Genomic DNA, 72,089 nt, shown 5'->3' on the forward strand with positions numbered 1-72,089 from the left:
GTCTCCCTGCTTATTTAACTTATATGCAGAATTCATCATGCGAAAGGCTGGACTGGATGAATCCCAAACCGGAATTAAGATTGCCAGAAGAAATATCAACAACCTCATATATGCTGATGACACAACCTTGATGGCAGAAAGTGAGGAGGAACTAAAGAACCTTTTAATGAGGGTGAAAGAGGAGAGCGCAAAATATTGTCTGAAGCTCAACATCAAAAAAAACTAAGATCATGGCCCCTGGTCCCATCACCTCCTGGCAAATAGAAAGGGAAGAAATGGAGGCAGTGAGAGATTTCACTTTCTTGGGCTCCATGATCACTGCAGATGGGGACAGCAGTCACGAAATTAAAAGACGCCTGCTTCTTGGGAGGAAAGCAATGACAAACCTAGACAGCATCTTAAAAAGCAAAGACATCACCTTGTCGACAAAGGTCCGTATAGTTAAGCTATGGTTTTCCCAGTAGCAATGTATGGAAGTGAGAGCTGGACCATCAAGAAGACTGATCGCCGAAGAATTGATGCTTTTGAATTATGGTGCTGGAGGAGACTCTTGAGAGTCCCATGGACTGCAAAAAGATCAAACTTATCCATCCTTAAAGAAATCAGCCCCGAGTGCTCACTGGAAGGACAGATCCTGAAGTTGAGGCTCCAGTACTTTGGCCACCGCATGAGAAGGGAAGACTCCCTAGAAAAAACCCAGATGTTGGGAAAGATGGAGGGCACAAGGAGAAGGGGACGATAGAGGATGAGTGTGAGGGACCCTTTTAATTCCTCTCGAGCCCTCACACTTTTAAATGCTTCCCCAGACCGTGTCTCTCCCTAGGTTTCACCGATGATTAAAATGAATCCTAAAGTGTTAATATGGGAGATGTCTTCGGGGTAACTCAGTGCTCCACGTTCGAAAGCCTCTTGCCACCTTGGGATCTCCCACCCCGGGTTCCCAAACTACTGCAGCTTGCCTTCCCTGTTGGCAACTGCGTGGCACCTTTGGATTCACTGCCCAGCCCTCTGTATGACAGGAGGATAAGCAACCCGTTCCCTCTTCCACAGGAAAACCTTTGTTCTTTCCCCTTAGTCACACCTCTTGAGGCACTATTGCACTGCCAGAGTCCACGAACGTTGAAACACAAAAAAGTTTATTGAGGTAACTTAAACAACATGGATGTTCAGGTTTAATGCGGTTACAATTCTTCTTTTCATGTACATTAGCTTTGTTACAACATAGTAAGGATAAAAACCTTCCCTTCCCTTCCCAAAGCCTAACCTCTCACGAGCTCTCTCCAACCCGCTCACCCTCTAACCCTCTAACCCTGACCAACTGCCATTCTCCCCTTTTAAAAGGTCGAAAAGCCCCGCCTCTTTCGAGTGAGCTGCCAGTCACATAGAGTGGGTGTTAACTCTTAATGCGCTGGGCACCTGACCATACCCAGACTCAGGGTTGATCCGTTACATTTCTCCCCACCTCTGAGAATTTGCATAGGCATTCACTAACTAAAGACTAGTAATGCCGGTGCAAAGAGTCACAGAACATGGCTTTTTAAAAACACAATAGAAACATAACCATATATATACCAGCAATAATCAGAATACCTGTTTGATCATGGATATTTACACAAACATATAACTTCCTCCTTTAAAAGAAACGCGATAATGCATCTGCGATCACATTATCTTTCCCTCGCACATGTCTGATGTCAAAAGTGTAGTCCTGGAGTTGAAGACTCCACCTGATTAATTTGCTGTTTGTCCTTTTCATTTGATTGAGCCATTTTAAAGGGGAATGATCGGTAAACAAAGTGAATTGCCTCCCCCACAGATATGGCTTCAATTTATTAATGGCCCAATCTATGGCCAAACACTCCCTCTCAATTGCGGAAAGGTGTATTTCGCACTCCAAAAGCTTCCTGCTGATGTATAGAATGGGGTGAAGGAATCCCCCTTCCCCTGCTTGTGCAAGCACTGCCCCTATTCCCACGCCCGAAGCATCGGTCATCAGAGCAAATGGGCGAAAGAAATCAGGTGCCTGCAGGATTGGTGCTGCCATCAATGCTGCCTTTAGCACATCAAAAGCCTGTTGACACTCTGCGGTCCAGACTACCTTGTCTGGTTGGCTTTTCTTTGTGCAGTCACTTAGCACTGCAGCATGCGTGCTAAACTGCGGAATGAAGCGTCTATAATATCCTATAGCGCCTAAAAATGCACAAATTTGCTTTTTGGAGGTGGGTCTGGGCCATTCCTGGATTGCCTCCACCTTGTGGGTATCAGGCTGGACCACTCCACCCCCTAGTATGTGTCCCAGATATCTCACCTGTCGTTTACCCAGCTGGCACTTAGCTGCCTTAACAGTAAGACCAGCCTTGCTTATTCGATGAAACACTAAGCTGAGGTGCTTTAAGTGTTCCTTCCAGGTGGAACTAAACACAGCAATGTCATCGATGTACGCTACTGCATATCCCTTCATACCCTCCAACATTCTGTCAATGAGCCGCTGGAACGTAGCTGCTGAGTTTTTTAGGCCAAACGGGAGGACTTGGAATTCAAATAGACCATCCCTGGTAGCGAAAGCGGTTTTGGGCTTGTCGTTTTCATGCATTTCAACCTGCCAATACCCTTTCGTCAGGTCTAAAGTGGAAATAAAATTGGCCTTACCAATAGTCTCCACTAGTTCATCCACCCTTGGCATTGGATAAACGTCAGCCACAGTTACCAAATTTAATTTTCGAAAGTCCAGACATGGCCTGAAAGTGTGGTCAGCCTTTTTGACCAAAATTAAAGGTGACGACCATGGGCTATGTGATGGTGCGATCAAACCCAACCTGAGCATCTCCCTGACCTCCTCGGATATCAGGTCAGCCTGCTCTCCGGTCACCCGATACGGCAGTGAGGCGATGGGCCTGGCCTCCCCAGTATCAATGCGATGAACTGCCAAATTCATCTTCCCCGGAATGTTGGAGAAGATTTTGGCATACTGGGCCAGCACGAGTTTCAATTGTTCCCTCTGTTCAGGGGTTAAAGCATAATCATAGGAAACCTCTGTTACTGTGGTTCCATATTGTAACTTTCCCCACCCAGACAATTGAATCCCACTCTTTACTTCCCCAGTCACATTTAAAATTAACTTCTCCCTGTCAAAATAGGGTTTCAACAAATTAACATGCAAAACGTTACAGCGATTCTCCTCATGGTTTAGCTCCACCAAATAATTAACAGCGGACAGTTTCTCGATGATCTTGAATGGGCCGTCCCAAAACGCTTCAAGCCTCTTGTGCCACCTTGTCCAAAGAATTAAAACGCTGTCCCCTGGTTGGAACGTGCGATCCCTGGCATGAGCATCATACCAATGCTTCTGGCACCGCTGGGCCTGCCGCAAGTTGTTTCCAGCCAGATCCTGTAGCTCCTTCAGGTCACTTTGCAGCTCCTGGACATACGAAACCACGTCGGTGCTGTGGATGTCTTCCTCGCCGGTCCACGCTGCTTTCATTAGGTCGAGTGGTCCTCGCGGTTGTCTGCCGAACAACAGCTCGAAAGGACTGAAGCCGGTGCTTTCTTGAGGGACCTCCCGATAACCAAATAAAAAGTGCTGCAAACGCTCATCCCAATCTGCTGGGTGATTGCAAGAAAATGTCCTTATCATTCGACTTAAAGTAGAATTAAACCGTTCATATAAGCCGTTGCCTTGAGGATGGTAAGCAGTAGTTTTCAGGTGTTTTATTCCACAAAGGGACAGAAGATCAGCCATGAATTTGGCTGTGAAGGACGTTCCTAAATCGGTTAAGATCTGCTTAGGAAAGCCTAGCCTTGTGAACACAGATAAAAGTGCCTTGGCCACAGTCTTTGACTCAATGTCCCTTAGAGGTACTGCTTCCGGAAATTTTGTGGCAAAATCCACCAGACATAAAATGAACTTATTCCCCCTCTTTGTAGCTCTAGACAGTGGTTCAATTATGTTCACTCCCAAACGCGAAAAGGGTTCCTATATTACAGGTATGGGTTGTAACAAACCCTTTGTTTTGTCACCGCTCTTCCCAGCTAGTTGACAGTTTAAACACGACCTGCAATATTCTTTGATGTTCTTTCCCATCCGAGGCCAATAAAATCTCGCCTGGATTCGATCTCGGGTCTTATTTATGCCCAAATGAGCTGCGGTTGGGGCATCATGCGCCATCTGAAGTACTTGCATCCTGTACTTCATGGGCAATACTAATTGCTTTTGCTCCTCCCACCTAGCAGCTGATTTCCTTCTTTTGGCTACCCTATAGAGCCTGTCCTCAATAATTTTAAAAACGCAGGGGTTCTCAATGGAAACTTCTGTGTCTGAAGTTTGGGCTTTCCCCCATAGTTCTTTAAGGGTAACACCCTCTTTTTGCTCCTCTAAGAACTTGGCACTGTGTTCTTGAGCAATGGGTATCTCAAACAACATGTCACTTTCCTCAGCAACCAGAGGTGTTTCAGAACAGGCAGGTGGGTGATTAATCATTTCCTGAGCTTGTGCCCTGGTAATGACCTTAACTTGTGGTGTGGGGTTTGCAAGGTCGTTCCCAATCAAAATCGGATTTTCCAAACGATCCCATACACCCACTTTCCACTTGCCCTGATAATTCTTGTACTGAACGAAAACCTCTGCTGTGGGGACTTCGAACTCAGGACCCCATATTCCTCTCAGACTGAAATATTGTCCTGGTAAGTACTGTTGAGGTTCAACAAATTGGGATTTAATGAGAGAGACCTGAGCTCCAGTATCTCTCAACCCAAACATATCTTTGCCATTTAATTGTATAGGCTCCAAATAATCTGGAGTAGTTGTTGGTTCGGCGCTCCAGACCTGCATTACTCTGGAGGCGGCCTCTGGAAAGCTATTCACCTCCTCTGATGCGGACGGAGGGCCATTTCCAGGCTCTGCCTGCATCAACAACTTTACTGGCTTTGCTGCAGATGGCGTAATTTGCGCCTTGGCCAGTAGGGGGCATTTGGACCGAATGTGTCCTTCTTTGTTGCAGTGGTAGCAAGTGACTTTTCTGTTCCCTGCCTTGTCATAACCAACTTCCCTGATAGGAAAATTTTCTGGTTTATCTCTCTTTTCACCAGATTTCCACAGTTTGAACTTCTGAGGAGATTTTGTATAAGGTATTTCATGAAAATCAACCTCTAGTTCATCTAGAACCTCGGCAGCTTGAGAGACTGTTTGTAACTTCTTGTCCCTCAAAAACCAACGCAAATTGGCGGAAAATGGCTTAAAGAATTGCTCTAAGCAAATTAACTGCCTGAGTTCCTCAAACTTCGTTACTCCACTCCCCTGGATCCATCTGTCCAGTACTCTATCTAGCCAGCTGGCTAATTGAGAGAATGTTTCCTTAGGGTTGCATCTTACCTCACGGAACGCTCTTCGGCTCTGTTCGGCCGTTAACCCACATCTCACTTTCACCCTTTGCTTAAATTTATCATAGTCAGATAGTTCATCTTCCCTCATGTCGGAGTAGATTTCACTTAGTATCCCACATATTTGTGGTCTCAGATACATCATCCAGTTGTCTTCACTTATTTTTAACTCAGCACGCACCCTTTCAAAACTAAAAAGGAATGCTTCTACATCGTCTCCCTTCACAAACTTAGGAAAACGTTTCTGGCTAACTGAGGCAATGTCACTATTGGCTTGGCTCTGAGGTAATTCTGACCTCACTCGAAGTTCCTCAATCCTCAGTCTCCCTAACTGAATTTGATTTTCAGCTTCGACCTTATTTTTCTCTTTTTCTTTCTCAGCTTCTATTTTATATTTCTCTGACTGCATTCTCTCTTCAGCAGCAACCCTCTCTTTTTCTACCTCTACTTTAGCTAATAGCATTCTTTCCTCTGAAGCGAATCGCTCCTTCTCTTTCTCAGCTTCAATTCTGGCCATCTCTAATTTAATTTTCATCATCTCTAGCTCTACATTAGGGTTCTCTCTTGGTTCTGCCTCATCGGCTCTCTCATCACCTTTAGCTTCCCTAGCTTTTCTTAGATGAGCCATTTTTCTGACAGAAAAATACAGTCGTCTGATTCCCAACTAAACAGGCGTGTGGGTGTTGAATTCGAATCACGACGCTGACACCAATTAATGTGAGGGACCCTTTTAATTCCTCTCGGGCCCTCACACTTTTAAACGCTTCCCCTAGACCGCGTCTCTCCCTAGGTTTCACCGACGACTAAAATGAATCCTAAAGTGTTAATATGGGAGATGTCTTCGGGGTACCTCAGTGCTCCACGTTCGAAAGCCTCTTGCCACCTTGGGATCTCCCGCCCCGGGTTCCCAAACTACTGCAGCTTGCCTTCCCTGTTGGCAACTGCGTGGCACCTTTGGATTCACTGCCCAGCCCTCTGTATGACAGGAGGATAAGCAAACCGTTCCCTCTTCCACAGGAAAACCTTTGTTCTTTCCCCTTAGTCACACCTCTCTTGAGGCACTATTGCACTGCCAGAGTCCACGAACGTTGAAACACAAAAAAGTTTATTGAGGTAACTTAAATAACATGGATGTTCAGGTTTAATGCGGTTACAATTCTTCTTTTCATGTACGTTAGCTTTGTTACAACATAGTAAGGATAAAAACCTTCCCTTCCCTTCCCAAAGCCTAACCTCTCACGAGCTCTCTCCAACCCGCTCACCCTCTAACCCTGACCAACTGCCCAACTGCCATTCTTCCCTTTTAAAAGGTCGGAAAGCCCCGCCTCTTTCGAGTGAGCTGCCAGTCACATAGAGTGGGTGTTAACTCTTAATGCGCTGGGCACCTGACCATACCCAGACTCAGGGTTGATCCGTTACAATGAGATGGTTTGACAGTGTTCTCAAAGAGACTAGCATGGGTTTGGCCAAACTGTGGGAGGCTGTGAAAGATAGGCGTGCCTGGCGTGCTCTGGTCCATGGAGTCATGAAGAGTCGGACACGACTAAATAACTAAACAACAGCAACCTTCTTCCAGAAGGCAGAAGCTGAAAGAGATCGTTTCCGGGGTGCGCAGTATCCTGCACTATCTCTGCAGCTTTCTTATGGCACCTGGAGGCATAGATTTGATCCAAGGTGGGAAGAGTGCGCCCAATTATTCTCTCCGCAGTCTTTACAACCCTGGACAGCATTGTTCTTTCCCTGACCGTGCAACTCCCAAACCACACACACAAACAATAGGTTAATACACTCTCAACAGTACAATGGTAAAATGCCATCAACAGTCCTTTGAGAGATTATTTTTCTGGAGGATTCTCAGAAAATAAAACCTCTGCTGTGTTCTCTTCATCAGGTCTTTGCTGTTTTCTCCCCAGGTTTCTCCCCCATCTCTCAACTCCATTCCCAGAAATTGAAACACCGAGACCTGTTCCACACACTTCCCCTCAATAATAAGTGGCTGAATATTCAATTTACATTTCCTAAAGTCCACCATAATCTCTTTTGTTTTCTTTTAGTTAAGGAGTAAGTTTTTTTCCCTGCACCACTCCGCCAACTGCTCAACTTTCTTCCTATAGGCCGCCTCCCCCTCTCCAGCCATAATTAAACCAACCACTGTTGTATCATCTGCAAACTTAATGATCTTATTACTGGGGTACTTGGGAGCACAATCAGCTGTATAGAGTGTATATAAAAGCGGGCTCAACACGCACCCCTGCTGCATCCCCATACTCATAATGATATCCGCAGAGACGTGGGAACCCATCCTGACCCATTGGGAAAGATTTGATAGAAACTCTAATATCCAGCTGCATAAGCACGGTGGAAGTCCCAGGTCTAATAGTTTGGGCACCAATCTATGCGGAAGAATAGTACCGGTATTAAATGCAGAACTAAAGTCTACAAATAACAATCTCCCATAGTTCCCTTGTTTCTCCAAAGGAGTCAGGACAGCATGTAGAGCCATTGCCACAGCATCCTCCGTGGATCTCTTTGCCTTGTACGCAAACTGGTAAGGGTCGAGTCCCACTGGCAAATAAGATATGATGCGGTTCCGCACCAGTTTTTCAAAACATTTCATTATGATCGGTGTCAACGCCACAGGGCAAAAATCATTCAGACTGTCTATATTTGATTTTTTTGGCAGGGGACTTCCTGGGTTACTGCAAAAATAATGAATAAGTGTGTGGAGCATAGGCAAGCATTTCATTCTAAGAGGTACAGAATAAAGTAAGAATTCAGACTGAGTAGTTTCTCTTCTCCTTTTCAGATACTGGGATCATAATCGTCCATGGAATAAAGGTCCTGCAAAACCAGATACGACCAACTGTGTCATCATCAAGAGGGGCTGTACGAATACTTATAGTTGTTGGCATGATGTTTATTGCCACGACCTAAAACGGTGCATCTGCAAAATGAAACCTATTCAAAAGTGGATGAAATAACTGATAATCGGCACTCTATGCCACTTTGTCAATCCTGCTATTCCGAGGCTGGAAAAGAGCCATTGTTTTACACCTTCAAACGCTTAGTTGGCCACTGAAATAAAGTGTGGAAGAATTCAGTCATAGCCTTTGTACGTTTCAAAAGATTAACTGTGTGTATCTATCTACCAATGTTAGAACACATAGATCTGGTTTCTAGTTTGTCCTTTTGGTTATTGATATGAGTCTGGAAAGGACTCCTATGATATTAGATCAAGGTTTATCTAACAGGATCACAGCCCTCTCTTTCCTGAAGCTTTTAGAGTAGAAATGCTTTTCTATCAAACAGGGGGCAGAAGTTGAACTATTTGTCATGTATTTATTTATTTTAAATTTGATGCACATTTTGTTCATTCATACATTTATGCATTTTATGAAGTCATTAGACTGAATAACTAACAACAGCTAAACCATCCAAATAGTCATCTAAATTTCAGCCACCACAGCAGTCAGAACAAAAGACCATTGGGTCACCAGATATATGCATGAAATTGGCTGGAATACACTGGAGGAGGTGAATACGATACAATACTTGACTATACTACACTCAAACACTGACATGTTTCTTTGATTGTCCTTGACTCTTCCTGCCACACTTTGCACACTCTCCTGCCACACCATTGTAGCATGCAACCTCCTCTGCCTCTGTCTTCACACAAAAGGAAAACAGTGTCTAGTCTGGAGAGAACTGAATAAACAATGGAAGGAGAGAGCTGAGGCCCAAGTGTTACGGGATGGAACGGGGCGGGGCACCTAAGTGAAGTCTCCTCCTGAGTAAACTTGTAGGGTACGGAGCGATGAAGTCAAGGGAGCCCTTCTGGAGAGCGGCTCCTGCCATGATCTCTCAGGCAAGAGACCACGTATGCACAGGAAGGGACCCCACTAGTCAAATGCTTTCCTCCGGAGCCCATCCAGGTGACAGACTATTCAAACAAGGTTTCATTGTTTGCCCTGATGGACACTCAACATGTTCCTCCCGATACTTACCTTACATTTGCATTTCATTTCCTCTATGTTAATTCTGTGTAACCCTCCCCTTTTCTGACGTTTTACCCATGTAACAGAGATGTAGCGATGATGCTTAACCAACTGTGTTCTGGGAAAATGAGGAAAGTTTTAAAAGTTCTTGTCACCCCATCTTTGGGGTTCAATCCTGTCTTGAACCTGTTGCGCAATAAACTTTGGCCTATGCTATTTTGCTCCGGTTGGTGGCTGGGCTCCTTCCTTTATTTATTCTGCAGGGACCCGCGGGCTCTGCCCGACGAGCTGGATGCTTTCAGCAGTGGAGCAAGTGGAGTCATTGTAAGCAGCTGCAAAAGGGGAAGCGGTGGCGGGGGGGGAAGAGGGTGGGGGTTCTTCTCCCAGTTTCTCACCCCAGGAGCATGTGGTGAGTGGGGCTTTGCTAGGAAAAGGGGTGCTAGGGCAGTTATACGGTTCACCTGACTCTTTCTCCTCCCTCTCCTCTTGTTCCTCTCCACTGCTCTCCACCATCTCTGCCTTGTTCCTTTCTCCCCCTCCCTCTGCTCCCAAACTTCCCCTGACTGTCCCATGGCACCCACCCCCCTCTCTAAAACCTCCCCCCCACGGACTCACCTTCACTGTCCTGTGATGGTGAGAAACCCAGGGAGGCGCTGGCCAAGTGAGGTTTTGGGCGCGGCTGCCTGCTGGAGGGGGTGACACTCCCCAGCCCCTCCCATGCCGCTCAGCACCCCGTCCATTGCTCCCGCGGGGAGCCGGTGAGCAAGCGGCGAGTCGTGGGGCTGCCCGACCCGCCGCTCGCTCGCCGGCTCGGATCCACTACTTATGCCCGTTTTTTGATTGTTGGAAAGGCTTCAAACCAACAAGGCACATAAATGGTGTCCAGCAAGCTTCCTTCTGCGCCCGTACCTGTTGTACGTTCTCCTTGCTTGCTTCACCTGTGCTATTCAGCAGAGTTATCTTCTTATCTCACGCAGCGGTGTGTGTGCGCATGCCAGCAAATTACAGACAACAGAGTCCGGCTTCTTTCTAATCTAGAAGCTTTATTTTACAAGGCATAAATTTACATTCCTGGAGAGACACTCGACATTTTGCCGTCTTCTCCCTTCTCCGTTCTCCGGACACAGAAAAAAAACAAGTATCACATTACACATTACAGTACACAGCTTCTTCCGGTGACGCTCTTCCTCCTGTGGGTGGGACAACCTGGTTGAGCTTGTTAACTCTAAAAGCTCCAAACCTCTACAAATTCCAGGCAAGCGCAGTGCATCCGATGCTGCCCCCATGGGGTGTCTCCGTGCCGCCACCCTGAGCGGCGTGGAGGCTTCCTCCGCTGCTGCTCTCGTGAAAGGCATCAGTGAGTGCTGGCAAGCTGTCAGCGTCCGGAAGAGCCTCTCACGAGTAAATCCACTTGCTAAGCTGCTCGCTTTAACGTAGTATTTATTTAATACATATTTACAAAGCAGAGCTCATTACTCAAGCATCCAACCCTTTGCTATCTGTTGCCAGCACTGCCCGCCGGCGGGAACACCTGCAGCAGAGAAGCTTGGGCAAACCCCGCTGCTGAAGGAGGAAGAAGAAGAAGAAGAAGAAGAGTTTGGATTTGATATCCCGCTTTTCACTACCCGAAGGAGTCTCAAAGCGGCTAACATTCTCCTTTCCCTTCCTCCCCCACAACAAACACTCTGTGAGGTGAGTGGGGCTGAGAGACTTCAGAGAAGTGTGACTAGCCCAAGGTCACCCAGCAGCTGCATGTGGAGGAGTGGAGACGCGAACCCGGTTCCCCAGATAACGAGTCTACCGCTCTTAACCACTACACCACACTGGCTCTCACACCACACTGGAACGACAAAAGGGTCTTCTTCCGCCCCTGAGCTACTGCTGGACCCCAGGCAGTGCTGACCCTCTGCAACATCCCGAGTTCCCTCCTTCACCTGACTCTTTCCACTTAACCCTTTCTCCTCCCTCTCCTCTTGTTCCTCTCCACTGCTCTCCACCATCTCTGCCTCGCTCCTTTCTCTCCCCACCTTCTGCTCCCAACCATCCCCTGATTGTCCCGTGACAATAAACAAGCCTTAATTGTCGGATCTTGCTTGAAGATTTATTGTTGCAGAGCAGCTAGCTGTTAAGAAGTAGCTGTGTGATTTTGGCTAGAAATAAGAGCCGCAATGGATGCCAGGCAAGGGATTGGAATGCTCAGCTGTCCTCCTCTGTCAGAAGATAATTACTCTGGATGAAGTGAAAAGATGGAAGCTATCTTAGTAAAGCAGAGAATATTTGATGTGATTGAGAATCCGGTTCTACAAGCCCGAAACAGGCTATGGAACGATAGAAACAGACAAGCGATGGCTGCTATCACTCTGTCTGTGTCTGATGAGCAGTTGATCCACGTCCAGGATCTGTCCTTGGCGCGAGATATGTGGGAGGCTTTGTGAGCTGTCCATTGAAGGGAAGCGGCTGGATCTGCTTTACTGTTTTTTCAGCAGCTCAGCAATCTACGGCTGAAACATGGAGAGAGCATCTTACGCAGATGAAATTTCTGCACAATCAGTTGGTCCAGAGGAATTTTCCACTGCCTGAGCCTGTGTTTTGTTTCATGCTGATCAACAGTCTAGATGAGAGGTTTATGACTGTTGCTTCGCAGCTTGGAGCTCTGCCTGCTGCCAATCTCACTGTGCCAAGGATTTGTGCCACATTGCTTAATGAGGACGATTGTCAAGCTGCAATTGTCTCAAGTAAGGGGGAGAGTGGAGCTTTGCAAGCACCTCCTCCGGTTGCTCAAGGGGAGCAGGTGGTTGCCCTTAAAGTTATACGGTGTTACACGTGCAGAACTGTTGGCCACACCCAATGTTTTTGCAGAAAGGGTCAAGGGAAACCCAAGGGAGTTATAAAGAGCTCTGAGACGGGAGGGGCAGGTGGCAGAAAGCATGCTAAGCCCCGTTCCACACAGGCACTTGCTTTGATTACACCGGAAACCTCATTGTCAACACGGAATGTCTTTGTTGTTGACACAGGAGCGACAGTCCACATGACTGGGAGAAAGGGTTTGTTTACCACCTTTGAAGAGCGGCGTTACACCGTCAAGAAAGTGGATGGTCATGTTTTGGAAGCCACTGGGTTTGGAACAGTGTATCTTGAGAGCATCCAAACCACGATTAACCACGATGTGTATTTTGTTCCAGGTCTGGCTTACAACTTGTTGAGCGTGTATCATCTGACTGAGCAGGACTTTGCTGTTTCCTGCAAAAGGGAGAGATGTGTGATCTCCAGAGATGGAAGAGATCTTCTTTACACATATAAAGAAGCTGGACTATATTTGCTTTCTTTTGATAGTACCGATTGTAAGGAATGTGATGTTAATGTATCTTCTGTTTCAGGTGCAAAACCGGAAGATGAGAAGCCTGGCAAGGTAACCAGGGCTTTCTAGCGAGAGTATGCTGACGTGATTGGAACAACGTCCTTGTTCCAGGCCGGGGTAACAGACACATTGAGGGTGTCCAATCCACTCTGCTAGTTGAGGATCAAAGGTCTCAATGTGAAGTCTCTCCTCAGCTCTACCTTTCACTATAAGAACATTAAGCTTAGTGGGGCACTTAATCTCAGGGTCATGGGTTTGAGCCCCACATTGGGAAAAGATTCATGCATTGCAGGGGGTTGGACTAGATGACCCTCGTAGTCCCTTCCGCCTTAGTCTATGATTCTATGAGAACATAGCAAGAGCTTGCTGGGTCAGACCAAGGTCCTTCTAGTCCCGGGTGATAGCTCTCTGTAAGAATTCTCTTCTCTTGCAGCGGCTGAGATGAAATGCTTCCACTTTTCTGTCTCTTCATGCTCCTGAGGCCTCCAGACAGGGAACATGGGCAGAAAAGTGTCTTCAAGAAGCAATACTTCCATGCCAGATTCCTTCATCCACTTAACCTCCCACGGGTCGGGTCCCCTGACATTTCACAGTGGAGCAACCCACCACCATGGGTTTAGGAAGCTCACCGCCATATGTTGATCTGAATGGGTTGCCAGAGTTTATGGGAAATTTCTTGACTTGGGTGGCACTGGGATGTTGTCTGTTGATGACTAAATCAGAATTTTCTCTCCTCCTGTCCATCAAGGAGCACTAACACCTTTGCAGGAACGTGTGAAAAATTTCTTCGAATCTTCATATTCCTTGTATGTTGGTGCAGTGCTTGTGATGGCCTCCATTGTAGGGGCATCAATGCTGACCTATCTGTGTAAGTTCCAGTCTTTCAAGAATATATAAAAGGGTAAAAATGTGCATTCAGCTGTTCCTTTCTTGACAAATCTGGATTGTGAGAGTGGGGAATACCCGACCCTGGTCAGCCACACCAAGGCCACCTGCCTTATAGCTGATCTCATATGACTTCAGCTGGGGGGCAGGAAAAATCGGGGCTGGAAGAGGCTTTGCAGGTAAAATATGATGCACCTTGGGCAGATGGTTGAAATCCCACACATAATTGGTTTCCTTTTCCAGTCTGCGAGATGGCGGCAGCTCTCCTGCTAGTGGGAAAGACTCAGTCAAGGGGGAGGCAGGGGCGTTCTGAGGGGGGGCAGGAGGTGCCCGCTCCAGGTGCCATTCCAAAGGGGACACACAAAATGCCGAACCCAAGGTTGGGATGCGCACCAAGCAAACGGGAATGATTGCCGTTCCGTGTACCGGAGCAGGTTGCTTTGCCTCTGGGGGGAGGAGAGCTTCCCAAGGCTGAAATGCTTTTGTAAACTCCCAAGGGTATCGAGAGGCTGGGGTACCTGCAGACATCCTGGAGGACCCCACTGCCAAGTGTCAGGTGGAGGGAGGAGGGGATGCTGGGTCTCCATCTCCTTTTCAAGATGAGGTAGCCTTCGTGTCCATCTCCTGTAAGGGCCAGACGCCTTTGCAATTTGGAATACACACACACACACACACACACAGGCATTGGGCTAAGGACTCTAAACTAGATCTTGAGACTTGAAAATGGGTCTTCCAGGTAGAGAAATTCTTCCTTTATGAATATTGGGAAGTACATTACATACTGGAACTTGTACCATGGAAGTCTCATTCCAAATGCAACCTAATCCCGTCCTAGTGGGTCTGGGGGAAGCTAAGCTATTCTCCCACATGCGATGAACAACTTTCCCCATCATCACCTTTAGATGTTAAGGAAGTGCAAAAGAGAGCCATATTTGAAGAAGGAACGAAAAGGATTCTGCAAACGGTAGAAGACAACTTTCCAGATCTTTTTGAGGCAGATGGTAAGTCATATGTTACTTTTTGTCTGTTCAGGAGCTCCTTACACCAAATGTGATTTCCTCTCATTGCTCAGTTGAGAGGAGTTGAAGAGGAATGGGTGGGTTGCCTCAAGCTCGTTCTGTTCTTCTCCATAAGCATGGTGTGAGTGTGTGTGTGGTGTGTTGGTGTAAAAATATATTGATATAAGAAAGAAAATTCCTGGATGCCAAGATCCACGTTTGGGGCAAGTACCCATTGGTGAGAGAACCCAGAAGAGATTTACAGTCACAAAATATGCAGAAAATGTAAGCATGAAAGTAAGTATAGGCTGCCAGACCTTTAAAATAGGCTCTTCCAAGTGAGTTCCAAAGTTTCCCTCTTCCCCCAGCATAGGAGGAGACCACACACTTGGTAAGTTGAAGAAAGATTTTGCTTACAAACCCTTCAAAGGTCAGATCCATGTGCTTCGGAAAAGGTGCACGGTAGGAAAACTTAGCTTAGCAACAATGTGGAGGGATTTCTTAAGAGTATTGGTACAGGAACTCAAGAGTGGCTCATGAGAAGCATGTGGCTGAGTTTAAGCAACCAGATCAAACCTCTTCTCAAGTAGCCTGAGCATCTCAAGTAGCCTGGGGAAAAACTATAGGCTTGATTATCTATTTCTTCCCAATGTACCGTATTTTTCGCTCCATAAGACACACTTTTTTCCTACTGAAAAGGAAGGGGAAATGTTGGTGCATCTTATGGAGTGAAGGCTTCGCTCTCCGCTGCCTCCCCCGCCCCCCACTGCATTCGACGGGAGGTGGGGGGCGGCAGCGGAGATGTTGCTGGATTTGCCATGCACCTACGTTCGCAGAAACATGCGGCCCGGAGGCTGCGGGGTGGACCCAGATCCTCCTCCACGCTGCCTGCTGATCCCAAAAGCAGGCTTTTGGGATCGGCGAGCAGCGCATGGGGTAGTGGAGGAAGTGGCAGCATCCCAGATGCTTCCTCCACCACCCAAAGCCCCGTGCCAATGCAGAAAGAAGGCTTTTTGGATCGACGCAGGGCACTAGGTGGCGGGGAAAGCAGCCGGGATCCCAGCTTCTTCCTCCACCACCCAGTGCCCCGCGTTGATGCAGAAAGCAGGCTTTTTGGATCAGCGCTGGGAGCTGGGTGGTGGAGGAAGCAGCTGCTTTTTCCACCACCCCACGCCCTGTGCTCATCCCGGGGATGAGCCGTTTTGAAGAGGTGCATGGCGCCCCTTCAGAGAGGCTCATCCCCGCTTTTTTAAAGGGATCCAGGGAGAAGGGTGAGCGTTCACCCCTTCTCCCCAGCTGTCTTTAAATCTTTAAACCTCCCCGACACCAGCGAAAGTGGGTGGGGGGAGGACAGGAAGCCCTACAGCAGGGGTGTCAAACTCAAATTCATCGGGGGCCGCATCAGCAGTTTGGTCACCCTCAAAGGGCCGGTTTTATCTGTAGGACTATGTGTCCACTCCGTGCACTACTTCAATCATTTTAACTCGGGGTGAAAGGAGAGCACGGTGGCACTGGTGTAAATCATGGCCCTTCTGATAGGACTAGCATACACAAACCCATTAATTAGTAAACAAGCACCATGCCTACTGAATAGTCACCATGTGAGAAGACCCAGGCACAAAGCAATCTGTTACATGCAGGAGGGAAGCTGAAGGGCATTTTCATAAGTGATGCTATACAAGCCTTTTAAACCACTTCTGAAACAGAATGTGAGACACAAGCTTTAAATCGGATGTGCTTGTGGCTTTCCAAGGTGACACAGGTTTCACACTGCAAAAAATGGTCTCGGTTGAGTGTGAACCAGCAGAATTGGGGGTGCAAGGGAACCCACGTGTGTGTGTGTCTTATTGGTTTGCTTTATTATGTATGTTGTGCTTTTTCATGTCGTGAACTATCCTGAGATCCAAGGGCAGCAAACAAATTTAACAAATAACAATAACAACCATAACAACCCCAAACTTTTTCCTCAGGGCAAACCCCTTCGACGCCCAGTAAACTTGCTCCCCATGCAACATGCATAGCTGTCAACTTTCCCCCTTTTTAAAGGGAAATTCCCTTATTCCGAATAGGATTCCTCGCAAGAAAAGGGAAAAGTTGACAGCTATGAACATGTGCACCGTGCAGTGGTGTTGGGCGAGGGCAGGGCCGCCAGCGGTCTACCTCCCAAGGTTGTTGTGTTGAAGTTGAAGCAGCAGCAGCAAAAGCGCGCCATGGTGGGTGGACGAAAGAAAGAAGAGAGAGAAAAAAAGAAAGAAGGAAGGAGAGGAGAGGAGAGGAAAGGAAGGAAGGAAGGCAGCTTTTTGGATCCATCCGGTCTTCAGCTCCATCTCCCCGGCCCTCACTCACCTCGTCGCCCCACTTGAGCACGTCCTTGTGCCTCTCGCCCACCGCCCGGTAGATGTGCAGGAACTGGAGGATGCCATGTTTGCACACGTGCTCCGCGTGGCGCTGTGTCTTCTCCCAGCTCAGTGGGGAGCCCTGCGACAGGAGCCCCATGGCCCCCCGAGGGAGCGGCGCAAGGGCGCGCGGGGAAAGGGAGGAGAGCCGGCCAGCAACGCCAAGGAGAAAAGCTACCTCCAGGCGGTGGCGGTGGCAGCAGGAAGGAGAAGGATCCTCCGCCGGTGGTGAAACAGGAGGAGGAGATCGGCGCCAGCTGCTACTTCTCTCTTCCTCCCCGCCGCGGCGCCTCTTTCTCCACGAGGCTCCCGGAGGGGAAGCGCCTGTGCCGGCTGCGGACGGAACAAGAGAGGCCAGCTGCGCGGCTGTGTGTGTGTGTGTGTGTAGATGCAGGGAGGGGGTGGTGCTGGTGACCGTCCCGGCAGCAGTGGGGCACGTGATCAGGAGGAAGGGGAAGGAGGTTGCTCTGTGTGCGCGCGCCTGTGCATGTGTGTTTGCTTGCGTGCAGTGAGCGCGCGTGCTCTCCCTCCCCGGTGCGGGCGGGAGGCGTGCGCGGGCCACATGACGAGGTCTGGCGGGCCGGATTAGGCCCCCGGGCCTTGTGTTTGACACCCGTGTCCTACAGCATCGCTACTGGGCTTCCCCTTTCTCCACCCCACTTTCGCTGGTGTCGGCAGGGTGGGAGGGGCAGGGGAGGCCTGTAGCATGTTCCTCTCCCAGTCCCTCCGCTGCTGCCTCCTTCACTCCCCCTCCCAGCCTTTTAGAGGAGGAAAACCAGAAAAAAAATTTTTCCTGGTTTTCCCCCTTTAAAAAATAGGTGCGTCTTACGGTCCGGAGCCTCTTGTGGACCGAAAAATATGGTAGTTGAGTCTGGCAGGACAGCATCCTCTATGCCTTGAACACCTTAATGCATTATTTAGAGTTAAGCATGTTGGTTATATGAGGCTGATTCACCTCCATTTTGGAGTTGTAGTGTTGGAAGGGATCACAAGGGTCTTCTAGCTCAACCCCATGCAGTGCAAGAATCTTTCACCCAATGTGGGGTTCAAATCCACAACCCTGAGCTTAAGAGTCTCATGCTCTACTGACTGAGCTATCCAGAAGCTCCAGGAAAGGACTGCAGCTGAAGGAACGTGCCAATGTCATGGCTGCTGTTTTTTTAAAAAGGCCCCAGGTTCAATTTTCAGCATCTCCAGGCAGAGGTGGGAATGAGCTCTTTCAGAAGCCCTGCAGAGCCATTGCAATTCAGCACAGACAATTCTCATCTAGATTAATGAATGGTCTGATTCTGTATAAGGCAGCTTCCTAGGTTCCTGTATATAAAAGGTAAATATTGGATTTTGAGAAACATTGCTTTTCAGTATCTGTGCATGTTTGTTTGAGACTCCTCCCGACTTCAGTTGTTGCAACTCTCTTAGATATCACAAAATTCCAGAAAGCTGAGAATATATCTGCGGCAATTTCCGAAGAGAAAAAGAAAATCAATGAAATACAGAGGGCTATTAGTAAGTTACTCAGAAACCACTTCTATTGGTCGAGGTCGAGGTGCCAGAACTTTTGAGGCAATAGGCAATTTCAGAAGCATTGGGATGGACTTCTCTTTTCCAATACAGGCTAGAATGGCACATTCTGGTGTCAATCCCATTCTAAAATATTCAGATTAGTGCACCTGATTATCATTATCATTCTTATTATTATTATTAATGTCTGGTTAATCCCAGATAATACAAGCGGGCGTATTCGCGTGATGAAATCAGGAGGCTGATTTGGAGGACACAGTTGTCTCTTGAGGCACTTGTCCTGCAGGCCAAATACTGTGCCTGACTCATGAATCAATGACCTGTCCCCACATGTCCTCCTTCCGTGCTAAGTGAATTCATCCTGAGGAAGGGCAGAGGAGCCTGTGAAATAAGATTGTGTCAGTAGTACAGCTTTTGTTTCCTATATTTACTTTCCCACTGTTCAATTGGTGGGTTGTTCTAATTTTTTGGGGGTATATCACTCTGTACTCAAAAACAGTTCTGAAACTGTCTAGAAAAAATTGGCTACAAGAAGGTCAAATTTCACAGGAGACCCAGCGGAGCTCCCTTGCTCCTCTCAATCTGGTACTTTTGGCTGTTGACCCAAATCTGTTAGAAAGCTGGCTAGTGAATTTTAATGGGTGCAAAAAGAGAAAGAGGGAAGGAAATGAAATGTTCCACTAATCCAGAATGTGGCCGCTAGACTGGTGACTGGGAGTGGCCGCCAGGACGACATAACACCATGGCCCTCTCCTCTACCTTCCCCCCAAAGGGAACATTGGCAACGGCCCATAGCTGTTCCAATCCAAAGGATCCAGAGTTGCTTTCTTTAGGAGTGGTCACACCACTGCTTCTTTCAACACAGAAGGGACCACCCGCTCACGCAGCAAAGCATTAACCACAATCTGAACCCAACCAGTCAGCCAGGAGGAATTGGGGTTGAGGGGCCGTGTGGTTGGATGCATTGCTGCCAGTACTTTGTCCACATCAGCTAATTGCATAAGGTGAAACTGATCCCACAAAACATCCTCTATAGAGGCACTGGGTTCTTCAACTGGAGATGCAACATTTGGGGAAACAAATGCACTCTGAATTTGAGCAACTTTATCCTTTAAGTGCGTAGCCAGTGGGTCCCAGTGGGTCTTTGAGGACAATGCTAGATTTTCTTCAGTGGGGGTGGTTCCCCCACCCAAGCTGCTCCCAAGGTTCCCCCTAATACCAGTGTTTTAAACTCTGCAGAGTCCTACAAGCCGGCTTCTCCTAAAACCTAACTTGTCCTTTCTCTCTTTTTATTCCTAACACATTCTGGGCATTGCTCAAAGGTGACGTTCGCCACAAGTTAACACGTGACGAATGGGTTGTTTGGAATGGAGCCCTATATCTATTTGACAACATTGCCACCTCAAGGGGTTGGAAACAGGGCATACACTACTGCGAAAGTATGAAATACAATACAAAATTAATATGTATTGACAATGATCAGGAGGAGGTGAGCAGATCATGGGATAAATTCTTAAAAGACAATGGAGGAGTGTGACTATGGGGGTAGATTTCAGCATCTGCTGTTTTTGTAGAGAGTGATAAGTGACAGACATGTTTTGTTGCAGCTCTGGCATTATATACTATACATATAATATATAAGAGGTGTTGCAGAAATTTATGAAAAGCTTGGGGGGGGGGGTTCCCCTCCAGCAGATATCATACAGACCCCGACTACCAAAATTAACACAATCACTTCTGCCAATGTCCCCACAGAACACTTCATCACAGTTTTTCCTATCTCTATTCAAAACGCCTCTGCTGCACATTACCAAATGTAACAGTTCACTGATAAATGTATGTATGTACTGGCTCACTGGGAAAACTTTAGAAAGTCACATAAAATCACCCCAATAAGGATTTGCACCATTCCAACTTTCTTCTGTTCAGGAAAGGAATGGCTTACAAAAGGGGGAGGGAGTCTGGGATGTGGGAAGCCATAATCCCTGAAACCTGGGATCACTACCCACCAGTCTCTTGCACCAGAGGTAATCAATGGCATCCTGGCAAATGGGGGTCAGACAGGCAGTCATCCCATGGACAATGGCAAACCATTCAGGAATGGATTAGAGTTCTTGGTCGGAACAAAGAGGTGTGATTAATTTGGCCTGGGAAACCGGGAACTTGTAAATATTTCTTTTGTCTTATGTTGTAAGAAAAAATCTGCCCTTATTCCCTTATGGGGTACACAAGAGCCCTTGCAGAATCCTTTGCAGGTTCTCCATTGGTACGAGTAAAAAACAGAGGCCAACCAGAGAAAATTGAGAAGCAAAGCAGCTAGTAAGCTTGATCTTTATTGAAGCTGTTGGTGTTTTCAGGGAAAAGACCCAGAACAAAGCAGACATGCTCTTATAAAGACATCATAGCTGTCAAATTCTGGATTTGAAAATAAGGGATCAGCAGTCTCACCTATCCTGGGGACAGTCACATGTCAGTGGTGGGCGGAGCCAGAAGCAAAAGTGGGCGGAGCAGCAATGTAAACTCCAAGCGGGCTTGGGCTCGGAGCAGAGCAAAGAGGAGGGCAGCCAGCAAAGAGGAGGGCAGCCATCGTCTTCTTGTCTGATCCCTTCAAAACAGGACAGGAAGCAGCAGCTGCTCAAAGGCAGCCAGGCTCCACCTGCCAGCTAACCCTATTGGCCGGCTGAGGGGCTCGGCAGCAACGGATAGGGGCTGATGCAGGGGGAGGAATACACCCCCCTGTAAGCACGGGAAACGGCTCCCACTTGCTTTGAGGGCTGAGGCTTTTCTCTCCAAGTAGGCGAGGTCTTCCCACCCAGTCCCTGGCCAGCAGGGGAGGAGCTGCTTCCATTAAAAACGGGATATTTAAGGGAAATAAAAAATAAGGGAGAGCAGCAGGAAACTGCTTGAAATAAGCCCCACTCACCTCACAGAGTGTTTGTTGTGGGGGAGGAAGGGAAAGGAGAATGTTAGCCGCTTTGAGACTCCTTCGGGTAGTGAAAAGCGGGATATCAAATCCAAACTCTTCTTCTTCTTCTTCTTCTGTAATTTCATTAAGCCTTAGGTAGGTCCCCCTTTGAGAGAGAAATGTGGTTGCTGTTGTTCTGAGGAATTGTTATGCCTATATGCCTATATGGTGTTCCTTCTAGGAAAAGTATTATTAAGGGTAGAAGCTTCCATAGCCAGCAATTGTCTATCTGAGTCCAGTTTTAACTTTGATTCGGTTGGACAGAAGGGTTATTGTAAGGCTCCCAATATCAGTCTGTAAGATCAGCCAGGATTAACTAGCCCTTTTCTTGGAAAATGCCCCTTCAGTTTCTGTCTCTTTCTGGTCCCTAGGTCCCCAAATCGGAGTTTGCCCAGGTTCTCCTTTTGAGTTTGTCAGCCTTAGAAATTGGCCATAGCTTCTTAAGTGTGCACAGTTTAAAAAAAATATAAATTTGTGAGGGCTTGATCAACCCAAAAACATGGCAAATATTGGAATGGGTGGAAGTGGTGTGTAAAGATTTGTTGTTTTAAAGAGACTGTAGAAGGCCATTTTCCCCCTCCAAAGAGTAAAAGAGGGTGCAATACACATTTTTTCCTGCTGCAGAAGTCTTAGGTTTTTACAAGATAAACTGCAGTGTCTGATTTTCATCAGCCTTAAGCCTTAAAAAAAGGAGGTAGTACAAAACTTGTGAACCCTGTAATTTAGGGGGTTGGACTGGATGACCTCAGGGTCCCTTTCAACTCCCACTTTATAGCTATGTGGAAGGCCATGTGTCTGCAAGCATTGGAGGGTAATTTTAAATCCTGGTGTGGTGGTGGGTTGAAATTCAGCCCAGCTTTCAGAGTTAAGAGGAGAGTGTTGTGTTTTTGTTTTTTTAAAGGAGTGCTTATCTAAGTTTTACCATTTCACCTATTATTTAAGTTTTAAAGTTTAAGCACACACATACAAAATTGACCTTCCCTGTAAGAGCCATTTTCCCATACATGAGGGGGGCAGAGAATTTAGTCTGCCTTGGCTAAAATCACTGAGAATATTTGAATTTTATGAATTCTGACTCTCTGGCCATTTTTACTCATATATAAGGGAGCAGGTATTCTGCTAAATGACCAGAGGGGGTGCACACAAAATAATGATAGCCCACATTTTAATAGAGATCTGTACCCCGAAACCTGTAGATAAAGGAGACATAGCTCCCAATTTATTTTGCCTGGGGTATAAGATGTTTATTTGATACCGAAAACATGATTAATTAGTGCTGAGACTTCATTATTAGGAATTTAATTTGACCAAACTTAGCTAGGTTTGTCTGAATGCTGAAGTTCTAATTATTTAAATTTTAAGATTTATAAGCCCATTTCCTAAGCAGTGAGAAACAGGAAATGTGTCAGAAAATGTCTTAGGACGAAACCCTAGAAAAATGGATTTAAACTGACCAAACCGAAATTTAATTTGACCAATTTCATTGCTGTGTTTGGTTAGGGGTGTGAATTGCTGGGTTTCTGTTTAAAATCCGACCCTGTTCTTTAAAAATCTACTCTTCACGCTTACCTTCCTTTATTCAAGGTAATTTAGCCAATGGATACAACCCTTTCAAATGGTACAATAGGTTTCTAAATCATGAACTCTGTACATGCACAGAGGCTACTGACAAAGCTTAGCGCTGCAGGGAGATTGCTGCAGAGGCCACCTGAAGAACAAGAACAGAATTAAGTATTTGGGCTTTAAAAGCCTAACATGCCAAATTCTTTCCACAGGTAAAAATGAGTGCTCTTTCAGGAGCTTATTCTTTCTTTTCTTTTCTTTTTTTTAAGAAAAAGGGGGGGATTAAGTACTGAACCATTGCAAGTTAAGAGGTTGCCATTCCAGATCTAACATGCAAAATTCTTTCCACAGGCAAATATCCCAGCGCTCTAGTTCATCTCTAGTAGTTTTTTTTTCTCTTCTTCTGTTTTGTTTTGTATGTATATATGCCTATGCATTTTATCCACAGCATTTCCTGACAGAGATTTTCACAGGAAATAATTTTCCTTTTACATCAGGATACTGAGATCCAGGGTACAGAGAAAGAATTTGCAGTTCTTTCAGAACCTTAATGCAAATCCTATAGCTGTCTTCTCTTTATTCTACCACTGATTTGCACCTTTGGTCAAATGCTTCCTCTGAAATCCACCCAGGTGATAAGACTATGCAAACGAAGGTTCTATTGTTCTTTCCCGTGCTCAGGATGTGATACTTATCTCTTTGCATTTCACCCCAAGCATTCTCTTTATGTTAATCTGGTATAACCCTTTCCTTTCCTGATTTAACAATGATGAAATTGATCTAAGCACAACCAAGTATTCTTTTGTTGGTGTTAACCCATTTTTCCAGTATTTTTGCTATTAACATTCTAGCTGATGTTGTCACATAAACAAACATTTTTTTTAGTTTCATTTGGGAACCATTGTTAGAAATTGTGTGTTTTAGCATGGTTCCTCATAGGTCATTTTATTTTATATTTTGGGGACGTGTCATTTGTTGCATCTCCTAAACTTATGGCTGATATTTATTTATTTATTTAGACTAACTTGGATGGGGTCAGGTACCATCTATAAGTTTTTTCCTACATAAAGTTCTCTTTTATCAGATAGCACATTGTTTAAATGTGGATCTAATTTTTAATTCTGTTTCCTTTTAATATTTTTACGTTTTAAAAAAAAATCCTAACAAACTTAGCAGGTAATAACAGTAATTATCTAGAAATGTGATGACAATATTGAAATGAATAAAATGCTTAACGTATTAAGATTTTATTGTTGCAGAGACCCAAGGAGGCTTTCCTTTGGTTCTTTTGCCCCTTCCCTCCTAACTGTCTTTTAGCCCCAACTGTCTTTTAGCCCCATTACAGGCTATTCCTTCAAAGGAATCATAGAATCATAGAATCATAGAGTTGGAAGAGACCACAAGGGCCATCCAGTCCAACCCCCTGCCAAGCAGGAAACACCATCATAGCATACCTGACAGATGGCTGTCAGGCCTCTGCTTAAAGACCTCCAAAGAAGGAGACTCCACCACACTCCTTGGCAGCAAATTCCACTGTCGAACAGCTCTTACTGTCAGGAAGTTCTTCCTAATGTTTAGGTGGAATCTTCTTTCTTGTAGTTTGAATCCATTGCCCCGTGTCCGCTTCTCTGGAGCAGCAGAAAACAACCTTTTGCCCTCCTCTATATGACATCCTTTTATATATTTTATATATATATGAACATGGCTATCATATCCCCCCTTAACCTTCTCTTCTCCAGGCTAAACATACCCAGCTCCCTAAGCCGTTCCTCATAAGGCATCGTTTCCAGGCCTTTGACCATTTTGGTTGCCCTCCTCTGGACACGTTCCAGCTTGTCAGTATCCTTCTTGAACTGTGGTGCCCAGAACTGTACACAGTATTCCAGGTGAGGTCTGACCAGAGCAGAATATAGTGGTACTATTACTTCCCTTGATCTAGATGTTATACTCCTATTGATGCAGCCCAGAATTGCATTGGCTTTTTTAGCTGCTGCATCACACTGTTGACTCATGTCAAGTTTATGGTCTACCAAGACTCCTAGATCCTTTTCACATGTACTGCTCTCAAGCCAGATGTCACCCATCCTGTATTTGTGTCTTTCATTTTTTTTGCCCAAGTGTAGTAGTTTACATTTCTCCCTGTTAAAATTCATCTTGTTTGCTTTGGCCCAGTTCTCTAGTCTGTTAAGGTCATTTTGAAGTGTGATCCTGTCCTCTGGGGTATTAGCCACCCCTCCTAATTTGGTGTCATCTGCAAACTTGATCAGGATACCCTCAAGCCCATCATCCAAGTCATTGATGAAGATGTTGAATAAGACTGGGCCCAAGACAGAACCCTGTGGCACCCCACTAGTCACTTCTCTCCAGGATGAAGAGGAGCCATTAATGAGTACCCTTTGGGTTCAGTCAGTCAGCCAGTTACAAATCCACTGAATGGTAGCATTGTCTAGTCCGCATTTTACCAGCTTCTTTACGAGAATATCATGGGGCACCTTGTCAAAGGCCTTGCTGAAATCAAGATAGGCTACATCCACAGCATTCCCTTCATCTACCAGGCTTGTAATTCTGTCAAAAAATGAGATCAGATTGGTCTGACATGACTTATTTTTCAGAAACCCATGCTGACTTTTAGTGATCACAGCGTTCCTTTCTAGGTGTTCACAGACCGTTTGCTTAATGATCTGCTCTAGAATATTTCCTGGTATTGATGTCAGGCTGACTGGGCGGTAATTGTTTGGGTCTTCCCTTTCCCCCTTTTTGAAAATAGGGACAACATTTGCCCTCCTCCAGTCTGCCGGTACTTCGCCAGATCTCCAGGAATTCTCAAAGATTACTGCCAGTGGTTCTGAAATCACCTCTGAAAGTTCTTTTAATACTCTTGGATGTAGTTCATCTGGCCCTGGAGACTTGAATACATCTAAACTAGCCAAGTATTCTTGTATTACCTCCTTACTTATTCTGGCTGTGTTTCCCCTGCTGAATCATCTGCCCCATATTCTTCAGGTTGGGCATTGTTTTCTTTTTTTTGAGAAGACTGAGGCAAAGAAGGCATTGAGGAGTTCTGCCCTTTCTCTGTCTCCTGTTCGCATTTCACCATCTTCTCCTCTAAGTGACCCCACTGTTTCATTGTTCTTCCTTTTGCTACGGACATACCCATAAAAGCCCTTTTTATTGCTTTTAACCTCTCTAGCAAGCCTGAGTTCATTCTGTGCTTTAGCTTTTCTGACTTTGTCTCTACACTTGCTGGCTATTTGTTTGAATTCCTCTCTGGTGACTTCCCCCTTTTTCCATTTTTTGTACATATCCCTTTTAAATCTTAAATCAGTTAAAAGTTCTTTAGATAGCCACCCTGGCTTCTTTAGGCACCTTCCATGTTTTCGTCTCATTGGTACTGCTTGAAGTTGTGCTTTTAATATCTCCCTTTTAACAAACTCCCATCCATCATGAACTCCCTTCTCTTTTAGTATTACTGACCATGGGAAGTGTTTATGAAAACTGGACAATGAACCTACAGTCCAATGAACCTACAGTCCAACTCTTCAGCAGTTGAACATCATCAAAAGTGGCCACATCTATCTCGCTCCAAAAGGATATGGACTGACTGGGGGTGGGGGGCTGCTGACAAGGGGAGGGGGAGCTGAACTGTAAGGACATTTTCTCTCCTTTTGACTTCAAGACTCTGTGCCCCAGAATTGTCTCAAGATCACTATTGCTTCAAGATATGGAATTGATATATAATTGTTACGTTATATGTTGTGTGACATTATGAAAAAAAACCTTGAACTATGTTTGACAGTATATATTATTTCCACAAAGGGGGGAACCCAATTTTTGTGTTTAATTGTTTTCATGTTTACTGTATTGTGTCTTGGTGTATATTGCTTACACCCCAATGGAGGATTCTCATAAATTTTATGTTTTCTGATAGATCAGGCTATTTCGTAGTCCAATATTTAGGTTAGACCGATTTATGACCACATTCCTTGTCTCACCTGGAATTCCAACCTTCACTACACATTTTAGATTGTTTTAGGTCATTTTATCAAGAAGAAACTTCAAGATCAAAACAGAACCCCAGATACATGAAGGTGTTTATGCTTTGATTTAGCAGGAATGGTTCCTTATATGTTAAATTATTAATTTGGACCACTGCCTTTTTAGAATGGTTTTTCACAGTTTGGTTTGGAAAGTGAGAACCATGGGCCTATATAAATTTTAATTGGACTTCATTTGAATTGGAATCCAAGGTGTCATTGGCTTTCGTCCCTTTAAATAGCAAGAGTGCAGGCCCACCCCTTTGAGAGCAGGACCAAAGCCACAGAGGCCCCAAGGATGGGCAGGATGGGGCATTTCTCTCCAGGGAGTGTCACACCTAACCACATGGGCGTAAAGGCTTTAGGTCAAGTCAATGCAAGCCCTTACACCAGGGGTGCATGTTGATGGGTGTTGCTGCTGTGGAATGCTGAAGGTCAAAGGAGACCAGTTAGCTATGACACCTGGGAACACACACAAAAAAAAGAGAGAAAAAACAAAACTGCATTTTCAGTCACAGGCGGACCTTTCTGGTAAATAAGCATAAACCACTATGGAAATGATTCTCCCAAAGTGCTAGAGTAGTAATTTAGTAACAAAATGCAGCATATGTTTTTTTTTTTTTTAACGTAATATCCTATGTCTATCTAGGTACACTGATACACTTCCTAAGGGCCTTAAGAGGCGTGACATGCAAGTCCCTTTCAGGTTACATACACCCACACCTGGGAGGTTGGATGCCATGATAATATTTAGTGTATATAACATGCAGGACAAAAGGGGGGTGGGAAATATGTCTATCTCTGAACTGTAGTTAAGTGCAGAGAAAGGATTTGCGGTTCTTTCAGAACCTGATGCAAATCTTATCTCCGAAGGGGGGAATGTTACGGAAATTATGGGGGGTCACCTAAGCAAAGTCTCCTCCTGAGTAAACTCATTTGGGGTATGGAGTGATGCCCTTAAGGGGACCCATCTCTCTGCCATGATCCAGTACACAGGGAGACCACGTACACAGGGAGATGCCTCAGCAGGTAATCTCTGGGTGCTTCAGGAAGCCACGGGCTAATATCCCTCAGCTGGAATCCCATTGTTCTCTCCCAGATAAGTGCTCAAGGTATCCTTGCCAATACTTAACACCAATTCACATTGGCCCAGGGCTATCTCCCTGATATTGCTCTGTTTCCCACATATGCAAATCTTGTCTTTCCTATATGTCAATCATGTATAACCCTTCCCTTTAGTGATGTAGTGATGATGTAGTAATGATGTTTCCAAACTGTATTCTGGGATATGATAGGACTTTTTAAAAGTTCTTGTAACACTGTTCTGGGTGTGCAGTTTGACTGTAACCTATTGCACAATAAACCCTGTCTTGTCCTTGCTCCAGTGGCTGGACTTCTTTTATTTAACTCCGCAGAACCAGTGGGCCTATCCCTAAGGGCCAGGTGGCTGGGCAGTTCCACACCTGGGATTTTTTCCGTTACAATGTGAAAAGGATCTAGGAGTCTTGGTAGACCATATACTTGACATGAGTCAAAAGTGTGATGCAGCAGCTAAAAAGCCAATGCAATTCCGGGCTGCATCAATAGGAGTATAGCGTCTAGATCAAGGGAAGTAATAGTACCACTGTATTCCGCTCTGGTCAGACCTCACCTGGAGTAATGTGTCCAGTTCTGGGCACCACAGTTCAAGAAGGATACTGACAAGCTGGAACGTGTACAGAGGAGAGCAACCAAATGGTCCAAGGCCTGGAAACAATGCCTTATGAGGAACGGCTTAGGGAGCTGGCCTAGAGAAGAGAAGGTTAAGGGGTGATGTGATAGCCATGTTCAAATATATCAAAGGATGTCATATAGAGGAGGGAGAAGGTTGTTTTCTGCTGATCTCCTTGTTAAAATTCATCTTGTTCGCTTTGGCCCAGTTCTCTAGTCTGTTAAGGTCATTTTGAAGTGTGATCCTGTCCTCTGGGGTATTAGCCACCCGTCCCAATTGGTGTCATCTGCAAACTTGATCAGGATGCCCTCAAGCCCATCATCCAAGTCATTGATGAAGATGTTGAATAAGACTGGCACCCCACTAGTCACTTCTTTCCATGATGAAGAGGAGCCATTAATGAGTACCCTTTGGGTTCAGTCAGTCAGCCAGTTACAAATCCACTGAATGGTAGCATTGTCTAGCCCACATTTTACCAGCTTCTTTACAAGAATATCATGGGGCACCTTGTCAAAGGCCTTGCTGAAATCAAGATAGGCTCTATCCACAGCATTCCCTTCATCTACCAGGCTTGTAATTCTGTCAAAAAATGAGATCAGGTTAGTCTGACATGACTTATTTTTCAGAAGTAATTTTATTTATTTATTTTGTTCCCGTGGCTGTGGAGACGTGTGAGGTGAGTGAGGAAATTTTTTATTGAGCCCTGGATCTCTGTAGGCCAATTAAAAAAAAATCCATTCTCCCTGGCTGTTGAGCCGGGCGAGGTGAGGCAGAAAATGGCAGGTGCGGTTGGCAGGCAATATCAACGTTTGTGGTTGATCTGCCTTTTCACTGGATGGTGGCAGTGACGTCCAAAGAAGAGCTGCAGTACCAGTATAGCCAACACTGGAGGGCGATGTTTCCTGTTGGTTCTTTTCCCAGCATGCCCGGCAGGGTCTGCTGGCTGAGTTTTGAGGTCCGAAAAAGGGTTTTTTACATTGCACAGGTGTGACATTTGTATACCCCATGTAGCTAAGAACACTCCCATATAGGAATGTGGCATTGTGTCCAAATTTGATACGAATCGGTCAAGTAGTTACGGAGCAAGGCTCTGCACAACAAACACCCAGCTTGAACATTTTATATATATAGATAAAGCTATATTTAGCATTCTTTTAAGCTCTGAATAAACGTCCTCCCAGAACACCTCTATTTTCCTGCACCGCCACCATCATGAAACATTGTGCTATTTCCTCCAGCAGGTGCTGGAGACATTTTTTGTACATTTTAGAGAGCTTCCAGGGTGTCAGATACCATCCATGAAACATTTTCTGGAAGTTCTCTCTTAGGGTTCTTCCTCTTTAACCGCTCTGGCCTCAATTGAGGAAATCCACCAGGGTACTTTTGGTTCTAACAAGTCTTTGTATTTCTCCCAGACCCACAATAAAGAATTCCTGACAATGTGATTTACAAAATTCTTATGTACTTTGGCTTCCACATACCAAGTTTGCATGCCACCTGAACCTGTTGTCATACCCCTCCAAATCCAACAGGTCTGGGTCTTGCAGTGTACACCACTCTTTCATCCAGGTGCAAGACCCGGACCTGTTGGATTTGGAGTACATTTCAATAGACTAACTGTGTTATCTACCTACCAATGTTACGGACCCAGGTGGCGCTGTGGGTTAAACCACAGAGTCTAGGGCTGGCCGATCAGAAGGTCGGCGATTCAAATCCCTGCGACGGGGTGAGCTCCCGTTGCTCGGTCCCAGCTCCTGCCAACCTAGCAGTTCGAAAAGCACGTCCAAGTGCAAGTAGATAAATAGGGACCGCTCCGGCAGGAAAGTAAACGGCGTTTCCGTGTGCTGCTCTGGTTCGCCAGAAGTAGTTTTGTCATGCTGGCCACATGACCCGGGAGCTGTCTGCAGACAAACGCCGGCTCCCTTGGCCTATAGAGCGAAATGAGCGCCGCAACCCCAGAGTCGGACACGACTGGACCTGATGGTGAGGTGTCCCTTTACCCTTCACCTTTACCTACCAATGTTAGAACAGATATTTGGTTTTAGTTTGTCCTTTTGATTATTGATATGTTACAAGGTCTGGAAAGGATTCCTGTGATATTAGATCAATGTTTATCTAATAGGATCACAGCCATCTCTTTCCTGAAGCTTTTTGGGTAGAAATGCTTTTCTATCATCCAGGGGGCAGAAGTTGAACTATTTGTCATGTATTTATTTATTTAAAAATGAATGCACATATTTTCATTTATAAATTTATGGATTTTATGAAGTCATTAGAATGAATTGTGGGAATGTTGAGAGTGGCAGGAGAGAATATCTTGTTTATTAACGTCCTTCCTAACTTGCGCTAGCAAGTTTGCTTATGCAGCAGAGTTACATTCCCCCTTTTATATGCACAGCAGAAAGCTGGTTGCAGGCTTGTTAGAACCTCTTACTATTATGCAGTTCAATCTGCCTCAGACTGAATTGTACGTTCCTGGTAAATTCCCTTGAATCCCTCTTAAAAGAATAAAGACACAACAATCCTGTTCATAGTCAGCAAAAAAGTAAATTTACTCACTTTCAGGCAGTACACAGTATCAATCCTGAAGGCAGGTTTAAAGTCTTAAGGTTACAAATAGCAACATGTGGATTTACCCCATATGGGAGACAATACCTGTTCTGCTGTTGGCTGAAAGCCATGAAGCAGGCCTAGCTGGAAGCAGGCAAAACGAAAGGAGAAAGATAAAAAGGGGAGGGAGTACTGCGTGACTCATCCTTTTGTTACCTGGACAGGTAAGGTCACGCCCACCTCTGGTCACATGCAAAAGGAAGGATGCTCCAGACCAGGAGGAACAGGAAGTTTCAACTGGCTGGACCAAGCATTCCCTTGCATGTCCACTCTAGCATTACAAGGAATATTGTACTTGACTGCTACCCGTGGGATCACATCCCACACAGGCAATACAACATTTTACAAATATACACTTTATTAAACCACTTAGAGTCCCAGCTTGACACATACTGTAGGCTCTGGAATCTCTCTTTTGGTAGGGGCTTTGTCAACAGTCATCCCACAGGGTTGTGTGTTGAGTCCCCTGCTCTATACCCTCTAAACGTATGATTGTACAGCTACCCATGTTAGCAACAAAATCATCAAGTTTGCTGATGACACCACTGTGGTGGGGCTCGTTTCCGGGGGGATGAGTCTGCCTATCGGGACAAGGTGGAGCAGCTCTGTGTTGGTGCAGAGAAAATAATCTGGTCCTTAATACCGCTTAAGACCATTTAATATTTCCTGTTTTGGATTTCTCGCTACTTCCTATTTACACACATTTCCTATATCTACGATGGCTTCCATTCTTCCTTACCTGTCTTGCTTCATTCATATTTTACAGCGCTTTGTTTTATTTAAGATGTAAAAAGTTACACTTAACACACAGAGGTTTATGTAACATGTGTATACGTGATTCCTTTGCTTGTTTCCCCTTTGTTGATCCAATAAAATTTGAGTATTTAAGAAGTTCAAATGCTAAATGTGATTTATTTCAACTCTACTGCTATGTAATCCCTAAATTTCTTCCATTCCCTGTCAAAAATTGCCTCATCTTGTGTCTATTTTTTCCTGTTAATTTAGCAATTTCCGCATACTCCATTATTTTTTGTCTCCAATCTTTATTGAAGGTATTTGCTGCTGTTTCCATATCTGTGTTAGTAGCAATCTTGCCCCTGTAGTTGCACACAGGAATTTTTTTTTTGGATCACTTTCCTTAATGTCATCCATTCCCAACAAGTAGGCCTCTGGTCTTTTCTTAAAGGTATGTTTAAAAAAAAATGTTAGTTCGTTGTAAATTCTTTCCCATATTTTTTAACACTCTCACATTGCCACCACATGTGAAAGAACTCTCCTTCCTCCTTGTCGAACTTCCAACAGTTCCTATTACCTGATTTATACATTTTTAAATAATTTAGATGGTGTAAGGTACCATCTGTACATCATCTTGTACAATTTTCCTTCAACAACAATATTAAACGTGTATGGGAGAAAATGAATGTAAAATACCTGTTGTGCTATACGTGTTATGCTGACAAAAAACGAAAAATCAATACCGCTAAGACCAAGGGAACTGGTGGTGGACTACAGGGGGACGGAAGGCAGACATTCAGCCCTTGTATATTGGCAGGAACCGGGTGGAGAGGGTGGCTGTATTCAAGTTTCCTGGCTGTTACCACCGAGCAGGGTTTGACCTGGAGCGTTAATACCATTGCTCTGGTAAAGAAGGCCCAGCAGAGAATTTATTTCCTCAGACTTTTAAAGAAGAACAATCTGAGTGAGAGACTGCTGGTGTCCTTCTATCGAGGCTCCATAGAGGCATTCTTACATACTGTATCTGTGCTTGATTTGCCAGTTGCACAATCACTGATAGGAAAATGCTCCAGAAGGTCATAACCACAGCCCGAAAGATTATCGGTCATCCTCTCCCACCTTTGGACGAACTATATAGCTCCCATTGTCTCAAAAAAGCAAACAACATTTTTAAAAAAAGAGATTGATAATTTGGCATCCCTAAAGTCTGCTGGGATCTCTTCTCTCTTCCAGATTTTTTCGATGAGCTTGTGAAATTGTTGTGTAAGTTCAATTCCACCCACTTTGAAGACTTCGGCAGGTATCCCATCAGGTCCGCTGACATTGTTGTTTTTCATTTGGTTAATAGCTGTACACAAGTCTCCAAGATTTGGAGATACTGCAAGCTTATCTCTAACTCGTTTTTGCAGAATTTGCGAGAGGACCTCAACAGCTACGGGGGAGTTGCGGTTAAGGAAATGCTGGTAATGTTCTTTCCAGTACGATCCAATAGCTTCTTTCTCTTTTAGAAGTGTGGTGCCGTCTGCTGAGCGTAGGCGGCAAATGCCATGATTTATTGGCCCATAGATGTCTTTGTGGCTTCAAAGAAACTCTTTGCATCATGAGTGTCGGCTAGGTGCTGGATCTCTTGAGCTTTTTTTTTATCCACCAGGTGTTTTTTTTTTTTTTTTTAGTTCTCTGGTTTCTCCTTTGAACCTCAGCCTTAGCGTTGGCATAGGTTTTTTTCTTAGTGGCACAGTTTCTATCTCTTTGTCAGATCTGAAAGGTCTTCCTTTTCTTGTCAATCATGTGCTCAATCTCACTGTCATTCTCATCAAACCAGTCTTGGTGTTTCTTGGTCTGGTATCCAATAGTCTGTTCACAGGCTGCAATAATGGATGTTTATGGCTTGGTCCAGTGTTTCTCGATGTTATCAGGGAATTCTGAGAGTAGCTGGTCCTTCAGAGTCATTGGAAGCAATTCTGCTTAATGGGATCTTGAAGGGCTTGAGTGCTCATTTTGCGCCTTGGTTTCCTTCTTTGAAGCCTGTGTTGAGGTATAATCCTGATAGCCACCGTGAAGCGTATTAGTCAGTGATCTGTCCAGCAGTCGGCACCACTCGTCATAGCTATGGTAAGGAGCACATCATGGCGATCTTTAGCACGGACAATAACTTAGTCTAAGAGGTGCCAGTGGTTTGACCAAGGATGCCTCCATGATGTTTTGAATTTATTTTCTGTCAAAAGTGTGTGTTGGTAATAACAAGGTTATGTGCTGCACATATCATCAAAAGTAAGATTCAGTTCTGCTTGCTGTTGCCAATTCATTCTTTCCCAATAGTCCCAGGCCAAAGATCAAAATCTCGCCCAACTCTTGCATTAAAATCACCAGGAGGATAATTTTATATTCCTTAGGCATCTCTGGACGTTATCCAGCTGAGAGTAAAAAATTTCTTTAGTGTCTTCATCGACACCCAGTGTTGGTGCATAAGCGCTTATTATACTAGCCTGTTGGGTTTTGGTGAGTTTTATTCGAAGGGTTGAGAGTCGCTCATTAATGCCGGTAGGGACTTTCTGACAGGAGCTTCACTAGATCGTTTTTGATAGTGAAGCCTACCCCATGTATTCAATGTTCCTGTTCAGACAGACTTTTCCAGAAGAATGTGTAGCCTCCTTTTTCTTCCTTCAGTTGTCCTTCGCCTGCTCGAGTCTCTTGAAGCGCTGCAATATCGATATTAAAACGTCACAGCTCTCTTGCAAGGATGGCAGTTTCTGCGTTCAGGACGCTCGACATCTGTCCTATCTGACAAAGTTACCGTATATTTCCATGTTCCAAAGTTCAATTGTCTTTTACAACCACTGGGTGGTGACCCCACTGGGCACAGTAATCCAGTCAGGGAAAAAGAGGAAAACCAAATAAAAATTTTAAAAAAATCCTTCCAGTAGCACCTTAGAGACCAACCTAAGTTTGTTCCTGGTATGAGCTTCCGTGTGCATGCACACACTTCTTCAGATAAGGGGACTATATTCAGGGCACCTTTTTCTAGCCCCTCCCCCTTTTGGGGGTGAGCAGAGTGGATCCTAAAAAGAGCTGCTCAGACATGGATACAGCTGCCAAGCTGCTCAACTGCTCATTCCTTGAGTCAGAATGACAGAATCTGTATCCACCACCCATGTGCTGGTTCATGACTAGGGGCTTCCAGATTTCATGATCCTGCCCCCGTTACCATTTGCGATTGCCATGGGACTTTGGGGGTTTGGGTTTGGGATGGAATTTTTGGAAGATGCCTGTGAGTTGGATTTGTTTTATGTGTGTAGATCAGTGCACGCTGACCAATGCACAGTCTTCGCCATAAGGCCCTGTTCCAATGGCATGAGTGGTCACAATGACCGGTAGATTCTTATCTGCTACAGGCTTCATCCGCCTTCACAGCCATTGTAACATACCGCTTGTTATCATCCGCTGTTCTGCTGTAGATGACTTCTTGGATCCTCTTGTCTAGTTCCTCCCTCTTGATCTTACTGCCTTGGGTAACCCTGCTGGGAGTACGAGATTCCCAACGGCTTCGCTCACAAGGTTCATAGGAAAAGTGCAAGCCCTCTCACCATGACAAGTGATGATCCAGTGAATGAGGAGGACTTTAGGACCCTGTCCGAGTCTTCATACCTCCTTCCCGAGCAGGGCAAGCACTTACTGGGATTTGAGAAGGTGCCCTACTGGGCTCCATGTCAGCTGCTATCCCACCCCTTGTATAGCCCTAAATCCAACTCTCCTGAAAGGTGACAGTGCATTGCAAGCATCAAGTAGCCTTATGCAGTAAAAGGTGGGGTTTTTTTCCTAGGTGTGACTGTGCAATAATCCTGTAACCATTAGATGGCAAGTAGTTCCAAATTTATATATAGGAGAAAATACACTTTACTGTTCTCATCCTAAGATTTTTTCTACTGTAAGCTGACGGGGCTGCCATTCCAAAGCACACTTACTGTAGTGAAATGAGCTTAGAATTCTAGAATTGTAGAATGGGAAGGGACCACAAGGATCATCACTTAAGAATGGAAAGTGAAATGCTGGTGGACAACAAAAGAGGTTTGAAGAATCTCTCAAGGCAAATCTAAAAAAAAAAAAAAAAGCAGATAAGGACAGATAATTGGGAAACACTGGCCTGCCAGCGTTTCCAACCAGAGAACAGCCTTTACCAATGGTGACATGGACTTTGAAGACACACAACTCAGGACGAAAGAGAGCAACGTGCTAAGAGGAAGGCACGCTTGGCAAATCCTCACTGTGATCAACTCCTCCTGGAAATCTATGTCCCCACTCTGGAAGGATGTGTGGATCCAGAATTGGATTCCACAAGTCTCCTAGAGACACACCGTTAAGACAGTATTCATGTTAAGACCATCTTACTTGGCTACGAGTGATCGCCAAAGAGAGGGCGTTATGATGGCCCCGTCTGACTATTTCCCCGTCTCTCCATTTATTGATTTACCATATTTTTCCATGTATAAGACAATGCTCTTTGCAAAAATTGGGTGTCATCTTATACCGGATAGTGAATGCAGAGGGGGATGTGTGATTAATGGCAGCAGCAGGCAGGAGATTGGCAGTGGCGACTGGGCGGGTGATTGGTGGCTGCAGCAATGGGCAGGTGATTGGTGGGTGGGTGGGCCGTTGGTGGTGGCGAGCAGGCCAACACATCTACATTGATAGGTGAAGAAAGTGTAAAAATCTTGAATGGTATACAAGAGGAGATGTTTACGTCCAGATTCCAGGGAAACAATGGAATTTGGGGTCAGTGTGATCCAATAGTTAATTTTCTCTCTATTACAGGTTTGATTTCAAAGGTGAGCTTATGAGGAAGTCCCCGGAATGATAGAGAATAAGAAATCATGATCAGAAGATTCTCCCACTGGGGGATTAATAACTCCATCTTCACTGTTACAATAAAGAGAATGCCATAAAATGTCATGTTCCTTTTGATACATAGCTTATTTGTTACAACTCAGCATGGTTACAGCTAAAGCTACTCTGGTGTCATAGGAGTGTCATAGTCTCCCTATATAAAAATGTCAAAGTTACACCCATAGTTCATTTAATGACAATGTTAAGCTTGCCTCTTATTCCCTACATTTTCTTTGTTAATTAAATCCCAGGCATCTGTGATCATTCTGAGGACAATGAGTGAGGTGAATACCTCAGAATATTTTATTACCAGGAAAGGGTTTGTGGTTAGAGAAAGCAATGTTTTTGGGATGTATACAGCGTTGATCCCTTTACCTCTTTTGTAAAACAAGGCAATCTGTATCGGAACACATTAATCAACATGTGTCTCTTATAAGTAACTTGTGTGATTTCTGCATCAGTCCCAGTTCATACTTCTGTTGGAAGGCACAAAGATGGTACCAGAGCCTGTAAACAGATTTGTTCCCACTCAGATGGTAGCCTGTTGACTTTGTGTCTTGATGGGAGGTGCTGAGGAAACACAACCACTCCCATCATCAAAGCCCTGCCCTGCCCTGACATGCTGGGTGTGCTGTATTGTGACAGATTGCTGTCAATTGGGTTTTATAGAGAAGGAGTGACGGAAGCCAAGGTCATCAATTTTGGGTTGTGAATGGATGCTAGGAGAGGATATATTTATTTGTTAGCTATTATCCTTCCTTCCTCACATTTTGAGTTCAGCAGAGTGTCATCCCTTAAAAGGGAAGCTTAAATACCGGTAGGTTAGTTTTAGTCTTTTAGTTTAAGTAATCCAGGATGCTTTAAGGCAGACTGGATTCTCATGTTATTTCCCTCTTTTCTCCCTTTTCAAACAACAACCACACAAAGAGTCTTGTAAAAATGTAATACAAACACACTCACATTTACTCACTCTGAATACTTGTTAATGAGCAACAGATACAGCAGCTTTGTTCAGGCAGGCTGAAAATTGTAATCCGTTGTTGTTGTTTAGTCGTATAGTCGTGTCCAACTCTTCGTGACCCCATGGACCAGAGCACGCCAGGCACTCCTGTCTTCCACTGCCTCCCGCAGTTTGGCCAGACTCAAGTTGGTAGCCCCGAGAACACTGTCCAACCATCTCATCCTCCGTCATCCCCTTCTCCTTGTGCCCTCCATCTTTCCCAACATCAGGGTCTTTTCCAGGCAGTCTTGTCTTCTCATGGGGTGGCCAAAGTATTGGAGCCTCAGCTTCAGGATCTGTCCTTCCAGTGAGCACTCAGGGCTGATTTCCTTACGAATGGATAGGTTTGATCTTCTTGCAGTCCATGGGACTCTCAAGAGTCTCCCCCAGCACCGTAATTCAAAAGCATCAATTCTTTGGCGATCAGCCTTCTTTATGGTCCAGCTCTCACTTCCATACATCCATTAAGGCATGCTTAATTCTAGCATAAGATGTAGTCTGAGCATGTAGTTCAGACTTAGCAGATGTTCTCACATTTCCAGCTTGGTGATGAAGAACCGAGGAAAAAAGAGAGGATGCACCCAGGCAGGGAAGATAATATACAGTATACAGCTATGCCCTCTGCCTGTCAGGGCCCAGTGGGAGTGCCTTTCACAGTGTTCTCTCTAGCAAACTTACAAGAAAACTCTGCAAGCTTCAGCTCCTATCATGTGCCTATCTCCAAAACATGAATGGTTGGTTTGACGGCATTTTAAATATCCCACCGTCAAGGTGGCAGATGCTTTGCGCACACAACCATTCCAAACTCCAAGCTTGCATGGCAGAGCCTCAGAATCCACACATGACCTCGCACATAGGAGCAGGCTAACAGGCCAGCATCAAGCAGGGCAGCTCCCCCAGCAGTTTCCCCATGTCTTCTATGGGCTTTCCCAAGTCCCTTCTCCCGAGGGTCACAGCAGTTTTCATCTCCTGCAAATGTTCAGCCAGGAAAAAGGGGCCGTGAGCTCCCCTATTTAATATGACTGATGGATTTTTCATCCTAGATCAAGAGCTGGTTAAGCTCTCAGGTTCTTTTGGAGAAGCGGCAACGTCATTCTGATTTGCAATTATTTAATGGGAGAGAGAGAGAGAGAGAGAGAGAGAGAGAGAGAGAGAGAGAGAGAGAGATGCCTTTACCAGCTCTAGAGTGGCAGCAGAATTCAGTGTTTTTCCATCATTGGGGGATGGAAGCAAAAAATCTGAGAGAAAGGAAAAGAAAAGAGCTACATTGGGAAATGTGGCTCATGTTGGATAATTCCAGCAAAAATTGGGGGGAAAGCAGAAATTGCTGCAGTTCGTCTGTGGTCAGGATTTGGGAACGGAAATTGGTCAAATGGACACAATATCCATTCTTTCATATAATTATTGTTTTTCCCCTCAGATGACACATAGCAAATTACCCTTCTCCACTGTTTAGATACTGAAATGAACACAAATAGTTTTCCAAGTTGAATAAGTTAAGAAACTTAAAGACTCTAGAATAGAATAGAATTTTATTTACGGCCATAGGCCCATACAAGTAAACAACACATAGATAACAACTTGTGCAAGTGGGAACAACAGCCGCTAAAACACCACAGTAACAATAAAATAGAGTGGCATACTAAGCCTTAGCTAGCTTGTAGTGCTCCTTGGCGTCGCTTTTGGGTAAGGACAGCGACCAGGAACCTTGCCACCTTCAGGGTCCTATGAGTATCCTTATCCTGCAAGATTTGGGCGAGGTGGAATTCTGGTGGGGTGCCCTCTAGTTTCTGTATGATTGATCCCAACAAATTTGCCTGTGGCACATTGAACAAGGGGCAAGCGAACATAATGTGCTGGAGAGACTCCAGTGTCTCCTTATCACATTCGCACATGGCGGAGGCTTGGCCCTTTGAGAATCTGTGTCTCAGGACGTTGGAGGGAAAAAACGTGAACCTCGCTTTGGTGAAGGCCAGTCTATGGACAACAGTCAAAAGGGAGGAGAGGTATGATGGAACGCAGTAAGTTAAGGTGATACCGATGTTCTGGGGCGAACAAACACCTCCCCCCAGCATATAATTTCGCTGTAGATCGATGTCATCCAGTCTTTGGCGGATCAGTCTTTGAGCAGTAATTTGATCTAATTTTAGGGAATCTGAAGGAGAGATTCCATAACTCAGGAGTTTAGCATGAATTCTACTAGACCAAAGGCTAGAGAATTCATCACGCCATAAGCATTGGACAAGGTAGTGGCTTGGTAATCTATGCCACAATGTTAACCAATAATTGAAGACTTGCTTCCACAGGCAAGTTTCTAAGGATGCAATCTTCAATTCTAGTCGAATGGCTGCATTGCTTACACACAGGGGGAGCATTAGGAGCCGACGTAGGAATTGATTTTGCAGCGTCTCAAGAGGGGCAAGATCTGTCATCGCAGCCCAAAGCGGGGCAGCATAAGCAAGCATAGCAACCACTTTTGCCTTGAACACCTTTAGGGCCGAGGGAACATGCAAAGCTCCATCCGAAAAAAAGAATCGGAGGAGCGCGTATGACAGAGTTTGGGCCTTGTTAAGTAGGTGTTGAATTTGAGCTTTCCACCCCAAATTGTATTGAAAAATAACTCCTAGGTATTGGAATTTTAGAACTTGCTCTATTTTTGCTCCACCAAGCTTCCATTTGTATAATCTCCGACTTCTGGAGAAAATCAGAATCTTGGATTTAACATGGTTAATAGTTAATTGGTTGAGTTGACAATACGTGGCAAAGATCTTCAAGGCCCTGGTTAGTCCAACACGTGAGTAAGATAGAATTACTGCATTGTCCGCATATAAAAGGAGTGGGCAGCGGTAGTCCGCTAGTCTAGGCGCGTGTGTACTTGGAGTTGAGTTAACTACGGGAGTTCGCATGTCGCTGATGAATAGGTTAAATAGACAGGGAGCCAATATACATCCTTGGCGAACTCCCTTGTTTATTGGTATCGAATTTGTGAGGTCACCCGCTGGAGTAAGTCTCACTCTGGCAAGGGTACCTTCATGGAGCTGACTTATAAGCCATAAGAGTCTTCTATCAATACCCTGTTTCGCAAGTTTCTCCCATAGGATATTTCTAGGAACGCTGTCAAAGGCTGCCTTTAACTCTAGTAGAAAGGAACTTAAACTAAATTGCAGACAGTGAGTTTAATAACATAGCATTTGGTAGGAACTGAACTGCAGCAGAACAGAAACAGTACTGATTGTGAAGGACACAGGCTATGGTGGAAATTGTTGCCTTCTTGCAGCCCTGCTCATGGGCTAGGCCTGGAGGACTTATGGAAGTAACAACAACAGTAAGGTGCTCACCTCTCCCCATCACCCCTCTTCTTTGCCCAACAGTCACAAGCCCACCTTGCTCACTGGATGCTCTGCTCCCTTGCCCTGCTTCCTGTCTGTATCTGACGCTTCCCTCATCCTGGAGCATGTGAACTCACCAGTGTGGCGACAAATGAGTACAAATACAGTACAGAATTAAATATGAATATATAAATAAATCAGCTTATTTATTGAGTACACTTCATGCCACATCGGCCTAGAGGGGGAACTCTTGCCAGTCGCTTCCTCTGAGCTGGAACGTGCCAAGGAAGGCCATCATAAGTTGTCACTGGCTTAGATAACTTTGAAGAGGGCTTAGAATTGAGTTTATCAATAGCTACTTGTTTTGCTTTATGGAACCTCCATGATCAGAGTGGTGGGGGTGGAAGAAAACAACAGGGGGAGGCTATTGCCTTTACACTCCTCTAATAGGGTTCCCAGAGGCATCCAACGGGCTACCATGGGGATCAAAATACTAGACTGAGGGCTGAGCCCTTAGCAAGATCCAGTCAGTCTCTTTTTATTTTCTTATGTCTCACTAAATACCGGAATGAAAATTAATTGAACAGCTCAGTCTTAATCTCAGGGCCATGGGTTCAAGCCCCACCATGGGCAATAAGATTCCTGCATTGCAGGGGGTTGGACTTGATCTGATTGGATGATCTGACTGACAAACTATGCCCTTTTAAAATGTGGTTCTTTTGGGGGGGGAGGATGTTATTGGGTTGCTGTTTTTATTTTGATTATATATATTGTGGTTTTATATTTTGATTTTGTTCTGTGAACCGCCCTGAGACCTCTGGGTATATAGCAGTATATAAATTCAAGAAATAAATAAAAGCACATAGAACTTCCCTCGCAGAAAACAATAGCACCTCATTCATCCACACTTTATTATTGCTCCTGATACCATCTAGTCCAGGGGTCGGCAAACTTTTTCAGCAGGGGGCCAGTCCACTGTCCCTCAGACCTTGTGGGCCGGGGGACCTGCTGCCAGTACTAAAATCCCTTCATGGTGAGGGCGGTGGCAGCGATGGTGTTGGCTGGCCTCTCACCGAGTGGCAACGGCGGCCTCTGGTGCAACCAGGACCACCCGGCAGGCAGGAAAGGAGAGCAGCCGGGGTGCCCGGCAGGATCTGCCGCTGCGTGTCAGCAGCGACTCAGCAAATGAGGGGCTGCATCGGAGCCCACCTCAGCACGGCGCAGGGACTGACCAATCAGTTTCGGCGCTGTGCTGAGGCAAGCCCCGACGCTGTCCTTCACTTGCTCAGCCACCACCAACACGCAGTGGCTCAATGGATGAAAAGCTGCGACTTCCGGTTTTACCGCCGCCCGGGACGGAGCGCAGGATCGATCTCTGGAGAGATTCTGAGCTTTGAAAGGCAAAAAAAGAGGTTTGTGAAGGTGCCGCGAACCTCAAAACCCAGAGAAGAGAATCTTTGGAGCTAGAAATTACTGCTGCGTTCAAGGCAACTCTCCAAGCGAAACACTGGACCATTTTGAGGGTCCGGGAGGCGCAGGATAGAGACGCGAATGCTGGGAGTATACTTGCCTTCAGAGCGAAGCCTCAAGCTCCTAAGGATAAGCGGTAAAGCTTCCTGGGATTTACAATTTATTCCAGACTCTGCTGCGAAAACAGAAAGCCTGGCAAGAAGGTAAAAGGTCTGTGGGAAAGCACAGGAAGGAGCTGGAAAGGAACGTAAGATTAACCCAAGGGAATTCTTTCAGAAGATGTCGTAAAAATGGCGCACGGACTAATAACGCCCTGAGTGAGTCAGGCAAAGCAGCTGCGTGAAGCAGGAACATGAGGAGGTGGCTCCGATAACCGAAGGGGGAAGGAGCAAGGGAGTGTGACTCGTGAAAAGGGGATAAATCAGTGGAAAAACAGTTTCAAAAACCCTAAAAGACTGGCTCTTCTGACCTAAAAAAGTGAGTGGAGTGACTGGTGCTAAGCTTTATTATGCTGCAACATTGTTACGTCTCCGCGGAATAAAGCAGAAATAGAAGCACGGAAGGTTGGCGGTCTAAAAACTTTCAGAGCCCGGAAAAAATGAAAGCCAGAGACACAATATGCCTGGGACTCCCCAAAAGTTGAGTTGGTAAACAGAACTGAGAAAACCTTTGTGAGTAATATTAACAGTCAATTAAAGGAACTGGGAAAGAAGAAAAGGTTGAGGAATAATTGGGACATAAGAACTTTGGTTCCGGACAGGGGGGGATGCTATGAACTTATATTGCTGGTACTGCTGTTGTTGCTGTGGAAGGAGATTCGAAATGTCAATGTAAATGTAAATATATTTGAAAGGAGAATATAAATGTAAATGCAAATATGGTAATATATGGTTGGGAGTGACAGTGAGGAAGTATAAAGGTGGGAGGAGGAACGAGAAAACGAGGAGGGGGGAAAGACATCTAGTGGAGGTAATAGGTATTGCAACGACAACAGAGAACATCAAGTAAGAGTATGTTGTTGTTGTTTGTTGTTCAGTCGTTCAGTCGTGTCTGACTCTTCGTGACCCCATGGACCAGAGCACGCCAGGCACGCCTATCCTTCACTGCCGCTCGCAGTTTGGCCAAACTCATGTTAGTAGCTTCGAGAACACTGTCCAACCATCTCATCCTCTGTCATCCCCTTCTCCTTGTGCCCTCCATCTTTCCCAACATCAGGGTCTTTTCTAGGGAGTCTTCTCTTCTCATGAGGTGGCCAAAGTACTGGAGCCTCAACTTCAGGATCTGTCCTTCTAGTGAGCACTCAGGGCTGATTTCTTTGAGAATGGATAGGTTTGATCTTATTGCAGTCCATGGGACTGTCAAGAGTCTCCTCCAGCACCATAATTCAAAAGCATCAATTCTTCGGTGATCAGCCTTCTTTATGGTCCAGCTCTCACTTCCGTACATTACTACTGGGAAAACCATAGTAAGAGTATAGGAAGGACATAAACGTGAAGTTATGGCGTATAAGGGACCAAAATCGATGACACCAGGGGATAGAAGATCTTCAAAGGTGGATATAGAAGGGGAAGGGGAGTTGGCAAAAATCTTGGCAGAAATAAGGAAAATAAGGAGAGAGGTTAAAGACACAGCCAAGGAAAGTGAAAAAATATTGGGGAAAAACTGGCAGACTTAGCAGCAGATCTTTCTGGGCAAATGAAGGAATTGAACAATAAAGTGCATGTAGTAGAAGAACAACAAAAGCGAGTTCAAAAAGAAATAAAACGGAAAAAGAAAGGGAAAAAATGAAAGGACAGATAGAGGAACTTTTTAAGATACAGGAAAGTACACTAGACAGTTTAGCTTTTTTGGAAATGAATCAAAAGGCATTGAACTTAAAATTCTGAGGGATTCCAGAAAAAGATGGGGAGGATATTAGAAATAAATTAATTACTGAACCGGCAAAGTTGTTAGAGGTACAGGAGGATGAGTTAGAATATGGGATTGCAAATGTGTTTAGAATAAGACCTCCCCCCCCCCCAGGCAAACAGACAAAAAAAGAATTATCCAGGAGACTGCCTAGCGACTTTTAGTTCGATGGATATGAAAAATATAATATTAAAGAAAGCTAGAGATGGAAAATTAATTATTGATGAGAAAACAATTGTGGTATTCAGGGACATCCCGAATCGCTTTTTGGGTATAAAGATCTTACCAAAAACCTAAGTGCAGAGAAAATAAAATTCCGTTGGGAGTACCCGGAGGGCATCTCATTCTACTACAAAGAGAAGAAATTCAAAATAAAATCAGAACTGGAATTAGAGAAATTTGGAAGAAGATATAAGGAGTTACGTAAAGGGGAAGAGGAGGAGCAAGAAGACGAAGGTGAAATAGTTGAAGAAGAACAGGGACAAAAAGATGTGGACAATTAAAATAAGCATTTAAATAAAAATATTTAAATAAACAAAAACAATGACTGTAAAACTTATATCTTGGAATGTGAATGGTATGAACATGCCGAGGGATGTTTTTGGCCTTGTTTCAAAAACCCCAGGGCTATAAATCGTTGTCGCCCAACCTATGTTATCTATGTTACGTCTGGGGGCACTTGACTTGCTTCCAATAACTTTCTAAGGTTTTGGAATGGGCCCGACGAAGACGGAAACTCCCTATGTCCTCACTGTGGCCTTGTCGGCCAGGAGTTTGTCTTTTATCCCAAAAGCTTATCTTGGTCTTGTTATTTCTACTCACTCAGTTGCAATAGAAGTTCGCTGCTGGTTTTCTTCCACTATCTCTTTTCCTTTTCGATTGAGACAGTAATAAACAGTGAAGAAAATGCTAGAAACAGATGCGGAGCTCCGGCCGTGCTTCCACTACTGACGCCATCTTCCCTCGTCAAGGTAAAAAGAAATAGGGTTGCACACGTACTAAACAAACAGAATGCGGACATAATTTGTCTGCAAGAAACACATATTATAAAGAAACATAATAGGGTCTTAAAGAACTTTAGATTAGGGACTTCCGGCGAGGGCGCCATTGCCGGTGGCTGGGAGTCGTTTCGGCTTTGAGATGGCTCCAGTTTTCCCAGGGGCCAGGAGCTACGCGACCGTGCAGCGGGCTCCGGTAAGCCGCGGGAGGAGCATCCCGCGGTCAGGGCTCTCCAGCGGGCCCCTTTGCGACGACCCGTTTTCAGGATTCCCTTGTAAGAGGGAACCCCGAGTGAATGGGCAACGGCGTGGGGCTGTGGAGGCTGTCCCCAACTGGGTTAACTAAGCGGCCGCCGCCGGCACTTGAGCGCCCCGTTCTTTCTTATTTGGACTTAAATACGAAGAAACCCGTAAGCAGTAAGTATGGAGTTTAATTTGAGGCTAAATTTTCTTTTTGATTGGCTTTTGGGGAGAAACGTTAAAAAGGAAGTCCGTTCCTCCCCCCCTGTGACAGAAGACTGTAACATTGGATCTGGCTGTTGCTACCTTTGGATACAAAGTTTTTCTTGACTTTGAGATTGACTGTTAAAAAGATCCCCTTTAGGGGAGGACTGAGATTTCGGAAGTATTTCATTGGAGATATTGTGGACTGTAAGGTGGAAAATTTTTGCACTCTGATTAGGGGGAAATGGCGCCTGTAATTTGAGTCTGAAGATGGAAAAGTACTGAACTTTGTTATTTCCTGCCTACTGTTGCCCTTTTCGGTTTCGTTTCCATGATGCCTACAGACTTAGCAATGATGTCAGAACAAAGGAACTTTTTGGAATTGGAACTTTCGCACAGAATGTCAATGAAATTTTATGAGACTGGTATTGCTTTTAGGAACTTGGCTAAGGAACTCAAAGAACTTAAAGACTTAATTTGTGAGTGCTATTCAGGGATTTTATCTGAAGTGGAGGACATGCAACTCCAGGATGAAGGAAGGCCCTGTCGACGTGAGAGGTCCAGGTCCGGATATCACGACGGATATATAAGTCCCCAGAGGCGCAGGAGCAACAATTATGGGAATTACAATTGCAACTTGATTTGAAGATTGAAGTGGAGATGCTTGGTGGTGATGTATCATCTTCTCTGAAGAGCTCAGTAAAAATGCTTTGGGACAATACTTTGACTTTTGGATATTGTGGGAAAAAGGACATTCTGGATTTTGGGTTGGGAAAAGATTGGGGGGAAGTCTGGTGGGGGACTGTGATGGCAGGAGAGAAAATGTCAAAAAGTGGGGTAGGATGAAAGAACAGAGATGATTAGCTAGGAAGGCCAACCACGGTACCCTGACGTCAGAGAGTGAAAATGGACTGGGAAAAGCAGCAGTTTTATGGAACTGAGAGAAAGAAAAGGTTATAAGAAGTTAAAATTCATAATAAGAGGTAATATTGTTTGTTAGAAGTTATATGATGTAAGATTTTGAGATTTGTTGTTGTTGTTGTTCAGTCGTTCAGTCGTGTCCGACTCTTTGTGACCCCATGGACCAGAGCACGCCAGGCACGCCTATCCTTCACTGCCTCTCGCAGTTTGGCCAAACTCATGTTAGTAGCTTCGAGAACACTGTCCAACCATCTCATCCTCTGTCGTCCCCTTCTCCTTGTGCCCTCCATCTTTCCCAACATCAGGGTCTTTTCTAGGGAGTCTTCTCTTCTCATGAGGTGGCCAAAGTACTGGAGCCTCAACTTCAGGATCTGTCCTTCTAGTGAGCACTCAGGGCTGATTTCTTTGAGAATGGATAGGTTTGATCTTCTTGCAGTCCATGGGACTCTCAAGAGTCTCCTCCAGCACCATAATTCAAAAGCATCAATTCTACAGCGATCAGCCTTCTTTATGGTCCAGCTCTCACTTCCGTACATTACTACTGGGAAAACCATAGCTTTAACTATACGGACCTTTGTCGGCAAGGTGATGTCTTTGCTTTTTAAGATGCTGTCTAGGTTTCATTGCTTTTCTCCCAAGAAGCAGGCGTCTTCTAATTTCGTGACTGCTGTCACCATCTGCAGTGATCATGGAACCCAAGAAAGTGAAATCTCTCACTGCCTCCATTTCTTCCCCTTCTATTTGCCAGGAGGTGATGGGACCAGTGCCCATGATCTTAGTTTTTTTGATGTTGAGCTTCAGACCATATCTTGCGCTCTCTTCTTTCACGCTCATTAAAAGGTTCTTTAATTCTTCCTCACTTTCTGCCATCAAGGTAGTATCATCAGCATATCTGAGGTTGTTGATATTTTCCCCCGCAATCTTAATTCCGGCTTGGGATTCATCCAGTCCAGCCTTTCGCATGATGAATTCTGCATATAAGTTAAATAAGCAGGGAGACAATATACAGCCTTGTCGTACTCCTTTCCCAATTTTGAACCAATCAGTTGTTCCATATCCAGTTCTAACTGTAGCTTCTTGTCCCACATAGAGATTTCTCAGGAGACAAATGAGGTGATCCGGCACTCCCATTCTTTAAGAACTTGCCATAGTTTGCTGTGGTCGACACAGTCAAATGCTTTTGCATAGTCAATGAAGCAGAAGTAGATGTTTTTCTGGAACTCTCTAGCTTTCTCCATAATCCAGCGCATGTTTGCAATTTGGTCTCTGGTTCCTCGCCCCTTCGAAATCCAGCTTGCACTTCTGGGAGTTCTCGGTCCACATACTGCTTAAGCCTGCCTTGTAGAATTTTAGCAGATTTTGAGATAAAGACTAAGAAATTTAGTGAATGTATTGTTTAAATAATAGAGATGTTACTAAAGTAATTAGAACTGAACGCAGGAGGAGAGAACGGGGGAAGTCCCCTTAATAAGATTCGGAACACAGAGTATAACCAATAGTTGGTGTGTTCCTGTTTGTAGGTATGTATTGCTTTCTTTTATTCAGTTAATGTTGTTTGTATTATTTGTTTTTTCTTTGAATGATTGTTATTGTATGTTGTTGTTTTTGTGTGATTGTTTTTGTTAATTTTTGTGGGAAACCAATAAAAAAAATTTAAAATAAAATAAAGAACTTTAGATTAGGAAATGAATTTGTATCGTCTGATGTTCAGAAAAAATAATATATAGCCCAACAAAATTTAAGGATAATGAAGGAAGAATAATAGGAGTGGAAGTGCAGATTGAAGGACAAAAGGTCTTGGTGGTGGGGATATATGCCCCGAATGAAAAAAAGTAGAATTTTATGAAAATTAAAAAAAAAAAAACTATATTGATGGACTATGTGGATTATAAGATGATAATGATGGGGGATTTTAATGGGGTCCCCTCAACAGAAATGGACAGGTCAGGGAAGAAGCAAAAATCAAATCTAGGGAAACTACCCAAGGCTTTTGAACATATAATAGACCAAAACGAAATTGTGGATATATGGAGGTTTAAGCACCCAACGGTAAAACAATTTACGTTTCACTCGGAGCCAAATCAAAGTTGGAGTATAATCGACCAGATCTGGATATCAAAAGAGTTAATGATTAAAGCATGAAAGATGGAAATATTGCCGAAAACCATATCAGACCATAATGCACTAACACTGGAGCTAAAATTCAAAGGCCTAATCAATATAGATGGAGATTGAATGACAGTATCTTAGACAATAATGAAATTTTAGAAAGAGCCAAAGAGCAGCTGAATACATATTTTGAACTAAATCTGTCTCGGAGCAAAGCAGGGCTGGGAAAAGCAGCGCAGAGGAAAGAGGGAGAGAAGGTTGGAAAACAGCCAGGCTGGGGGAGGAGACGGCCTATAGAGACAAAGGGCCAATTATCTCAACAGATACGTCATCGTCAAGCAGCCCCCCGAGCTGGGTCGCCGGAGGAAAAAGAAAGCACTCAATTCAGAAATAGACAGGGGGAGGAGAGTCAGGGGGTAAGAAAGAGACATAAACGTCACTTCAGATTGAACCGGAAATTCCTGTGGCTGGAAAGCGCGCGGAAGACAGCAGTTAGGATTTTTGTCGCCCGGGAGTGCAGACATGATTATAGCTCTGTATTAGCAAGGACAAATAAAATGCTTTTGAAAATCGAAACCTGAGCTGGCTGTTATCTCACAGCAACATCCAACGGCAAGGGTTGCCATGACAACAAATCCTAACTCTTCTGAAATTGCTGTGAGGCTGTTGGCAGTGGCAAGAATGTCGGAGCTTGAAAGGAGGCTGCAGGCCGAGAAAGCCCTCTGGGAGGGGCAGGCCAGAGAGGCAGTTTTGAAAGCTCGACAAGAGGGAGAAGCCAGGATTGCAGATCTGGAGGAAAGAAACCGGCAATCGGAGCTTCGAAACGCCAAGTTGCAGGAAGATTTGCAACATCTTGAGATAAGACTGGATGAGGCACGGAAGTCTGGTGGGGGAGGAGCTACAGCTATCGTGACTCAGCGGCAGCAGATTGCATCAGTGAGTAAGTTCGATGGGAACCCCAGGGACTATCTGGGATTCAGAGCAGAAATTGATTATGCCCTTAAGATACGGGGGAAGGATTTCCAGACTGATGCTGAGAAGGTGGCCTTTATAATTTCCCATTTGTCGGGGGCAGCCAGGGAATGGATCCGCCCACTTTTGGCAAGTGACAACCCAGCGCTTGGGAATCTCCAGGACTACCTGGATGCCATGGCGGCGCATTACACCAGTGACATTGACAAGGAGATAACCAAACAGGAAATCATGAGCCTCAGACAAGGGGAGGGGACTGTGAGAGATTATGTGGCGAAATTTACCCTTTTGTGCCATAAATTGGGGTGGGAGATTTTGGCCCCACAAACGGAAGCGCTGTTTCAGCAGGGGTTGAACCCCGAAATTTTGGATGAAATAAGCCGGGGACCTCGCCCAAAGGACACTGATGCTTACATAAAAACGGCCCTGCAGGTGGGGGTTCAAGAGGAACAAAGGGCATGGGAAAGGCGGAATGGGCCCAGCAAAAAGGCCGTTCAATGCTTACAGGAGGCCGTTCCCCAGCATCCAGCCAGGGCAGGGCAGCAGGCAGCAACTACCCCCGGAAGAGCCGATGGAGGTCGGTCATTTGGACACAAGGGAGGGCGCCCAAGCGAAGCCTCGCAGGGAGTCAGCGAGCAAGGGGGAGAAGGACACGCGCAAATGTTTTGTATGTGACAAACAGGGGCATCTAGCCCGGAATTGTGCCCAGAAGCGAGTGTGGCAGGGGATGGCAGCGGCTGCAGGGCAGAAGGCAAGAGAGGGAGCACAGGAGCAGGGAAATGCCAACGCCTGGTTGGAAACAAGAGTGGGGAAGACCAACCAGGCGGAACGCAAGTAAACCCCTCACAACGGCAGAATGCAGTGGCTCCACGTACGCCCAGGCCTGGAATTGTGCTGATGGTACGGCTGGAATTGCTAAATGGGTACCCCCTTGACGTAGAAGCGCTCCTAGATTCGGGCAGCTCTGCCTCTTTCATGTCCGAAAGCTTTGCCAAGGCTCACCAGATCCATTTGTTGCCTTTGGACTTTCCCCTGGTGGTGACCACGATCGACGGGAGAGAGCTGCTGGGGGGCCGAGTGAAGCATCAGACACCACCCATGCGGAATGAGCATCTCGAGGCATCAGGAAGTGATTGCCTTCAATGTCACACACCTGTCAGGGGCTCCGATCATATTGGGCATGAGTTGGCTTGATCTCCACGATCCGGTCGTTGCCTGGCATCAGAGGTCACTCACTTTCGGGTCCACACATTGTACGGAGAATTGCCTGATGGAGGTGGGGACGTCGGAGATGGAGGGGAGGATCGCCACAGTACGGTTGGAGGAGTCCAGGGGAATTCCACCGCAATACGAAGATTTCAAGGAAGTGTTCAGTGAAAAGGAGGCGGACAGACTACCCCCCCATAGACCTTATGATTGTCAAATTGAGCTCCTGCCGGGGGCGAAGTTACCAGCAGGCAAATTATACTCCATGTCGGAGCAGGAGCTGCAGGAGTTGAAGGAGTTCATAAAGCTGAACCTGCAAAGGGGATTCATACAAGAATCCAAGGCAGTAGGAGGAAGCCCGATTTTCTTCGTGGACAAGAAAGGAACGACTCAGAAAAGGCTTATTGTGGATTATAGGATCTTGAACTCGCGAACGAAACCAACTGCCTTCCTGATGCCAAGAATCGACGATTTGTTGGCGGCAGTGCGAAAGGGGAAAATTTTTACGAAGTTGGATTTACGAGGCACGTACAACCTCATAAGGATCAGAGAAGGAGATGAGTAGAAGACAGCCATGTTTACCCTGTTGGGCACCTACGAATACCGAGTCATGCCATTTGGCCTCCAAGCGGGCTCCCACACCTTTCAAGCGTTTATGCACCATGTGCTGGGCCCATTGCTGTACCGGAACTGTGTATGTTTTTTGGACGATATCTTGATTTATTCTGACAATGAGAAGCAGCATGAGCAACATGTCAGACAGGTGTTGCAGAAATTGAAACAGCATCACCTGTATGCGAAGCTGGAAAAATGCCAATTTCACGTCCAGCAAGTTGACTTTCTGGGGTACAGGGTGTCCGACAAAGGCCTGGCAATGGATGGGGAGAAGGTAAAGGCAGTGTTGGATTGGAAGACACCCAAAACCAGAAAAGATGTACAACGCTTCATTGGTTTCAGCAATTTCTACCGCAAGTTCATCAGGAATTTTGCTCACCAGCCCGATAACCGACACGCTGAGTACTAAGCAGAAATTTCGGTGGACTCCAGAGGCGCAGGAGGCGTTTGAGCAGCTGCGACGGGTATTCGCCTCGGAGGAACAGTTGTTGCACCTCGACACGGCACGGCCCATAGGCCTGGAGACTGATGCGTCGGACAGGGCGGTTGGAGCAGTAATGTTGCAACAGGATGCAGAAGGAGACTGGCGACCCTGTGCATTTTTCTCGAGCAAGCTCAGTAAATCGGAACGCAACTACACCATATGGGACAAGGAGCTGTTGGCCATTGTAGCGGCGCTCAAGAAGTGGTGGCATTTCTTGATCGGAGCCCGCCACCAGATCCAGATCTACACGGACCACAAGAATCTGGAGTACTGGAGAACAGCCAGAGTGCTCAACCAGAGACAACTCAGATGGGCGGAATTCTTCGCCGACTTTGATTTCAGGATACATTACGTCCCTGGTGACAAGAACGCAAGGGCAGATGCCTTGTCTCGCAAGCCGCAGTACCTGGAGGATGAGGGATTGCCGGAAGAGAGACATGTGGTGCCACCCGGCAGATGGCAGTGCGCTGGAGCCAGGGACCAAGAGTCTCTCATACGCCGTCTCACTAGGGAAGATGCGTTTGCGCAGCAGAAATTCAAAGACCTTCACCAAGGCACAGGGGTGGAAGATGGCTTCATAGCCAAAGATGAACTGTTGTTTTACAAGGGAGCACTATATGTCCCGGGGGATCACTTGAGGGCGAAAGTGCTTAAGCAACTGCACGACAGCCCTTCGGCAGGGCATCTGGGACAGCACAAGACCTTGCAGTTGGTCACCAGGGATTTCTGGTGGCCAGGAGTGCAGGAGGACATTAAAGGCTACGTGCAAGCGTGTGACTTGTGTCAACGGGTCAAAAGTGACCATAGACCCCCGGGAGGACTGTTGCACGCCATGCCCACTCCGGGGAAGCCATGGGAGATGGTGTCTATTGACTTTCTCACAGATCTGCCGGCGTCTAAGGGCAAGACGGCAGTGCTGATCATAGTGGACATGCTCACCAAGATGTGCCATTTCGTGGCTTGTCCTAGGGCGGTGTCGGCAGAGGAGACCGCCAGGTTGTTTGTAGACCACGTTTTCAAGCTGCATGGAGTACCATCGAGGGTCGTAAGCGACAGAGGCCGCCAATTCACGTCGCGGTTCTGGCGCAAGCTCATGGAGCTTCTGGGTGTGGAACTCAATTTGTCGACAGCCAGACACCCACAGACTAATGGACAGGCGGAGAGGGCCAATGCCATTTTGCAGCAGTACCTACGTTGTTATGTTAGCCAACGACAGACGGACTGGCCAAAGTTCTTAGCCTTAGCGGAATTTGCCTATAATAACTCAGTTAATGTTTCCACAGGGATGACACCCTTTCTTGCAAACTATGGAGGACATCCGAAGTCGTTCCCGAGGGGAGAGGATCGGGGCCCGAGTGTGCCGGCGGCAGAGAATTTTGCGGAGGAGATGCTCCAGCTGCACGAGCAACTCAAGAGCGCGTTGGACAGGGCCAAAGAAGCCTATAAGAGGGCTTCGGATCAGCATCGGAGGGAGGGGGAGGTCATCAGGGTGGGGGACAGGGTGTTGTTGTCATCGAGGGGGCTGCCCACCAGAAGCAGGTGCAGGAAGTTAGAGCACAAACGCTTGGGACCCTTCGAGGTAGTGGGCCAGGTCAATCCGGTAGCCTTCAAGTTGCGGCTGCCAGAGGACATGAGAATTCACCCTGTGTTTCACAGAGCGCTGTTAACACCGTACAGGGAAGGGCACCCATATAACGGGGAAGGGGGGGTGACACCTGGACCATCGGTGGAGGCAGTGGGGGCCGGCAATGAAGTCACTGAGATTCTCGACTCTAGGTGGAGGGAAGGGCAGGTAGAGTACTTGGTGGCATGGGAAGGGGAGGACCCGGAGAACAACACATGGATGCGTCATGATATCATTCAGGAGGAGTACCTCAAGGCAGAATTCCATGCGTTATACCCGCAAAAGCCGGCCCCACCAGGGTATGAATGTTGGCAGGGATCTCGGGAGGAGGGGATGGGGGACCAAGGGTCTAGGGGAATGGAGGAGACAGAGGAACCCCATCCTGAGTGGTCGGAGGAGGAGGTGGAAGATGTGGTGTCGTTCGCACCGTTTACGACAGAACAGTGGAAGACGGTCTTTGAGTCAGATGAAAATGAGGATACGGACTTCCTGGGGTTTGCCACTCCGCCGCGTACGGACCGGTGGCAGCACGGGGGGGGAGGAGGTGAGTGTTAGCACGTTTTCACACCATCCGATTGAGTCAAGCGACTCCGGGGGGGAAGGGGGCCTTGAGGAGGGAGTGGATGTCACGGACAAAGCAGGGCTGGGAAAAGCAGCGCAGAGGAAAGAGGGAGAGAAGGTTGGAAAACAGCCAGGCTGGGGGAGGAGACGGCATATAGAGACAAAGGGCCAATTATCTCAACAGATACATCATCGTCAAGCAGGCCCCCCGAGCCGGGGTCGCCGGAGGAAAAAGAAAGCACTCAATTCAGAAATAGACAGGGGGAGGAGAGTCAGGGGGTAAGAAAGAGACATAAACGTCACTTCAGATTGAACCGGAAATTCCTATGCTGGAAAGCGCGCGAAGACAGCAGTTAGGATTTTTGTCGCCCGGGAGTGCAGACATGATTTATAGCTCTGTAATTAGCAAGGACAAATAAAATGCTTTTGAAAATCGAAACCTGAGCCGGCTGTTATCTCACAGCAACATCCAACGGCAAGGGTTGCCGTGACAAAATCTAAATAAAGGGACAGATTTAAACACGGTTTGGGATGCCAGTAAGGCTGCCATGAGGGGGTTCTTCTTGCAACAAAATTGTATACTCAAAAGGAGGAGGGGGAAAAATAAGGAGGACATATTAGGAAAAATAAAAGAAGTGGAAAAACAAATGATAAGCAAGCCGGCAGATTTAAAATTGAAACAAACATATAAATTGTTACAAATACAATTTATGCCTTGATAAACCAGGAAGTGGAGTGGAGAATTAAGTTATTAAAACAGAAGAATTTTGAAACTGCAAATAAGACAGGTAAATGGTTATCATGGCAATTAAAGAAAAGACAAGCGCAGAATACTATAAGCAAACTAATAGACAACAACACAACAGTGGATAAACCAAAAGAGATAAGAAATATGTTCCTTAAATATTATAAAGAGCTCTATAAGGCACCAAAAGAATGTAGCGAGAAGATAAAGAGATATTTGCAACAACATAAGTTATAACCCCCCTTCCTAGATCACTGCCTTGTCGTGGTGAAGGGGTTTGAATTACTCAGGGAAGCTATGGACAGGTCAAGATGGACAGGTCATAGTGGAGAGTTTGGACCAAACGTGATCCACCTGGAGGAGGAACTGGCAACCCACTCCAGTATCCCTGCCAAGAAAACTCCATGGACAAAGACAACAGGCATATAAAAGTTATGACGCTGGAAGATTAGCCCCTCAGGTCGGAAGGTGTCCAACATGCTACTGGGGAAGAGCGGAGGACAAGTACAAGTAGATTCAGAGCTGATGAAGCAGTTGGGTCAAAGCCGAAAGGACGCTCAGTTGCGGATATGCCTGGAAGCGAAAGGAAAGTCCAATGCTGTAAAGAAAAGTATTGCATAGGAACCTGGAATGTAAGAACCATGAACCTTGGTAAGCTGGATGTGGTCAAAAATGAGATTGCAAGAATAACCATTGACATCCTAGGCATCAGCGAACTGAAATGGACGGGAATGGGCAAATTCAGTTCGGATGACTATCACATCTACTACTGTGGGCAGGAATCCCGTAAAAGAAATGGAGTGGCCCTCATCGTCAAGAAAAGAGTGGCAAAAGCTGTACTGGGATGCAATTTCAAAAATGATAGAATGATCTCGATGCGAATCCAAGGCAGACCTGTTAACATCACAGTAATCCAAGTTTATGCACCAACTACCAGTGCTGAAGAAACTGAAATTGACCAATTCTATGAAGACTTACAACACCTTATAGAAATGACACCAAAGAAGGATGTTCTTCTCATTATAGGGGATTGGAATGCTAAAGTAGGGACTCAAGAGATAAAAGGAACAACTGGCAAGTTTGGCCTTGGAGTTCAAAACGAAGCAGGGCAAAGGCTAATAGAGTTCTGTCAAGAGAACAAGCTGGTCATCACAAACACTCTTTTCCAACAACACAAGAGACGACTCTACACATGGACATCACCAGATGGGCAACACCGAAATCAGATTGATTATATTCTCTGCAGCCAAAGATGGAGAAGCTCTATACACTCAGCAAAAACAAGACCTGGAGCTGACTGTGGCTCAGATCATCAGCTTCTTATAGCAAAATTCCAGCTTAAACTGAAGAAAGTAGGAAAAACCACTGGGCCAGTAAGATACAATCGAAATCAAATCGAAATCAAATTTAGTGAGGAATAGGTTTATAGCCACAATAGCCTTCTATCAGTTCCCCATCTGGCCAGTTTTTCCCATAGTAGTTCTCTAGGGATGCTATCAAAAGCAGCCTTCAGGTCAATAAAGGCCGCACAAAGTTGGCCTCCATTTGGGGAAGAGTACTTCCGGATTAAATGATATAGAACCACCGCATGATCAGTAGTAGATTGGTGCTGTCTAAATCCCGCTTGTTCTGGACCAATCAGGTTACTGTCATCTTCCCATTTGGTGAGCTTATTTAACAAAAAACAGGCATAAATTTTCCCAACTATGGACAATAAACTGATGCTCCTATAGTTCCCTGGGTCCTCTGGTGCGCCCTTTTTAAAAATTAGGATGATGATTGCATCCTTCCATATTTTTGGAACTTTACCACTGTTGTTAACTGCATCAAATATGGTAGCCAAAACTTTTGCCCACCAATCTGCATGGGTTTTTATGGCTTCCGCCGGGATGAGATCTGGGCCCGGGGCTTTACCATTTTTAAGTTCAAATATAAGATTTAAAACTTCATCTGGGTCCGTCGGAGGCCAAAGAGGAAGATGATTATATAAATCATCATTTTAATTAGTAGTAATTTCAGGTAAAGTAAAGTAGTTTCTTAGGAAGGATTCCCATATTGGTGCAGAAATGACTGATACAGGATAAATTCTGGATTTGCAGTTGATCAGAAGCCAGAACTGGCGGGAATCGCGAGAATTTGAGGCAGCCACCAATGCCTGCCATCTGTTCAATCGCCATTCCTGTTTGGCCCTTTTTTGTGATTGTTTATACAGGGATTTTGCCTGATGGTATTCTTTGGGGAGCACATCTGCTCCAGAAACTTTATAGTCATTATAAATGGTACTTAGGATTTGTCTGGCATATTTGCAGTCAGAGGGGGGCACCCCTCCTGTGATGGATTCGGTTCACCTGATGGTCCGGAACGGTAAAAAAGGAAGTAAGCTCGTCCGAAAGCTTAACAAAGTAATAATTTGTTGTTGGTTCATAGGGAGTTGAGACAAAGCTTGAATAGGTTCGTATTATCGTCTGATGAAAGAAATCAGAGTATCTTTGGGCCTGCACTGCAGACCATTTTGTACCTTTAACTCTTGTAGCCGCACTTATATCCATATATGTGGGATGCCTTTCTTCAACTAGGTCCCAATCAGTCTGCATTTTAGCGACTAAGGGGAGATGGTCACTTAGCTGCACATTATCGACTTTAAAATATAGAAATTTAGGAAATGCATCTTTAGATACTATAAAATAATCTAAAACACTGTTGCTTGATGAACTTAAGTGGGTAAATTCACCCGGGATGTCCGGGGGACAATTCCCGTTTAAAATTAACAAATTTAAACGTAAAATTAACTGATAAAGGAGGGTGCCCGCCACATTCACCCTAGAGTCTTTGGATTTTCTGTGGGCGTGATGGGAGAAATCAGTAATCTGCTGAGCAGGAGTGATCCACCATTTAGCTTTACAGAGAGAGTCCCAATTTGCAGCGATACGCGCATTAAAATCTCCTCCCAACACTGAGAGGGTATCTGGATATTTAATATAACGAAAGGTAAGCTGGTCTTCCAGAGTTTCCCATCTGGAATGTAAGTCCGCTATTTGGCCTCCTGGAGGAAGATATACCAGTACATTAGTAACTAATAACTCAAATTTACTGTTTGAAATCAAACCTGAAATCACAAAAGGCAGAGAAGATTTGATAAGGGTGAGTTTGGCGTGTAGTTTTAGAGACATTGCTATAGCCAAGCCACCCATGGCCCGTCCACCTTTAAGGGACCGGGCTGCTGGAAGTGAGATAATTTCGTATCCATTAATTCTCAATGAGTCCTCTTCCCAAGTCTCCTGTAAAAGGATTATTTGAAATTGGTTCAAGAATTTTAAGAATCCAGGGTCTGATTTCTTCCCCCTCCACCCTGCAATATTCCAACATAGGAATGAAAGCAAATGGTGTTGTTACGGAAATTACCGGGGTAGAGGCTGCTCAGCTCCCGGTCCTACGGAGGAAGCCCGTGGTTCGCTGTGGAGGCAATGGAGACCAGCCGGAGATTGGAGCAAAAGCAAAGGAGTTTATTGCGCAACAAGGTTCAGGAGGATCTGAACCCCGAACAAAGGGTGTCACGGACTTTTAAAACTTCCCGCAATTGCCCAGAATACATAGCGAAATACATCATAGAAACGTCAGAGAAGGGAGGGGAGAGAGAGGAGGTTCTAGCAAGATTTACATACAGGTAAACAAGTTTTACATATCAGGAAGGATGGCAGGAATCGGTGAATGGATTTAGGGTGGGTACAATATACATTGAGAGTTTCCACTGGGAGAGAACAATAGGAAACTCCTGGGAGGATGTCTGCTACCATGGCAACTGATCGGAGGGTGCTTGGGTGGATTACCGGGAGGGGTGCATTTCCTCTTGCACCTGGATGAGTACGTGATCTCTCGCTTAAAGGATTATGAAAGTCACTGAGATGGAAGTCCAAAAATCATACAGTATCAGAATAATAAACTTCTGATGATCGGAGGATGGCGGGGACCGAGGGGCTAGAAAGGTTATTTCCTAAGGAGAAGATAGACACCAGAATCGAGCAGATCGGACATTGCATTCAGGAGATATTGATTTTTATAGTAATAAACGTTTTTAAGCTGTCAAACAGGCCACCCAGAGTCCAAATTGTCCAGTTGCTACATTGTAACAAGTTATAATTAATAACCTCCCTTGCTGGATACATTTTAGTTTCAGTTCCATTGTTCTCGCAGCAGGGGGCCTGTCAATACCCACTTAGCGGGCAGTCAAGCGTGAAGGTGTTGAGTACATCACAGTAGCTGAGCTGAACGTTCCATTTTGCAGGCTGCGCTGAATGCATGCTCCTGATTGGTGGGCTTGCCGTTCATTGAGAAAATGGCGTGTATGAGGAGCGCTTTTGACAGGAGCGCTTCTCGGAGGCTTTTCGGGGCGCATTACGGGACTTTTGGGGAAACCCTTTATCGCGAGGGTTTATGTGGGTGCTTGTGCAACTAGTGTGAAAGGGAAATAGCAGGAACAAAGGGGAAAGGGATGCCCCACTCATCGTCGGGGTTTTCAGTTTTCAGCGAGTTTTAATAGTCCCGCACTCGCTAGCAGAGAGACATAGCGGTGGGGGAAGGTGACGGCTGGAACTTTTCCCTATCAGTGTTCTGGTTGATTATTTGATGGTCAAAAAGGGGGAGGGAGGGAGTCAGGAATTGAAGGGTTCTCAGTTCTAAAGAAGTCAGTAATTTTGCCCGACAAGGTAGATTTTGGGGGCATGGTAGCCTGATGAGTAAGACCGCTTGTTACCCTAGATATGGATTCTCGACTTGACATGTAAGGTTTGTCATTCGGAGTTTGTGTAATTTTGTTAATACGTCCTATCGGATCTTCAACAATAATATCTTGGGACATGTTCAGCTTACTCACATTAGAAGAAAATGGCTTAATACAATTGGATACCCGCTGTCCGTGCTAAGCACTTTATATGTGGTACCCAATTCGGACTCGTTAAGTTCTCTCATTTTATCCCAGGCTGACGAAGTAGCTATATTTGCCTCGGAGGGAAGTTGTATGGGAGATGGAACTGAAGGGGAACTTTTCACCTCCGGCTTGTTGGAAAGTGGGTTCATCTCTGCAGCTACCTGCCGGCAGAGAGGGGCAGATGGTTTTCCAACCCACAACTCTAGCTCATGATGGTATAGACGGGGGGCAGAGTTTGAAGCACAATCAAGTGTGTTTTGCTTGAGTGGCTCCATCTTTTCCTTCGTCAGGGTTATCAAACAAGAGCGCAGGGTGTCAAGTTTGTGGAGTATTTCACTCTGGGCTTCTTGAGGGAGAACTTGGTAGGAGTATAATAAGTTGTTTTCAAAACTATCAAGGTCATTTCCTTGATTCGTCGCATGCGTAAGCCCATGGGAGTCCGTCTTTTGGTGGTCTTTGGTAGTCAAGTTGGTCGGGTGATTAAAGTTTCCATCAGAGGTGATTATATCAATTAGGGCAAGTTGATCAGTCTTATGTTGAGGGATTTTTGAAAAAGTTACAAAATGAGGAAAAAGAGGTGTTGGAGGCGCCTCATTTTTAAAATGTCTTGATATTCTTACGCCGCTTATCTTCAGACGATCTCTGCATTTGTACACTGTTTTTGCCAATCTCCAGTCTCGAAATGCCGTCGAAGTGTAGATATTCGACATAAGCTAGGTCAGTAGGATTGATAAGAATACCTGGCATATAGGCCTTTAAAAAGTCCCATAAGTGGGCTTTACGCTCCTCTTGTCGTTGAAATCCTGGGGGCTTAGGGTATCTTGACAGAACAAGTTTGTCTTGAGACAATACCAATTTCCAGTTATTGTTTGACGGAATTTTCTTCTTATGGGGTTTGGGTTTATCTGCAGATAAGATGTAGGCCCAAGGATCTTGAATCGGGGGATCTTGCTTGACATTTGGTGTGTATAGGTACACTTGGGAGTCCAGAGCTTCCAATGCACGATCTGAGCAAGGGATTAGGGTATTCTTTTGCTTAGATAGCTTGGGTGGCTCCTTGACTGGAGGTATCACCGAGTTCCCTCTGTTTGAGGGACTCTCAAGAAGTTTAAATAGCTTTTTGAAATTCATTTTTTTATATTTCATTGCCTTGGCATTTTTAACATTTTTGCTCTTCTTTACATTGGTGAATCTCCTTTTGTGAGCTTTAGCTTTAGCCCTACAGCTTCTTTTTGTCTTCTTTAATAATTTATTTTTACGAAGGAGGGAAGAGGGGTTACTATTGTTTGCAGGTTCTGTGGTCTCACTGCCATGTTTTCCCCAAAAGGTTTTACAAGTGTCTGTCACGATGGTCAAAATTTTAGTACAAATGGCAAGAAAAGATTTTATGAGTTCAATGTCCTCTGTTAAAAGCACAAGCCACTTTATAATTGAAAGATCCTCTTCATTTGTCTCAGTGGCTTGAGAATTAGGATCATTAGTTGTTTTAGCATTTCCAGAGGACAGTTCTGCAATTTGCTTTAACATTAGTTCCTCGATTATTTGGGCTTGGAGTAACTTGTGGGGTGTTCGGGATTTAGGACTCAGTTTCTGAGGTGACTCAGCAGTTCTAACGCTTACCTTTGTCCCCTTGGTGTAACTTCCCTCAGCACAATCCTCTCTCTGCACAGCAGGTCCTTCATTGTGGATGTTAGGAGGCTCGGCGAGGGAGGGGATAGAGTCTGGGTCCAGCCGTTTCTTAGTCACCCCCACTTTGCCCTTGCTCCGATAGCAACGAGTAATTTTTGTTTGCACTTTCTTAGGAGTAGGTCTTTTTGTGCAAGATCCCGAATCTTTCAGTGGAGGCCTTGAAGTTTTACAGCCACTCTGAGTCGACACCATTATTTTGCTTAAAGTTTAAAAAAGTCACACTGCCATTCATTAGCTGAGATATAATGGCAGGGAGTACAAACAGGCAGAGATAAAGATGAAAGGATGGTTAGGGTGAAGGCGGCCACAAATATGAGGCTTCCTTCTTCAGTTAACGCTGAAGGCCCCGGCACTCCCCTGGCTCGTATCCAAGTGAAAATCAACAGTTTATAGCAACTTCCTTGGATCTTGACTCCTTTAAAACATTTAGGATAAAACCGGATGGTTTAAGCTAAAAACTAAGCTAAAAAGGTTAAAAGATAAAACAATATAAAACAGTAAAAATCAAGGAAAAACAAACCAGGGAGGTACGGCAATCAGAGAGAGATGTTACTCCCTCCCCTCCCCAACTTCAATCGAAAGATACAGGAAATTGAATGCAGATTAAAAAAAAAAAATAGCAAGGAGAGACAAGAGGGCCTTCTTAAACAAGCAATGCAAAGAAATAGAGGAAAACAACAGAATGGGAAAAAACAGAGATCTGTTCAAGAAAACTGGAGATATGAAAGGAATATTTTGTACAAAGATTACCATAATTAAGGACCTAAGCGGGAAGGACCTAACAGAAGCAGAAGACATCAAGAAGAGGTGGCAAGAATATGGATATGGAGGTCTCATAGTGTGGTTGCTAACCTTGAGCCAGATATCCTGGAGAGTGAAGTCAAATGGGCCTTAGAAAGCACTGCCAACAACAAGGCCAGTGGAAGTGATGATATTTCAGCTGAACTATTTAAAATTTTAAAAGATGATGCTGTTAAGGTGCTACACTCAGTATGCCAGCAAGTTTGGAAAACTCAGCAGTGGCCAGAGGATTGGAGATGATCAGTCTACAAAGAAGGGCAGTGCCAAAGAATGCTCCAGCTACCACACAATTGTGCTCATTTCACACGCTAGCAAGGTTATGCTTAAAATTCTACAAGTCAGGCTTAAGCAATATGTTGACCGAGAATTCCCAGAAGTGCAAGCTGGATTTTGAAAGGGAAGAGGAACCAGAGACCAAATTGCAAACATGCGCTGGATTATGGAGAAAGCTAGAGAGTTCCAGAAAAACATCTACCGTATTTTTTGCTCCATAAGACACACTTTTTTCCTCCTAAAAAGTAAGGGGAAATGTCTGTGCGTCTTATGGAGCGAGTGCATGGTCCCTGGAGCCAAATTGCCCAGGGGGGGAAAGGCAGATCCTGCTTTTTCTGTTTTAGAAAGAGCTAAAGGCTAACAAGAGGGAAAGAGAGTGTTGAAAAGAGCCCGCTCAACAGCTGATTGCAGGAGATCAGGGAGGGAGATAAGGGAGCTAGCTCCCTTCCTGCCCCGCCCAGGCCCCTTGCACAGTAGTTCCTTTGGGAGGGCTGAGGATCCTGGGAAATTGAGTTTTTCAGCCATTTGGGGCTTTCTGTTACTTTTCCTCTTGCTTTCTATTACTTGCTTGTGCTTACTGGTTTGCTTTCTTCTTGCTTCCTATTACCTACTGGTGCTTACTGGTTTGTACTGGTTTGCTTTCCACTTGCTTTCTATTACTTGCTGGTGCTTACTGGTCTGTACTGGTTTGTACTGGTGCTTACTGGTTTGTACTGGTTTGCTTTCCTCTTGCTTCCTATTACTTGCTGGTGTTACCACACAATTGCACTCATTTCACACGCTAGCAATATTATGCTTAAAATTCTACAAGGCAGGCTTAAGCAGTATGTGGACCGAGAACCAGTGGACCAGTGCAAGCTGGATTTCGAAGGGGCAGAGGAACCAGAGACCAAATTGCAAACATGCGCTGGATTATGGAGAAAGCTAGAGAGTTCCAGAAAAACATTTACTTCTGCTTCACTGACTATGCAAAACCACAGCAAACTATGGCAAGTGCTTAAAGAAATGGGAGTGCCTGATCACCTCATCCGTCTCCTGAGAAATCTCTATGTGGGACAAGAAGCTACAGTTAGAACTGGATATGGAATAACTGATTGGTTCAAAATTGGGAAAGGAGTACGACAAGGCTGTATATTGTCTCCCTGCTTATTTAACTTATATGCAGAATTCATCATGCAAAAGGCTGGGCTGGATGAATCCCAAACCGGAATTAAGATTGCCGGAAAAAAATATCAACAACCTCAGATATGCTGATGATACAACCTTGATGGCAGAAAGTGAGGAGGAATTAAACAACCTTTTAATGAGGGTGAAAGAGGAGAGCACAAAATATGGTCTGAAGCTCAACATCAAAAAAACTAAGATCATGGCCACTGGTCCCATCACCTCCTGGCAAATAGAAGGGGAAGAAATGGAGGCAGTGAGAGGTTTCACTTTCTTGGGTTCCATGATCACTGCAGATGGTGACAGCAGTCACGAAATTAGAAGACACTTGCTTCCTGGGAGAAAAGCAATGACAAACCTAGACAGCATCTTAAAAAGCAAAGACATCACCTTGCCGACAAAGGTCCGTATAGTTAAAGCTATGGTTTTCCCAGTAGTAACGTACGGAAGTGAGAGCTGGACCATAAAGAAGGCTGATCGCCGAAGAATTGATGCTTTTGAATTATGGTGCTGGAGGAGACTCTTGAGAGTCCCATGGACTGCAAGAAGATCAAACCTATCCATTCTTAAAGAAATCAGCCCTGAGTGCTCACTAGAAGGACAGATCCTGAAGTTGAGGCTCCAGTACTTTGGCCACCTCATGAGAAGAGAAGACTTCCTGGAAAAGACCCTGATGTTGGGAAAGATGGAGGGCACAAGGAGAAGGGGACGACAGAGGATGAGGTGGTTGGACAGTGTTCTCAAAGCTACTAACATGAGTTTGGCCAAACTGCGAGAGGCAGTGAAGGATAGGCGTGCCTGGCGTGCTCTGGTCCATGGGGTCACGAAGAGCCAGACACGACTGAACGACTGAACAACAACAAGTTAAAACCTTTGAATCAGGAAGCAATAGATCTACTAGAGAATCAAATGACAGAGGAAGAAATTGTAGAGGCAATAAAACAGGGGGAAATGAAAAAGCTCCAGGCCCGGACGGCATTACACTAAAATATTATAAAAAAACTAACTCAGCAGTTGATCCCTCCATTGAGGGAGGTAATGAATAATATAATGGAAAAAGGAAAACTACCTCGGACATGGGAGGAGGCGTATATTACGTTGATTCCAAAGCAAGATTCGGACCTTACCAATGTCAAAAATTACAGGCCGATATCATTATTGAATAATGATTATAAGATCTTTACAACTATTTTGGCCCAAAGACTTAAAAGGATTATGGGTCACTACATACACCCGGACCAAGCAGGTTTCCTTCCAGGGCGACAGGTTAAAAATAATATGCGAATAATGGTAAAAATTATTGATTACTTGGATTTAAGAATAAACAAACAAGCGGCGTTAATCTTTCTGGATGCCGAAAAAGCGTTCAACAACCTGTCTTGGACCTTTATGAAAACAAATTTGGAAGAAATAGGATTAGGTGCTAAATTCAGGAGAGGTATAGAAGCAATATATAAAGAACAAAAAGCACGGTTAATTGTGAACAACGACCTAACAGAAAATTTCAACATTACTAAAGGAACAAGACAAGGTTGTCCTCTCTCTCCTCTTTTATTTATACTAACTTTAGAGGTATTACTACAAACAATTAGAATATCGGATAAAATAAAAGGTATAAGATATGGATCTAAAGAATATAAAGTCAAGGCTTTTGCTGATGACATTGTCATTACAATTGAGGATCCGCATTTACTAATTGGAGAGACATTAAAGATAATTGAAGAATTCGGCACATTGGCAGGTTTGAAGATAAATAAAAGTATGACAAAAATGATGGTAAAAAATTTAAATGAACAACAATTAAAACAAATCCAAAATGAAACCATGATTGCCGTGGTTAAAAAGATTAAATATTTAGGCATTTGGTTATCTACAAAGAACGCAAACTTGTTTAAAGATAATTATGAAACGCTCTGGAAGGAAATCAAGAAAAATCTCGAAACATGGGGAAGACTGAATCTATCCTTCCTGGGAAGGATAGCAGCTATTAAGATGTCGATTTTACCAAAGTTACTCTTTCTCTATCAAAATATCCCCATCATCACCAACCAGAAGTACTTTAGAGACTGGCAGAAGATTATTTCGAAATTTGTGTGGCAAGGCAAGAAGCCGAGGATTGCATTCAGATTATTAACGGACAAAACAACAAGAGGTAGGTTCTCTCTACCCGACCTTAAAATTTATTACGAGGAGGCCTGTATTGATTGGCTAGGAGAGTGGTTTAGATTAAAGAACACAGACTTATTAGATCTGGAGGGGGTGGAAAATAGATTTGGGTGGCATGCCTACCTGTGGTATAATAAGGTGGAAGTACATAAAGGTTTTCTAAACCACACGATCAGAAAACCATTATATCAGGTATAGAGGAGGTACAAAGATTGGTTTGGAAAAAAAACTCCAGGGTGGGTGTTACCGCAAGAGGCTTTCACAATTAAAAAACCCAATATGGAAGCCAGTTGGTTATCATACAGAGAACTCCTGTCAATGGAAAACAACATAGTGACGATAAAGCCATATGAAAAATTAAAAGATAAGGTAACAGGCTGGTTAGAGTACCACCAATTGAACAGCATATTTATAAAAGACAAGAAAATGCAGGGTTTTAACCAAGAGAAGTCATGGTTAGAGAAGGAGGTTGTCCAAAATAATACTAAAACGCTATCCAAGGTTTATGACTTTCTGCTTGAATGGAACTTGAAAGATGAGGAGACTAAGAGTGTAATGATAAGGTGGGCAATGGACATTGGATACAACACAGAATTTGTTAAATGGTCAAGGCTTTGGAACATCGGAATGAAATTCACAGCATGTACATCGCTGAAAGAGAATCTGTATAAAATGATGTATCGTTGGCATCTCACTACGATCAAATTGGCAAAACTGTATAAAACAGGAAGTAAAAGCTGTTGGAAATGTGAGGTGAAAAACGGGGAGTTTTTCCATTTGTGGTGGTCATGTGATTTAATAAAGCAGTATTGGGAAAACATATACAATGAGCAAAAAAATATATTTAAATATACTTTTAAGAAAATACCAGAGGCATTTCTTCTAGGAATGGTAGGGGTAGAGATAAAGAAATGTGACCAAAAGTCTTTCTTATACAGGGGCGGGACTTCTGCTGGCGCAGGTCTGGAAACAAAAAACAATACCAACTGTGCAGCAATGGCAACAGAAAATCACAGAATATATGGAAATTGCAAAAAATGACAATGAGAGTCAGACAACAGGGGGATGAAACGTTTAGAAAAGAATGGGGAAAATTTATGGAATATTTAGACAAGGTGTGCAAGACGTAAATAATGACATATAACTCATGGCGTGTAAGATATTTTAGAATGAGGATAGTAAAGCAATAAGGGAAGACATACAATTTTGAAGTGGGATTGTAAAATCAAGCGAAATCTGAAGAGAAAATAAAAGTAAATTAGTGGAAAAGTAGTTGATGTGTGAAATATAGATGTATGATATAAGTAAGACATAATAAGAAAGAAGGGAAGTGAACGGAACTGCAATTTGATTTGTGTGGTATAAATTTTTTATTATAACTTTTTGTTTGTGAAACTTTTCTGTTATAACCTTTGTTAATATCCAGTTTAAAAAAATCAATAAAAATTATTTACCAAAAAAGAAAAAGAAAGAAAAAGAAAAGCTGCACCGGGGCCCACCTCAGCACAGCGTGGGGACTGACCAATCAGTTTCTGTGCTGTGCTGAGGTGGAATCCAATGCGGCCCCTCATTTGCTGAGTCGCTGCCAACACGGCTCAACAAATGAAAAGCCACGCCAGAGCTTGCCTCAGCATGGCACGGAAACTGATTGGTCAGTCCCCACGCCGTGCTGAGGTGGGCTCCAGTGCAGCTTTTCATTTGTTGAGCTGCTGCGTGTTGGCGGTGGCTCAGCGAATGAGGGAGGGAGGGAGGAGGCGCCACTGCGGTGCATGAGAGGGAGGGGGGAAATGGCAGCAGAGGAAAAAACATGGCCAAAAATAAATGGAGAATAAAAGAACAGAACCCCATTGACGAGAGCCAGCTCGTCATGGGCGAAAATGATCAGTCTCACGCAGGTATGGGTTGAAGGAGTCTGATGATTTTAGGGCTGAAGGAGCCTTTATTTATGGGGCAGCAACACAAAAGCATACAGGAAGATTTCATCATATTTGGACTACATTGCATCAGCCATAGGATATGGAAATGCCATATATGGGTAGGGTGGACCTATTTCTGGTTACGTAGCTCAACATGCCATGTCTACGTAGATCAATGGGCCTGTGTGTATGCGATGTTCACTGCGCCTAGTAGGTGTGGTGCATGTTGGTGTATGGTCTTTCTGATAAGGGCAGTTTGTGGTTTTGTGTCATATACGCCTACATGCCCTCTTTCTTTGTTTTATTATGAGAGTGCTTCAATCAGAATCGTGCCATGTAGACCCCTCTAGTAAGCCCGGAGGAGGGTCGAGGTATGGTCCACCATGCCATGCATTGAGTAAGCAGGGAGGGAAGGCATTGAATACAACAGCAAATCACAATCAATAAAACAATAACCAATACAATAATCATAAGCAATTTCCGCAACCAGACACCATCGGGGAGCCAAGATGTTAGCCACTCCCAAGGGTCAAAACCATCGGGAGGATTCAGTGGATTATTAATGGTGGCTGAAATATGAGGTGCTTGATTGGAAATATACATACAGCAATGAGAATGTATTAAAGCGCAAACTCCTTCCTTAGAAGCTAATATAATGTCTAAAGCATAACGAGTATATAAAGCGATCTCTCTAATATCTGACATTTCATTTTTAATCAATTTCAAAGCTAAAATGGTGGAATATGCATACATAGCCAACAATCAGAAAAATTTAACATATCAGCAAAATGAGTGATGTCTTTAACAAATATATTATTACTCCAAATATCATGATATAGTTCAGGCCGTCGGCTTTTCTTCAAGAGGGCAGCACGACGAGGGCGATGTTTCACAATGTTCGCGGGGGGATCCCATCCCTGTGAAGAGGAATCATTAGGGCGACCCATAGAATAGGGCCGGGTATAATTTGTCAAAGTGGCTGGAAAGACTGGAACAGCTGTGGACGGCGTTTCCGTTCCAGGAAGGCGAAAAGGTTGGTGTCTCCAAGGGCAGCGAGGGTGGAAGCCCGCAGGTAAGGAACCTTCCGCGGAGAGCGTAACATACGGCTTCAATCAGCGGGGGGTGCCTTGGATGACGGTAAGGCAGGTGAGGAGCGCCAGGGTCGAACGCAGCGTGCAGGAACCCATCGTGAAACTCCGTCGATGTCTATGGCGGCAAATCCGCGTTCCCACGACACCAGGGAGGTCGGGCCTTTCCACTCAGGATCAGGAAGCAACCTGTAAGACACTAAAGGGCGCTGCAACACCTCTGCCTTCCGAAAATGAACTTCCGCTGGTGTATGATTCCTATTATGAGGGTACAACAGATGATTTAAGGTAAACAGCACTTGGTGAACAATATTAGGTATTTCTGAGATCACAGCCGAGCGGCCTCCCAACTGTTTGTGAAGGAGGGTTGTATAGCGTGGCGAGTGGTTTCCCCTTTCAGAGGGGTCGCCCAAATAAAGCCAGAGGCAGTGTCAACAGTGAGGTGTACTTTTGAAAAGGGTGCCAAATCAGGGGTGTGGGTAACATCCATTTGCCAGACCGCTAGGGGGTGTGAGCCCCTAGGGTTGACTGCATCGAAAGGGATCACCGTGGGCGATTTAGAACACACAGCGCACTGTGACACAATGTCTCGGGCTTGAGAAATGGGTATAGAAAAAGATTTTGCTAAAACCTTTGCATTGTGGTGGAAAACCGAATGGCTAGACAAAGGGTCGGTGAACAGAGAGAAAACATCAGGCCTCAAGGCCTTATCAGCACGAGCATTACCTTCAGCCAAATACCCTGGATGGTCGGTATGCGACCGAAGGTGAGCTACATAAAACTTATGGCTGCGTTGCTGAATCAAATTCTGTAGGGCAGAAAACAATGCAAACAAATTATCATCTATAGCAGGCGTGATATAAGCCAAAGGCAAAACTGTCAACAAATTGTACACATATTGGGAGTCTACCACAAGGTTAAAAGGCAGAGAATCAAAGGTTTGGAAAGCCAAAATGACTGCCGCAAGCTCGGAGCGTTGCGCTGAGGTCTGATCCATGGTATAAAGACTATGCCAGACACCCTCCTCTTCCCATACCACCACCCCCGAGTCTTGGTGCCATCCTGTGAAAACGGTAAGAGCGGATGGTAGGGGGAGAGGGGAAAAGGGAGAATCCAATACATAGCGAAGGCCAGTCAGAAAGGACTGTCTAGGGTCTTTAGGTGGATTATGAGAAATGTAGCCCACAAAATCGGCCAAGGCAATTTGGGCATGGGTAGCAGTCATCATCAGGTGGTTAACCTCTTCCTGGGAAAATGGCAAATACACTGTTTGTAAGTCCATTCCGGTAAGAGCCAAAGCACGGCGTCTGCCTTTTGCCACTAAGTCCATGACACTATTGGGAGTGGCATAGACATTGCGCGGAGGCGTATGTGGGAGATGAAGCCATTCCACGACCGACACAGTGCCTGGTTTGCTGCCAGCTGTATACAAGATGGCCGTGGGGAGTAGTGGGGTGGAAAAGATAGCAAGAGAAAGCTGCTGGGCGGATAGCGATGGAATCCTATCCACCATGCACTTGTGAAGTTGTTCATTGACTACTGCAAGCGCAGTTTGCATATCCTTGGTAACCGGGATGACATCAGCCGCATTTTTATGTTCTTTTAAAGCAGAAAACAATGGTTTTAAAGTAGAAGTGGGTCCCAAATAGGTGATCGGCAAGGTACGTTGAATTTCTTCCTTTGCAATGTTGGGGGTAGGCAACAGAGGGCGCAGCACTTGCTTGCAGTCCACATTGGCATTGTCAAATGCTAACGGGCGGACAATGACTTCTTGTGCCACCACATCCTGCACTTGGCGTTTAGGGGTATTATATAAGCGATCAATGAATGTCCCATAAGGTTCTGAGGGTCCTTGGAGGGCACTGCCCCAGCGCCCACCTTTTTCTGTGTTTTCATCATCAGGGACAGCAGTCAGGCCTTCCTGGGCTGTGTCAGTGGAGGCGTCCCAATAGGAGGGATCAAGCCCCAATTGTTGTTGGATGGTAAGAAAGTTCCCTTCGCCCGTGAGGCCATGAAGCACATTGGTCGGGGTGAGCAAAACCGGTGCCGGAGGCGAAGGCAGAGCTGGGCATACAGATGGCAGAGCAGATGGCAGGAGGGAAACTGTCGGAGGGGTAGCTGCCAGAAGTATATTAATGGGGCTCAGGGTAGACATAGCCATGTAAACTTTGCACCATGCGTGCAGGACGCGAATGTCTATCCGGGAATGATTGTGGAAGAAATGTCCAGTTTTTCCCCAATCTTTTAAGTCCCATGAACCATCTTGAGGATACCAGGGGCAATGGGCATCCAAGGCTTTAATAAGTAGTTTTAAATCTTTGTCCAGGACCACAAAGTTGTCTCTGGCCAGGAGAAATTTAAGTTCATCAAAAAACTTCTTTTGTGGTGCAGTGAGAGATTGCCCCATTTTTAAGTTTTCGAAGAAAGAGGAAGGGAGCACTCACCGGGGATCCACGAAGGATGAGAAGGCGCCTTGAAACACTTTGCCGGGCGAGGTGAGCGCTGGAGCCTAGTCGAAGGCGTCGTGAAGTCCGAAGTCAGTCACACGGGGCACCAACTGACGAGAGCCAGCTCGTCATGGGCGAAAATGATCAGTCTCACGCAGGTGTGGGTTGAAAGAGTCTGATGATTTTAGGGCTGAAGGAGCCTTT

Source organism: Lacerta agilis, chromosome 9, assembly GCF_009819535.1.
Source record: "Lacerta agilis isolate rLacAgi1 chromosome 9, rLacAgi1.pri, whole genome shotgun sequence".
Taxonomy (NCBI): Eukaryota; Metazoa; Chordata; class Lepidosauria; order Squamata; family Lacertidae; genus Lacerta; species Lacerta agilis.